Below are 72,089 nucleotides of genomic sequence, written 5' to 3' on the forward strand. Positions count from 1 at the left end.
GCACAAAGGATTCTCGGAATAGCGGGAAGTAGTTCAGGGTATCTTGTACTAACAAGAGTAATCGAGAAGGAAGGTATGGATGGCAAGTATAGGTAGCTATCCATAGTGATGTCTCGGGGGTAGTGAATTTGCAAAGGCGGTGGGCACAAGTGTCTCGGTAAAACATCGAATAGCATCTTCGGAAACTTCTGGTGCAGCAGGCGATCATCTGTAATAAGGGGCTCTCCGGGTGAAAATGATAACGAGATCCTAATGTTAGATTTAGCAAAATTCATTTAACCCGAATAGAAGAGAGATCAGAGTCCCAGAGTATAGACAAGGAGTAAAAGATCCTAATACCACCCAATGGCGACGTGGGGCCGTAAGCCACACAGCCAAGTTAGTAAAATGGTTTTTTTGCAAGGTCTAGACTCGACTTCGGCCAAGGAGTGTGGAAGGGGGATTCCTACAGGCAGTCGGCTCTGATACCAACTTGTGACGCCCCCGATTCAATCGTACACTAATCATGCACGCAAACATGTACGGTCAAGATCAGGGACTCATGGGAAGATATCACAACACAACTCTAAAACATAAATAAGTCATACAAGCATCATAATACAAGCCAGGGGCCTCGAGGGCTCGAATACAAGTGCTCGATCATAGACGAGTCAGCCGAAGCAACAATATCTAAGTAAAGACATAAGTTAAACAAGTTGCCATAAGATGGCTAGCACAAGCTGGGATACAGATCGAAAGAGGCGCAGGCCTCCTGCCTGGGATCCTCCTAACTACTCCTGGTCGTCATCAGCGGGCTGCACGTAGTAGTAGGCACCTCCGGTGTAGTAGGAGTCACCGTCGATGGTAGCGCCTGGATCCTGGGCTCCAACATCTGGTAGCGACAACCAGGTAGAAGGGATAGGGGGAAAACAAGGAGAAAGCAACCGTGAGTACTCATCCAAAGTACTCGCAAGCAAGGAGCTACACTACATATGCATGGGTATATGTGTAAAGGGCCATATCGGTGGACTGAACTGCAGAATGCCAGAATAAGAGGGGGATAGCTAATCCTGTCGAAGACTACGCTTCTGGCCACCTCCATCTTGCAGCATGTAGAAGAGAGTAGACTGAAGTCCTCCAAGTAGCATCGCATAGCATAATCCTACCCGGCGATCCCCTCCTCGTCGCCCTGTTAGAGAGCGATCACCGGGTTGTATCTGGCACTTGGAAGGGTGTGTTTTATTAAGTATCTGGTTCTAGTTGTCATAAGGTCAAGGTACAACTCCGGGTCGCCTGTTACCGTGGACATGGCTATTCGAATAGATCAACTTCCCTGCAGGGGTGCACCACATTACCCGACACACTCGATCCCATTTGGCGGGACACACTTTCCTGGGTCATGCCCGGCCACGGAAGATCAACACGTCGCAGCCCCACCTAGGCACAACAGAGAGGTCAGCACGCCGGTCTAAACCTAAGCGCACAGGGGTCTGGGCCCATCGCCCTTAGCACACCTGCACGTTGCGTACGCGGCCGAAAGCAGACCTAGCCTAGTGGCGTTCCAGTCCAATCCGGCGCGCGCCGCTCAGTTGCTGACGTCACGAAGTGCTTCGGCTGATACCACGACGCCGGTTGCCCATATCTTGTCCCACGTGGCGGTTAGTGCGTATAAGGTCAACGACCCAACTCAGATCAAATACCCAGAACTCGTTAAGCGTGTTAAGTATCCGCGAACGCCGAACAGGGCCAGGCCCACCTCTCACCCAGGTAGTGTCAACCTGCCCTGACGCTCCGCCATAAAGATCCACACAGAAGGTCGTTGGGACAAAGGTCCTTTCAGCCCCCAATCCGTGAATCACTCGCGGGTGCTCCTCGAGCCGACCCGACTTTAGTTACCACATGTATCATGTATAAAGTATATAGTATATACCCGTGATCACCTCCCAAGTGATCACGGCCTGATAGTATAGCACAGCAGACGGACAAGAATGTAGGGCCACAGATGGAATACTAGCATCCTAAACTAAGCATGTAGGATTGCAGGTAAAGGTAACAACAGAAGTAGCAAGGACAGGCTATGCATCAGGATAGGATTAACGAAAAGTAGTAACATGCTACACTACTCTAATGCAAGCAGTATAGAGAATAATAGGCGATATCTGGTGATCAAGGGGGGGGGGCTTGCCTGGTTGCTCTGGCAAGAATGGTTCGTCATCGATGTAGTCGATCATAGGGGTATCGGCAGCGGTCTTGGGGTCTACCGGAAAGAAGTAACGGAGGGGGAACATAATAAATAACAGAGCAATCAAAGCATCACAACGCATAACATGGCAATACGCGGTGCTAGAGGTGATCTAACACGGTAGGAGGTGATACCGGCGAAGGGGGAAAACATCTGGGAAACTATTCCCGGTGTTTCGCGTTTTCGCACAAGTGAACCGGAGGGGTAAAGTTGCGTGTTCGCTATGCTAGGGATGTGTGGCAGAAGAACGGGCTATGTATTCGGATTTGTCTCGTTGTTCTGATCAACTTTCATGTACAAAGTTTTTCCATCCGAGTTACGGATTATTTTCTATGATTTTTAAAGATTTGAACAATATTCTGGAATTATTTTAATTCGAAAATAAAATATAAATTGCTACATGTACCCAGCTCTGTGTACACAGAAGTGTACACAGAGGATGACATGTGGGCCAGGGGGACCCAGTTGACCAGTCAACGTTGACTCGTCAACAGGGGGGTGGGGCCCTCCTGTCATTGACTAGGTCTAGCTAATTAATTCCAGTTCAACTAATCCAGTGATTAGGCTAATTAATCCTAGTTAATTTAATTAACTAATTAGTTAATTAAATTATTATTTTTAAAACTCCTTTTTTTATTTCCCTTTTTTAAGCCAGGGCGCAGGGGTCCCACTGGGCCCTGGCCCAGGGCCTTAGCGGGCGTTGGCCTCACGGGCACGGGTGCGGGCGTAGGTGCACCCGACCAAGTACTCGCCCGCTGGGCGGGACGAGGCCGTCGGGGCACCGACGGCGGGGCAAGCTGGCGCGGTCAGCCGAGACCATGGCGGGTGGAGGCGAGGGGGTGGCGCCGACGCGGCCAGTCGCGCGCGAGCGGGCGCGCTGGCGTGGCCGCGGGAGGAGGAGAGGGCGAAGGCGAGGCGTGCGGCGGCAGCAGAGGAGGCGGGGCGGCGAGCAGCGGCGCAACAGCGAGGGAAATAGGGTAGCGCGAGCAGCAGCCAGGGGAGGAGGCGTGCGAACGCAGCGGGTAGTGGGGCGAGGGCGCGGGCGTGCGAGCGTGAGGCGGGGCACGGGGAGCGCGACCAGGGGTACAACGAGTGGAGCTCGGAGGTGGAGCTCCAAGCACGGCGGCCTCGGCAAGTACGGGCGACTACGGCGACGGAAACGAGGGGGAAAAGGGGGAATCGAAGGAGGGCCTCACAGTGGAGCTTGTGGGCGCGTCGGGGAAGCTGGCGAAGCTCGGGAGGCGGCGAATCGAGGCGAGGTCCGTGGCGGTGCAGACAGGAAGAAGAAGGTCGATGGCGACGACTTGGGGAGGTCCCTGCTCATGAGCGTTGTCGTGGAGGTAGAGGACGTCGAGGCGCAGCTGCTGGCACCTTCGAGCTGGACGGGGTGGTTCCGGAGCATGTCAACAACAAGGCGGCGGCGGCGGCCGCGTACGGTGGCCTCTCCAGATCGGGGAGGAGAGCGATGGGGAAGAAGGGGATAGTCTAGGGTTCAACAGGGGCATCGGGGACGGTCTCCTTATCCACCAGAGGGCCGTGGGATGTTCGACAGCGAGGGAATCGGCGGGTGGACGGCGTGCGTGCCATGGCCTCTCTGCTTCTGGTGAGAGGTTAGGGAAAAGGCCAGCGCGGGCTGGGCCTTGTGCACTGTGGCACTAGGCTATATGTGTACAGTGTGAGTTGGGCCTAGTAAGTGCATAGTGCCCTTTTCTTTTTCTTTCCTTTTCTTTTCTGTTTTCAACTCATATGCACTATTTTACACATTATTTAATTTCAATTGAATTTTTTTACATAAGAAACTTGTCTCAAATACTTTGTAATATTGTGGAACTATCCACAGGCTTTTAGATGATTTTTGAAAGGCTATAATTTCGGCTTGAAATTAATTGTGCCACATAAGTGTTGTTGGTCAAATCAAAAATAGATAAGGGCCATTTGAAGTTTCAATTGATGATGATTCCAACATTAGAATTGATCCGGCGAATTTATACTAAAATTCGAACATTTCAGTTTTATAGTCCGAAGAGGTAAATATTTGACTTGTCTTCCAAATTTGAATTTGAACTCGGCTTGGACCAAAGTGTGGTTTAGCAAATTAATCGCGATGACATGGCACCATTAGTGTGTGATTACTGTAGCTTAACTACCAGGGTGTTACACAAGCACCGGTCCACCCACATATCAAATTATCAAAGTACCGAACATGAATCATATGAACGTGATGAAAACTAGCTTGACGATATTCCCATGTGTCCTCGGAAGCGCTATTCCTATTATAAGAGTTTGTTCCGGATTGTCCTTTGCTACAAAAAGGATTGGGCCACCTTGCTGCACTTTATTTACTTTTGTTACTTGTTGCTCGTTACAATTTATCTTGTCACCAAACTATCTGTTACCACTTATTTCAGTGCTTGCAGAGAATACCTTGCTGAAAACCGCTTATCATTTCCTTCTGCTCCTCGTTGGGTTCGATACTCTTACATATCGAAAGGACTATGATAGAACCCCTATACTTGTGGGTCATCAAGACTCTTTTCTGGCGCCGTTGCCGGGGAGTGTAGCGCCTTTGGTAGGTGGAATTTGGTAAGGAAAAATTTATACAGTGTGCTGAAATTTACTGTCACTTGTTACTATGGAAAGTAATTCTCTGAGGGGCTTGTTCGGGGTATCTTCACCCCGTCCGGTAGGGCAAAGAGTTGCTCCTCAACCTACTGAACCTATTGGAAATGAAACTACTTTTGAATTTCCTTCAGGTATGATGGAAAGACTGCTAGCTAACTCTTTTACAGGAGATGGAACAAAGCATCCTGATGAGCACTTATTATATGTGGATGAAGTTTGTGGATTATTTAAGCTTGTAGGTGTACCCGATGATGTTGCTAAGAAGAAGGTCTTCCCTTTATCTTTGAAGGAAGACGCATTGATATGGTATAGGCTATGTGATACGAGATCGTGGGACTATAAAAGATTGAAATTGGAATTTCATCAAAAGCATTACCCTATGCATCTTGTTCATCGTGATCGCAATTATATATATAATTTCTGGCCTCGCGAAGGAGAAAGCATCGCTCAATCTTGGGGGAGGCTTAAATCAACGTTATATTCATGCCCCAATCATGAGCTCTCGAGAGAAATAATTAGGCAAAGTTTTTATGCTCGGCTTTCTGAAAACAATCGCACCATGCTCGATACTTCTTGTGCTGGCTCTTTTATGATGAAGACTATTGAATTTAGATGGAATTTATTGGATAGAATTAAACGCAACTCTGAAGATTGGGACCTCGATGAAGGTAAGGAGTCAGGTATGACACCTAAGTTTGATTGTGTTAAATCTTTTATGGATACCGATATTTTCCATAAGTTTAGCACTAAATATGGACTTGACTCTGAGATAGTAGCTTCTTTATGTGAATCTTTTGCTACTTATGTTGATCTCCCTAAGGAGAAGTGGTTTAAATATCATCCTCCCATAGAAGTAAAAGTAGATGCACCTATTAAAGTTGAAGAAAAGACTGTCACTTATAATGATCCTATTGTTCCTACTTCTTATGTTGAGAAACCACCTTTCCCTGTTAGAATAAAGGATCATGCTAAAACTTCAACTGTTGTTCGCAAAAGCAATATCAGAACTTATGTACCCCCTGAGCAAGTTAAATTATAACCTAATATTGCTATTGTTAAGGATCTCTTGTCCGATAATATTGATGGGCATGTTATTCAGTTTGATGGTGAAACTGCTAGAATTGCTAAGCCTTGTGATAAAGATAAACATAGACCTGTGGTAGGCGTGCCTGTTATTTCTGTTAAAATAGGAGATCATTTTTATCATGGCTTATGTGATATGGGTGCTAGTGCTAGTGTTATACCTTATGACTTGTATAAAGAAATGAAGCATGAAATTGCACCTGCTGAGTTAGAAGAAATTGATGTCACAATTAAACTTGCTAATAGAGATACTATTTCACCTATGGGAATTGTTACAGATGTTGAAGTCTTGTGTGGGAAAACCAAATATCCTGCTGATTTTCTTGTTCTCAGTTATCCACAAGATAGCTTTTGTCCCATTATATTTGGTAGACCCTTCTTGAACACTGTTAATGCTAAGATAGATTGCGAAAAGAATGTTGTTACTATTGGCTCGGATGATAAGGTTCATGAGTTTAATTTCTCTAAATTTAGTAAACAACATCGTGAGGAAGAATTGCCTAGTAAGGATAAAATCATTGGTCTTGCTTCTATTGCCGTACCTCCTAGTGATCCTTTAGAGCACTATTTGCTAGACCATGAAAATGATATGTTCATGAATGAAAGAAGGGAAATAGATGAAGTATTCTTTAAATAGGAACCTATTCTGCAACACAATCTACCCGTTGAAATTTTAGGGGATCCCCCTCCACCCAAGGGTGATCCCGTGTTTGAGCTTAAACCGTTGCCTGACAATCTTAAATATGCTTATCTTGCTGAAAAGAAGATATATCCTATTATTATTAGTGCTAACCTTTCCGAGCATGAAGAAGAAAGATTATTGAAAACTCTGAAGAAGCACCGTGCTGCTATTGGATATACTCTTGATGATCTTAAGGGCATTAGTCCCACTCTATGTCAACATAAAATAAATTTGGAAGCAGATGCCAAACCAGTTCATGATCCTCAACGACGTCCGAATCCTAAAATGAAAGAAGTGGTAAGAAAAGGAATACTCAAGCTTCTGGAGGCAGGTATAATTTATCCCGTTGCTGATAGTCAGTGGGTAAGTCATGTCCATTGTGTCCCTAAGAAGGGAGGTATTACTGTTGTTCCTAATGATAAAGATGAATTGATTCCACAAAGAATTATCACAGGTTATAGGATGGTAATTGATTTCCGCAAATTAAATAAAGCTACTAAGAAAGATCATTACCCCTTACCTTTTATTGATCAAATGCTAGAAAGATTATGCAAACATACACACTATTGCTTTCTAGATGGTTATTCTGGTTTCTCTCAAATACCTGTGTCGGCTAGAGATCAATCAAAGACTACTTTTACATGCCCTTTTGGTACTTTTGCTTATAGATGTATGCCTTTTGGTTTATGTAATGCACCTACTACTTTAAAAGATGCATGATGGCTATATTCTCTGACTTTTGTGAAAAGATTTGTGAGGTTTTCATGGATGATTTTTCCGTCTATGGATCCTCTTTTGATGATTGCTTGAGCAATCTTGATCGAGTTTTGCAGAGATGTGAAGAAACTAATCTTGTCTTGAATTGGGAAAAGTGCCACTTTATGGTTAATGAAGGTATTGTTTTGGGGCACAAAGTTTCCGAAAGAGGTATTGAAGTTGATAAAGCCAAAGTGGATGCTATTGAAAAGATGCCATGTCCCAAGGACATCAAAGGTATTAGAAGTTTCCTTGGTCACGCCGGATTTTACAGGAGGTTCATTAAGGACTTCTCAAAAATTTCTCGGCCTCTGACTAATTTATTGCAAAAAGATATACCATTTGTATTTGATGATGATTGTGTAGAAGCACTTGAAATACTTAAGAAAGCATTAGTCTCTGCACCTGTTGTTCAGCCACCTGATTGGAATTTACCCTTCGAAATTATGTGTGATGCTAGTGATTATGCTGTAGGTGCTGTTCTAGGGCAAAGAGTTGATAAGAAATTAAATGTTATTCATTATGCTAGTAAGACTCTAGACAATGCTCACGGAAATTATGCTACTACTGAAAAAGAGCTTTTAGCAGTTGTATTTGCTTGTGATAAGTTCAGACCCTATATTGTTGATTCTAAAGTAACTATTCACACCGATCATGCTGCTATTAAATATCTTATGGAAAAGAAAGATGCTAAACCTAGACTTATTAGATGGGTTCTCCTGCTACAAGAATTTGATTTGCATATCGTTGATAGAAAAGGAGCTGAGAACCCCGTTGCAGATAACTTATCTAGGCTAGAAATGTTCTTGATGACCCACTACCTATTAATGATAGCTTTCCTGATGAACAATTAAATGTTATAAGCACTTCCCGTAGTACTCCTTGGTATGCTGATTATGCTAATTATATTGTTGCTAAGTTTATACCATCTAGCTTCACATACCAACAAAAGAAAAGGTTTTTCTATGATTTGCGACATTACTTTTGGGATGACCCACATCTTTATAAAGAAGGAGTAGATGGTGTTATTAGACATTGTGTACCTGAGCATGAACAGGAACAGATCCTACGCAAGTGCCACTCCGTAGCTTATGGAGGACACCACGCTGGAGATAGAAATGCACATAAGGTATTGCAATCTGGTTTTTATTGGCCTACTCTCTTCAAGGATACCCGTAAGTTTGTCTTGTCTTGTGATGAATGTCAAAGAATTGGTAATATTAGTAGACGTCAAGAAATGCATATGAATTATTCTCTTGTTATTGAACCGTTTGATGTCTGAGGCTTTGATTATATGGGACCTTTTCCTGCCTCTAATGGACACGCACATATTTTAGTTGTTGTTGATTACGTTACTAAGTGGGTAGAAGCTATTCCAACTAGTAGTGTTAATCATAATACTTCTATTAAAATGCTTAAAGAAGTTATTTTTCCAAGGTTTGGAGTCCCTAGATATTTGATGACTGATGGTGGTTCACACTTTATTCATGGTGCCTTCCGTAAAATGCTTGCTAAATATGATGTTAATCATAGAATTGCATCTCCTTATCACCCACAGTCTAGTGGTCAAGTAGATTTGAGCAATAGAGAGCTCAAATTAATTTTGCAAAAGACTGTTAATAGGTCTAGAAAGAATTGGTCCATAAAACTTGATGATGCATTATGGGCTTATAGAACTGCATAGAAAAATCCTATGGGCATGTCTCCATATAAAATGGTTTATGGAAAAGCATGTCACTTACCTCTCGAACTAGAACATAAGGCATATTGGGCTATTAAAGAGATCAACTATGATGTCAAACTTGCTGGAGAGAAGAGGTTATTTGATATTAGCTCACTTAATGAATGGAGAACCCAAGCATATGAAAATGCCAAATTGTTTAAAGAAAAAGTTAAAAGATGGCATGACAAAAGGATACAAAAGCGTGAGTTTAATGTAGGTGATTATGTATTGCTATACAACTCTCGGTTAAGATTTTTTGAAGGAAAACTTCTCTCTAAATGGGAAGGCCCCTACGTTATTGAGGAGGTCTATTGTTCCGGTGCCATAAAAATCAACAACTTCGAAGGCAGAAATCCGAAGGTGGTAAACGGTCAAAGAATCAAACATTATATCTCAGGTAATCCCATAAATGTTGAAACCAATATTATTGAAACCGTAACTCCGGAGGAATACATAAGGGACACTTTCCGGAATGTTTCAGACTCCAAAAAGGAATAGGTATGTGGTACGGTAAGTAAACCGACTCCAAAACAATTTTGAAGGCAATATTTCTCCGTTTTGGAATATTTAGAAAAATAGGAAAATAAGTAGCAGTCCGGGAAGGACACGAGGGCCCCACGAGGGTGGTGGGTGCGCCCCCCTACCTCATGAGCACCTCGTGTGCCCTCCGGACTCCGTTTTCTTGCACGTTACATATTTTGGTCGGTAAAAATTCATTATATAACCTCCCGAAGGTTTTGACTCCAGTATCACGCAAATCTCCTCTGTTCTTGTTTCAAGCTGTTTTCCTGATAGATCTAGGTTATCATGACGGCCCCAAGCACTTCCAAGGACAAGTTCTTCGAGAAGGTCATCAACCCCTACCTCACGGAGGTGCTACGACATCCTCAAACCATTGAGTTGCATGATGGGTTGCTGCACATCCGCGATGAAGAGGGACCAAAGGGGACTGGAAGCGTGGAGACGAGGCTCGAAGCTGTGGAGCAACAAGTTTTCAAGTGCCAAGGGATGGTGGAGCATGGACTCAACTCCAACCACATGATGATCGCGGAGTTAACTAGCAACCACAAGTTGGATGCTGACAACATCGGGGAGGCCATCTTCAAGCTTCATGAGAAGATCGAGCACCTCCAAGCCCAAATATATGACCTGCAAAACCAAAACTGTGAGTATGAATATAGATTCAAAAGGATGAGTTTGGATGCAGATTTGAGGATCTCGGAGACTCGATCATCCTTCTATGATGGTGAACCTATGCCTTGGAAGATGGACGCAAAGCCCGCATCATCGACAACACCTCCACCTTCTTCACCGACAAAGGATATATAATCACATGGGTATGGGCACTCCCCTTGGCAACTGCCAAGCTTGGGGGAGGTGCCCCGGTATCGTATCACAATCACAACTCCTATCTTTACCGTTTTTCTTAGTTCGATCCTATTAGTAATATCTTGATCTAGTAGAATAAATTTTATGGCATGATCTAGTTTTGAGTTTTGCTTTATGATCTCTCTTTGTAATCGAGTCCGTGAGCTATATATAATAAAGATTAGTCTTGAGTCAAGGGCTTGATTATTTTGCCATGATCTTGGGTGAATAAAAGAAAAGAGAAAAAGAATAAAACAAACAAAGAGTTCATATTGATCTTATTGAAAGTAATGGCTTCACATAGAAAGAGTATGATGATTAAAAGTTGTTGGGAGTTGGCAGACATAGCTTTGGTCATCGTTGCAATTAATAGGAAGTAATAAGGGAAGAGAGGTTTCACATATAGATATATTATCATTGACATCTTTTATGATTGGGAGCACTCATTAAAATATGACATGCTAAAGAGTTGATGTTGGACAAGGAAGACAACGTAATGAGTTATGTCTTTCTTATATCTGAGATAAAGTATGTTTTCATGGATCCTCTAACTTGTTGAGCTTGCCTTTCCCCCTCATGCTAGCCAAGTTCTCAGCACTAAGTAGGGGAGCATGAACCATTATTGTTGACATTACCCTTGACGTAAAAGGTTGTGGGGCAAAGCTATAAGCCCCTATCTTTCTCTGTGTCCGATTAAAACTCCGTAACCACAAGTATCGCGTGAGTGTTAGCAATTATGAAGGACTAGATGGTAGTTGAGTATGTGGACTTGCTTTTAAGCTCTGACATAGACTCTTTTTGATGTTATGATAAATTGCAATTGCTTCAATGACTGAGGTTATAGTTTGTTGGAGCCCAATAAGGTTTATGATTTATACTTTTGCATTGTGAAAAGATCATCGCTTGAACATAAGTAATCATATGACAAAATCTATATATGTTGTTGTTATGAGAATAATCATGATGCCTTCATGTCCGTATTTTATTTTTATCGACGCCTCTACCTCTAAACATGAGGACATATTTATTGTTATCGGCTTTTCGCTTGAGGACAAGCGAGGTCTAAGCTTGGGGGAGTTGATACGTCCATTTTGCATCATGCTTTTATATCGATATTTATTGCATTATGGGCTGTTATTTCACGTTATGTCACAATACTTATGGCTATTCTCTCTTATTTTACAAGGTTTACATAAGGAGCGAGAATGCCGGCAGCTGGAATTCTGGGCTGGAAAAGGAGCAAATATTAGAGACCTATTCTGCGCAACTCCAAAAGTCTTGAAACTCCATGGAATATCTTAAAATAAATAAAGAAAAATCCTCGCCAAAGATGAAGTCCAGGGGGCCCACACCCTGCTCACGAGGGTGGGGGGCGCCCCCCCCCCTGCTAGGGCGCGCCCCCTACCTCGTGGGCCCCCTGGTGGGTCTCCGACATCCATCTTCTGCTATATGAAGTCTTTCGATGAGAAAAAAAATCAGAAGGAACCTTTCGGGACGAAACTCCGCCTTCACGAGGCGGAACCTTGCCGGAACCAATCTAGAGCTCCGGCAGAGCTGTTCTGCCGGGGATACTTCCCTCCGGGAGGGGGAAATCATCGCCATCGTCATCACCAACGCTCCTCTCATCGGGAGAGGGCAATCTCCATCCACATCTTCACCGGCACCATCTCATCTCCAAACCCTAGTTCATCTCTTGTATCCAATTCTTGTCCCAAAGTCCGGGATTGGTGCTAGTAGGTTGCTAGTAGTGTTAATTACTCCTTGTAGTTGATGCTAGTTGGTTTATTTGGTGGAAGATCATATGTTCAGATCCTATATGCATATTATTACCCCTCTGATTATGAACATGAATATGCTTTGTGAGTAGTTACGTTTGTTCCTGAGGACAAGGGAGAAGTCTTGCTATTAGTAGTCATGTGAATTTGGTATTCGTTTGATATTTTGATAAGATGTATGTTGTCTAGCCTCTAGTGGTGTTATGTGAACGTCGACTACATAACACTTCACCATTATTTGGGCCTAGAGGAAGGCATTGGGAAGTAATAAGTAGATGATGGGTTGCTAGAGTGACAGAAGCTTAAACCCTAATTTATGCGTTGCTTCGTAAGGGGCTGATTTGGATCCACTTGTTTCATGCTATGGTTAGGTTTACCTTAATACTTTTGTTGTAGTTGCGGATGCTTACAATGGAGGTTAATCATAAGTGGGATGCTTGTTCAAGTAAGAACAACACCCAAGCACCGGTCCACCCACATATCAAATTATCAAAGTACCGAACGCGAATCATATGAACGTGATGAAAACTAGCTTGACGATATTCCCATGTGTCCTCGGGAGCGCTTTTCCTATTATAAGAGTTTGTTCCGGCTTGTCCTTTGCTACAAAAAGGATTGGGCCACCTTGCTACACTTTATTTACTTTTGTTACTTGTTGCTCGTTACAATTTATCTTGTCACCAAACTATCTGTTACCACTTATTTTAGTACTTGCAGAGAATACCTTACTGAAAACCGCTTATCATTTCCTTCTGCTCCTCATTGGGTTCGACACTCTTATTTATCGAAAGGACTACAATAGATCCCCTATACTTGTGGGTCATCAGGGTTGTGCATGATTTGAGTATTTTGTGTGACGAAGATGGAGCATAACCAAACTATATGATTTTGTAGGGATGAACTTTCTTTGGCCATGTTATTTTGAGAAGACATAATTGCTTAGTTAGTATGCTTGAAGTATTATTACTTTTATGTCAATATTAAACCATTATCTTGAATCTTTCGAATCTGAATATTCATACCACAATTAAGAGGGTTACATTAAAAACCATGCCAAGTAGCATTCCACATCAAAAATTCTGTTTTTATCATTTACCTACTCGAGGATGAGCATGAATTAAGCTTGGGGATGCTTGATACCTCTCCAATGTATCTATATTTTTTGTTTGTTCCATGCTATATTATATTCTGTTTTGGATGTTTATTGGGATTTATTATACACTTTTATGTTATTTTTGGGACTAACCTATTAACCGGAGGCCCAACCCAAATTGTTGTTTTTTGCCCGTTTCAGTGTTTCGCAGAAAAAGAATATCAAAAGGAGTCCAAACGGAATGAAACCTTCGGGAACGTGATTTTCGGAACAAATGTGATCCAGAGGACTTGGAGTCTACGTAAAGCAATCAACGAGGAAGGCACGAGGCAGGGGGGCGCGCCCTCCACCCTCGTGGGGCCCACGTTGCTCCACCGACGTACTTCTTCCTCCTATATATACCCACGTACCCGGAAAACATCAGAGACGGAGCCAAAACCCTATTTCCACCGCCGCAACCTTCTGTACCCATGAGATCCCATCTTGGGGCCTTTTTTGGCGCTCCGCCGGAGGGGGCATTGATCACGAAGGGCTTCTACATCAACACCATAGCCTCTCCGATGATGTGTGAGTAGTTTACCTTAGACCTTCGGGTCCATAGTTATTAGCTAGATGGCTTCTTCTCTCTTTTTGGATCTCAATAAAAAGTTCTCCCCCTCTCTTGTGGAGATCTATTCGATGTAATCTTCTTTTGCGGTGTGTTTGTCGAGATCCGATGAATTGTGGGTTTATGATCAAGTTTATCTATGAACAATATTTGAATCTCCTCTGAATTCTTTTATGTATGATTGGTTATCTTTGCAAGTCTCTTCGAATTATTAGTTTGGTTTGGACTACTAGATTGATCTTTCTTGCAATGGGAGAAATGCTTAGCTTTGGGTTCAATCTTGCGGTGTCCTTCCCAGTGAGAGCAGGGGCAGCAAGGCACGTATTGTATTGTTGCCATCGAGGATAAAAAGATGGGGTTTATATCATATTGCATGAGTTTATCCCTCCACATCATGTCCTTTTTCTTAATGTGTTGCTCTGTTCTTCATGAACTTAATACTCTAGATGCAGGAAGGAGTCGGTCGATGTGTGGAGTAATAGTAGTAGATGCAGAATCGCTTCGGTCTACTTGTCGCGGACGTGATGCCTATATACATGATAATACCTAGATATTTTCATAACTATGCTCAATTCTGTCAATTGCTCGACAGTAATTTGTTTACCCATCGCAATACTTATGCTATTTTGAGAGAAGCCACTAGTGAAACCTATGGCCCCCGGGTCTATTTTCCATCATATTAATCTTTCAACACTTTGCTATTTATATTTCCATTTATTTTACTTTGCATATTTATCATAGAAATACCAAAAATATTATCCTATTATCTCTATCAGATCTCACTCTCGTAAGTGATCGTGAAGGGATTGGCAACCCCTTTATCGCGTTTGTTGCGAGGTTCTTGTTTGTTTGTGTAGGTGTGTGGGACTCGTGCGTGGTCTCCTACTGGATTGATACCTTGGTTCTCAAAACTGAGGGAAATACTTACGCTACTTTGCTACATCACCCTTTCCTCTTCAAGGGAAAACCAACACAGTGCTCAAGAGGTAGCAGGGGAGTCCTCGACGATCGTCTGAAACTGACTGTTATAAAACTTGTGAACTTTGCATGATGTTTGCCACTAATCCATTTCTCATATATATGCATATGATTGCTTGCTGTTATTAAGTCTATGTTTGCCACTAATCCATCGCTCATGATTGTATATTTCCATGCTGTAATGTTTGCAGAAACTATGGACAAAGACTTAGAAGAAGAAGAATTGTTGGGGGATATAATCCGCGACGGAGGTGATATCACCTTGTCGTTTCTCAATGACAACGATGGTGAGGAAAGAGAGGATGACGGCTCCGGTGATCCCATGGAGGAGGAAGGAGATCATGACGGCTCCAGTGATTGAATGGAGGAGGAAGGAGATCATGACGGCTCCGGTGATCGAACGGAGAAGTGAGCCTTAACTGGAGGTATATATATATATATATATATATATATATATATATATATATATATATATATATATATTAAGCATCTGCTGACTAGATGCATTAATTGTTTTGTATGTACATATATTGACGCTTCTTTCTTCTTTTAGCCCTCCGGATCGAGCCAAACTTCGGTAAGGAGACGATGCCCGAATAAAAGGCTGGGCCGGGATGAAAGGTTCACGATTCAAGTACTCGCTCGAGATGGCCAACCGATTGCTCCCAAGCGGACCAAAGACACATTTATACATTAGTGCGGAGTTATTGTTAGGGACAGCGTCCCGATCAGTATCCAAGAATGGAATAAGAAGAAGGACCCTGAAGTTTCTTATATCCAGGATAAACAGAAAGATGATCTTTGGAACTCGCTGATGACAAATTTCGACCTACCGCCAGAGGCAGATCCGAATAAGGTTAGGGCGTTTGCTCTTAAGAAGATGGCAGAACTATTCAAGAACTGGAAGAAAGATTTGAAAAAAAAGTTTGTCAACAAAAACAAGACTCCAAAATTTACTGGTCAATATGAGAAGATCAAAGATCACTGGCCCGCATTTGTGGCCTACAAGAAATTGGAGAAGGCTTAGCAAAGGTCACAAATAAACAAGCAAAATGTTGCAAAGAAGCAGTATCACCATGTTACGGGGTCAGGTGGCTACAACAAAGCCCAGCCTACATGGGACAAAGCTGAGCAATAACTGCTTGCTAAAGGGACCCAACCAGCGACATTGCAATGGCCAGATCGGTCAAGGACTTGGTTCCTCGAGGTTGGGGGAACTTTGGACCCAGAATCAAGGAAGTGTGTTTGGACGAAAGCTCAACTTGCAACCCCCGTCAAGAAGCTTGAGGAAGCACTCAAGGCAGCGCAGGAAGGGAGGTTCCATCCCTATAGAGAGAAGGACGAGCTGACAGAGGCCCTTGGGAAACCTGAACACCCTGGACGAACACGAGGCACATCAGGCTCTGTTTCGTGGGTGCATGGATTTCCTGATAGCGGTGGTTATAGAAGCCGAGAGAGAAAGAAGAAAGAGGAAGCAAGCGAAATGCAGAAGATCAATGCAAGATTAGAGAAACTAGAGGAACTTGAGAGCCAGCGAGCTACTGGCCAACCATCTCAGTGGCACGAAGATCCTTCATTCAGCACTGCCCCCGCAGCTACCCCACCATCTCAATGGAGAAGCAGCATGACTTCCACGGAGCTTGTTCAGCCTGATATCACGGCTCCTCGCTACCCCATGGATAGTATCACGGAGAATGAACATTGTGTGCTAATGGTCAAATGCCATAATCTGACCTTGAAGGTGGCGGTCGGCTCTGTCTTACCTCCTCGAGCTGAGGAAACTTTCCATTGTCATCCGATTCCACATGGCTTTGCTATTGTCGGGGTGGATGAAATATGGAGGGATTTGAGGGGCTGGAGTTTGAGTACCCTACATATGAAGGGAAGATTCTTCTGGAAAATGCCTTAAGGAGTACTTATCTATGGAGAAAGAAGAACATCAGGCTTGATACGTCTCCAATGTATATATAATTTTTGATTGTTCCATGCTGTTATATTATCATTCTTGATGTTTTACAATCATTTTATAGTCATTTTATATCATTTTTTGGTACTAACCTATTGACATAGTGCCAAGTGCCAGTTGCTGTTTTTGCATGTTTTTTACATCGCAGGAAATCAGGACCAAACGGAGTCCAAACGCAACGAAACTTTCCGGAGATTTTTTATGGACCAGAAGACACCCAATGGGCCAAGGCAGCACCTGGGGGGTGCTCCGAGGAGAGCACAACCCACCAGGGTGCGCCAGGAGGCCCAGGCGCGCCCTGGTGGGTTGTGCCCACCTCGGGTGCCCCCCAGACTGCCTCTTTGCTCTATAAATACCCCAATATTCCAGAAACCCTAGGGGAGTCGATGAAATTTTTTTCCAGCCACTGCAGAGTCCAGCACCACCAGATCCAATCTAGACACCATCACGGAGGGGTTCACCACTTCCATTGGTGCCTCTCCGATGATGCGTGAGTAGTTCCTTGTAGACCTACGAGTCCCTATTTAGTAGCTAGATGGCTTCCTCTCTCTCGTTTGATTCTCAGTACAATGGTCTCTTGGAGATCCATATGATGTAACTCTTTTTGTGGTGTGTTTGTTGGGATCCGATGAACTTTGAGTTTATGATCAGATCTATCTTTTTATCCATGAAAGTTATTTGAGTCTTCTTTGATCTCTTATATGCATGATTACTTATAGCCTCGTATTTCTTCTCCTATATTTGGGTTTTGTTTGGCCAACTTGATCTATTTATCTTGCAATGGGAAGAGGTGCTTATAGTGGGTTCGATCTTACGGTGCTTAATTCCAGTGACAGAAGGGGAACCGACACATATGTATCATTGCTATTAAGGATAAAACGATGGGGTCTATTTCTAGATAAATAGATCTTGTCTACATCATGTCATTGTTCTTAATGCATTACTCCGTTTCTCCATGAACTTAATACACTAGATGCATGTTGGATAGCGCTCGATGTGTGGAGTAATAGTAGTAGATGCAGGCAGGAGTCAGTCTGCTAATCTTGGATGTGATGCCTATATAATGATCATTTCCTGGATATCATCATGATTATTTCAAGTTCTATCAATTGCCCAACAGTAATTTGTTCATCGACCGTTTGCTATTTTTCTCGAGAGAAGCCACTAGTGAAACCTACGGCCCCCGGGTCTCTTCTCAATATATTTTGCCTTTGCAATCTATTTTCCTTTACTTTTATTTTAAGATCTATATTTCTAAAAACCCAAAAATACTTGGCTGCAATTTATTGTTATTTATTTTATCTCACGTTCCCGCGAGATCTATTTATCCAAACTACTACTCCCTCCGTCCCAAAATATAAGAACGTTTTTAACACTACACTAGTGTCAAAAACGTTCTTATATTTTGGGACGGAGGGAGTACAAAACTTCCTATCTTTTTACCCGTGAGGTATTGACAACCCCTCTCTTACGTCGGGTTGCGAGTATTTGTTCTTTGTGTGCCGGTGCTGTTTACGTTGTGTTGCTTGGTTCCCCTACTGGTCCGATAACCTTGGTTTCATCACTGAGGGAAATACCTAACGCTTATGTGCTCCATCATCCCTTCCTCTTTGGGGAAATACCGACGTAGCTTCAAGCCGCCATCAAGACTCAGCCGGATGAGGCCCCTCAGCAGACTCCTCATAGCCCAGCTCAACCGTCTCAGCTGCCTGAGTCGTCTCCGGCATGTGAGCTGTCTCCACCGCCTCAGCCATCTCCGGCGGAGGAGGCACCTCAGCAGAGTCCTCTTCCACCTCAGCTATCTCCGGCGCGTCAGCAGACTCTGCCTCCTCCGGCGCGTCAGCGGACTCCGCTGCCTCAGCAACGATGGAAGAGAGCCACCGCCGCTCCGGCGGCTAGTAGTACAAAAGGCGGGAAGATATTCAAAGCAGGTCCAAGCCTCAGGGCTCCTCCAAAGTTACCATATGAGAGGACTGACAAGGAAAACAAGGACATCGTGGATGCCGAAGTGCAGGTCCATTTTGCACGGAAACCTCCACCTCCGAAGAAAATAATAGATCTGGTGAAAGCGAAGCGCACTCTGGATGCCCTTAAGCGACCACCACCGCCTCCGCCGCAGTCCAACTGTGACCGTTGTATTAAAAAGACATATGATGAAGCGCGGCGGTCAGGAAGTACTACTAGTGCTGCAAGACAAAGTGGGAAAACAATTCCCCAGCTCGGCGAATAGGAGAAGCAATCGTGCCCCCCGCTCAAGGTGTCTAGCGATATCACTAATCATCTAGGGCTAGCGCCCGGTACCACTCTTGGTGATTACATGGGCGACGATGTACAGTTTGAAATGGCTGAGGTAGTAGCGCCCTTTACATACGAGCATGGGGAGCCTCTCGTCAAACCTGATCAACTCCCGCATCTACCAACAATGATGTGAAGATTGCATGACTTGTACCTGGAAATCTGTAGCAAGGATGAGACCGACAGTATTTTGCTGCGAATTAAAGATGAGCACGACTTCATTGGAGTCGACCTGATGCCTGTTGAATTTGTGGAATTATTCCAGTTAGTCAATCAAGACGCCCTCGACAAACAACTCATGAATTGCTATTGTCTGTAAGAATTACTTCTGTAATTAAGTCTCTAGCTCAGCTCGTTCATTGCATGTATATATAATTATCCTTACTATATTAATGCAGATTGAAGACCGTCGAATGCAAAAGAGGACAAATCTATGGCATTGGGTTCATTAGCCAAAATACCGTAAATGAATGGATGGTACAAAACAGAGTTGAAGATACTGAGAAAAACTTGCTAAAAGCATTCCTTCGACATCAAAACAAAAGGGAAATACTCTTTCCTTACAACTTTAAGTGAGTGTTACTGTCTTGTGCATATTCGTTTCGCTTACTCGATATTAAGTACTGTAATTGATGAGTTATGCGTGCGCAGGTTCCACTTTCTTCTGCTATTCATTAAGCTTGACGGGGGAGTAATAAATGTCTTAGACTCGAGACATAAAGATCCTAAGGATTATGCGGACATGAGTGCAATGCTCCAAAAGTAAGTTCAATCATTATCGCACCATAGCAGCAACTTTCGTTCATTTTCTGATATCAAGTAATCATTTTCTTTGTCGGGCAGGGTTTGGAAAAAGTTCACCACAATGGTTCCGGGTCTGAAGAAGGAACTGCAATTTACACCAAAGTAAGTAGTACTAGCTAGTTCCGTGCATCTCTCATTGATTCTAGTTTCATCAATACCATTATCGTGCTTGATTATCAGTTTGATTGAACTCTATTCTCGTAAAGTGCTTGCGACAGGCAGGCAGGAATAATTTATGTGGATACTACATTTGCGAGTTCATGCGTCACTCGACCTCTGAGTGGGGCTCCTCTGACCAACAATTTAAAGTACGTAAAAAATATTCACAATTTTATTTTATTACCATCAATTGTATTGAGTTTCATTCATATATATGTATTGACCCCCTTCTTTAAATTATATGCGGAAGATGCGGGAAGGACTCCTACCACATGATCACATACGAGCAATTCAAGAGGAATTGGTGGGATTCTTTCTTGACCACGTCATACATGAAAAGGGAGAATACCATACGGAAATTGAAATGGATTTTTGGTAGATGATGTCAGTGATCGTAAGAGATGTTATATTGTATATATGCAGTAGCTTCGGATAGATATACGAAAACTTGTTGTTCGACCAAACATGGAGAAAGAGAGGTCACTTGTCTCTATATATGTTCATGACGATCTTGTGTAATGGTTCCTTCATTGCTATATGTAGTAGCTAGCGCCGAGTTGAATGGAAAACATTAAACGAAAATAAAACCCTAAATGTAAATGAATTGAAGGGTAAACACAAAAATAAAAGGGGAAACACAATATGAAAACCCCTAAACCCCTCCTTTAAAAAAACAAAAAACCCAGCGCCTGGCTGCTGCTGATGCGTGGTTGCCTTTTAGTCTCGGTCGATGTTACCAACCAGGACTAAAGGTCCTCTGCCTGGGCGCCCCACAGCGGCCACGTGGATCTCCTTTAGTCCCAGTTCGTAAGCCAACCGGGACTCAAAGTAATGGGCATTAGTCCCGATCGTTTTGTCCCGGTTGGAGAACTGGGACTGGAGGCCCTTTGGAACCGGGACAGATGCCCTGTTTTCTACTAGTGTCACCACTTGCCATCTTCGGAGACGAAGAAGCACCATCGCACATTAGGGCTTTGTGAGACGAAGAACAGGCCTACCATTGTCGTTGTGGCACGTCGACCAGGGATCATCCCCTTGCTCCTCGAAACCCATATGTGCTGCATGCCGTTGATGTCATTGAGGCGGAACGTCAGAACCGCCACCGACGAGCCTCCAACCATGCTCTTGGACCTTTATCTTCCCCCAAACAAAGACGGCACCACACGAGATGAGATCCTCCATAGACACAACAAACACCACTAGATCCATCGCACCAAGGAAATGATGAAATATGGTTCCCACAAATCTCTCGACTTCACCACCGAGGATGTCATTAAGATGGGTTGAGATCTGGGAAATTTTATTCCAAACGCTAACATCACCTCCATCCAAACTCCGCCATGGAACACACTAAACCTAACCCTTGCTACAGCTAAGGCAGAGAATAGGGTTCCCCCACCCATCCATCGCTGGAGCGACGATCGGAGGGCAAGAGAACCCGCGGTCTCGCTGGCAGAATACGGGAGTTGTTGGTTGCCTCCCTGATCGCCTTTTTTTGTGGACAAGGGAGCGAAATGGTTAGCAACGAGTAGTTTATATACCCATTTACTGAGAAGGGCAGCGTTTTTAATCTTATATCTTTGATTCCAAGACTCCTCCCCACCTATTTTTTAGGCCGGCATAACACATTCCACCTAGGTAGCCGATGTTCCTTTAATTCATTATTACAATGTTGGGAAATATGCATATAATGTAGTCCAATCCATACAAAACACCTTTTAGTAAGTGGAAGGACATGACATATAAAACCATATTGCTTAGAACATTATCAATTAAAACCAATCGCCATGTGAGTTTGGATTTCCAACTGGAAACCCATTTCTCTAGTCTCTCTTCCACGTATTTCCCCTCAAAGATGGTTAGACGCCGATAGTGAATCACGATACCCATATATCGAATAGGGATTGCCTGACCTGGCATCCAATTTTTTTAGCATACTCAGCTGCCGAATATGTGGCCTCACCAAGCAAAAAAGTTCACTCTTATGGAAGTTAATTTTAAGACCTTAAAGCTCCTCAAAAGCAGATAATAAGAGCCTGAGGTTCTTTGCATTATCTAGGCCATAATCCATAAAAAGTATGGTGTCATCAGCATACCATGAAATAGACAAGCCATCTTACTAAATGAAAAATTATCTCGCTAATCTAATGGGCCACTTTAGCCAATTCAACCAGAATAATTAACATGTCTGCTATAATGTTGAACAAAATGGGGGACACGAGGTCTCCTTAGCAAAGACCCTACCAGGTCGGGCCAGAAAATAGATACCAACATCATCATTGAATTTGATGACAACACTACTGTCAGAGACGAAACTCTCTATCCATTGACACCATTTTGGCAAGAAACTTTCACACGGAGAGTTTGTAAAAGAATTATAGACATGTTAGGACAAAATTACCCTTGGAAAATTTGTTGGTTACTGGCAAGTAAATCATTTACTCCAAGAATGTAAGAGATACATGCAATCGACATAGAGATACTTTCTTTCTTTTACTACAAGGAGAGATACGGACAATCAGTAGAGAGATACTTTCCTTTTTCTAGAGGGCTAACAAGGGAATTATGAGGAATTAGAAGAAATGCACCTTACATTTTGAAATTTTATCAAAAAACAAATACACCTTATATAAAGAAATGGAGGGAGTACATAGTAGCATAGCATTTATTATGATACGGTATCATGATATGATATTCAACCCTCTCTTTCTTCACTTAATTCTATTACACCTCATCAAAATTGCCTAGTTGGCATGCATGATACTATCATTACGACCAACCTACTTCCTCTTCGTTCGTGTTTTCTCTGGCTATCATTTACAGGCCCGTCGATGAGGGGGAGCGGAATGAGCGACCGCACAGGGCCTCCAAAATCGAGGGGCCCCCATCGTAGAAAAAACCAGTATATAAAGATCCGTTTCATTGGCTCACTTGATCGCTAAAAAATCAGTACATACAGGTACAGGAAAAAACCAATACGTACTGGCTCCCTGGAACGCTAGAGGCCCAAATTAGCCTACAACCCATTACCCCGATGGCCAGAGCGGAAGCCCTGGAGGTTCAGGAATCAGAAAAAGATACAGATCGTTCAATTCGCGAGTCGCGATTGGCGATGCCCTAGCAATTGTGCCGGCGTAGTTCAGTTGGCTCCGATCTGATCCGGGCCATCCTGCGATCCCATCGTCCATCTGCTGAACGTTGATCATCTGCTCATCTGATTGTGCCGGCGGAGTTCAGTTGCCGTGAAGACTGAAGACGCAACAGTCAACAGGGACGCCCGCTGTGTTTTAATCTTCAAGATCAAGGTTATTTTTCCAACTTATTTTCTTGTATTCAAACGATCTACACATTTAGTCATCTAGTTACTATTTTAAACTAATTACATTCTGTTTGATCACTTGTAATTTTGTTAGGTTTTGTGCTTGGATCTTCATCATGTCTACTAGAATTAGGAAGCATGATTCTGGTGCTTCAAAGCGTAAGAAGAAACAAAGACTAGATCGTGAGGCTCGATCTCAAACAGGTTCCCTCGATGGATATGTCGTGAGAGTACCCCGACTTGATTCGGAAAATCAAACTATGGATGTTAATGTAGATGATGGTCATGATGACAATGACACAGAGGTTGAGGCTCGTGATGCAGAAATTGATGATGGTATTGCCGAAGAAGCGGGTGATGATAATGTTGCCGATGGGGGTGATCATGTTGATACTGCCAATGAAGGTGACAACGCTAATACCACCGGTGATGATAATATTGCTGATGACATCAAATATCCTTTTTCGTTTGATATATTTGATCCAAGAAATTGAGATGCACTTAATCCTAAAATGATAGATGTTTTGGTGCAAAAGGGTCCTAAAAGAGACTCATCTATTCAGCATGGTAAAAAGGACAAATTGTCTAGAAGGTTTTCTGCAGTATCATATACTAGAGTTCTCTCAAATGGGGAAAAGTGTGATAGAGAATGGCTTGTGTACAGCAAAGATCTTGACAAGGTATTTTGTTTTTGCTGCAAATTATTAAGAAAAGGGCTCGTGCGAGGGCAGTTAGCAAATGAAGGTTTCAGTGACTGGGCTCATCTTGGTCATAGACATAAAGAGCATGAAACTAGTAGAGAACATGTCACAAATATGACTACATGGTATGACTTGCGCCTTATGTTGGAGAAGAATCAAACAATTGACAAAGTTGCTCAGTGAGAAATTGAGAAGGAAAAGGAACATTGGAGAAAAGTTTTGCTTAGAATCCTCTTGATTGTTAAATTTCTTGCAGAACACAATATAGCATTCCGTGGTAGTAATAGTAAGTTGTACCAAGACAGCAATGGGAATTTCTTAGGACTTGTTTAAATGTTGGCTGAATTTGACCCAGTTATAAAAGAGCATGTTGACCGCATCACGAATGATAAAATTCGTGATCATTATCTTGGCCCCTCCATACAGAATGAGTTAATCAATTTGCTCGTTGCCGCAATCAAGTTGAAAATCATTGAGAAGGTAAAAGAAGCAAAGCACTTCTCAGTTATACTTGACTGTACTCCTGATGCAAGCCACCAAGAACAAATGTCTTTGATAATTAGGTATGTTGGTGCATCCCCAGATTCTTTTTGCATTGAAGAATCCTTCTTATGTTTTTTGGATGTGAATGATACCACCGGGCAAGGATTGTTTGATGTTTTACAGAAGGAATTGAAGAATCTTGACCTTGATGTGGACAATGTGAGAGGTCAGGGATATGATAATGGGTCGAATATGGAAGGAAAAAAATAAAGGAGTACAAAACAAAGTATTGGAAATAAACCGAAGAGCCTTTTATTCAGCTTGTGGTTGCCATAGTCTGAATTTGGCACTATGTGATATGGCAAAGTCTTGTCGTAAAGCAACGGATTTTTTTGGAGTTATCCAGCGTATCTATACAATATTTGCTAATTCTACTAAGAGATGGCAAATTCTCAAAGATAACATACCAGGATTGACTCTCAAGTCATTATCATCTACTCGTTGGGAGAGTCATGTTGATAGTGTTCAGGCTATAAGGTTTCAGCTACCGGAAATAAGGGAGGCCTTACTGCAAGTGGCTGAAAGTGATAAAGAATTTTCGACACAAAGTGAAGCTCAATCATTGGCGGAGATTGAACTTGGTGGCTCTGATTTTTTAGTATCAATCATCATCTGGTATGAAATATTATCCACTGTTAATTTGATTAGCAAAGAGTTACAGTCAAAGGATATGCTTATTGATATTGCAATTGAATCTATAAAAGGCTTGCTTTCCTTTTTAAAAAGTATAGAGAAACTGGCTTTTCAAAAGCATTGGAAGTTGCCAAAAAAATTACAGTGGAGATGGATATTCATCTAGAGTTCCGCACCAAGCGTAAAATCAAAAGGAAAAAAACAATTTGATGAGGGTGAAGATGATGCATCTATCGACTCACAATCTACAGAGGAGTCATTTAGGGTCAATTATTTTATACGTGTTGTTGATCAAGCTATAACTTCACTTACCATTAGATTTGAACAATATGAGGGGTATGAAAAGATATTTGGTTTGTTGTTTACTTCAGATAGGCTGCGATCACTAGATGACAAGAGTTTGATGGCTGCTTGTGTTAATCTTGAAGATGCACTTAAGAGTGGAGAACATACAGATATTGATGGACTTGAATTGTGTTGTGAGCTAATTTTCATCCAGGATTTACTTCATAAATCAATGGGTCCTCTTGACATTCTGAATTATTTGAAGAAGCGATCCACAATCTATCCTAATGTTGTTATTGCATACAGAATTTTGTTGACCATTCCTGTAACGGTTGCATCTGCTGAAAGGAGTTTTTCTAAACTCAAGTTGTTGAAGTCCTGCTTGCGTTCTACTATGACACAAGAAAGACTTAATGGATTGGCGACAATAGCACTTGAAAATGATGTCTTGGAGAAGATAAAGTACGAAGATATGATTGAAGATTTTATTTCAAGAAATGCCAGACGGATGCTTCTTTTTGATAGAACATGAGGTTACTGGTTAGTTTATTGCTTTCCTATCCATTTACCTTTCCAGCTTTAATATTTGATATATGCCTAAATAAGGTACAGATAAACTGATTTGAAATTATATTATAAAGTGAGAGTATGCTTTGCGAATGTTAGTTCTTTTGTTATGTGAATTGATCAAAATTTGAGCCACGTTTTGGTTTTTGCCCGGGCCCCGAATTTCTGGCGAAGGGCCTGATCATTTACAGTAGCTCTCAAGATTAAATCATAAACAAATAACTGCTCCGTGGATCTGGGCACGAAAACGCTCCCTCACGTTGTCTCCTCCGAGGGACCCGAGGCCCCCCTCTAGCGCCGCCAGGTCCTTCCACCTGCTCCCACCTGCCGCCGCTGCCGCTGGCCTGCCGCAGTGGCGGCAGGCCCCATTCCTCTAAGGGGAGGTGGGACCTCCGGCCAGAGCGAAGGGCGAGGCGGGGCGTGGATCTCGGGGCGGCGGCCTCGGTCTTCGTGGCGATGACGGCTGCTGCCGCCGTTTGGGCGGCCTGGTGGTGCTGCCGCGCCGACTGCTCGTGGTGGAGGTAGCTCGGCCCCCTTGCTGCGCGGTGTTATCTTCTTCGGTGTGGCAACTCCAGCGCCGTCACGGCCTTCTCGCGTCGCCGGTGTTTCTTCTCCTGGGGGTCTAGGCGGGGTGGGGGACCCCCTGGTCCTGCCTGTGCGAGCTCGTCCCCGCGTGGGATCTCGTCGGTGGAGTGCCGGCTCGCCGAATCTGGCCGGTTCTGGTTGTCTGTGTCCGTGCGGCTTCTGCCGCGGTTGGGAGCTCCTTTCGCCGGTGTGGGGGTTCTCGTGTAGCGATGGTGGGTGCTAGATGTTGGATCTGGCACGTCTGTTTTGGCAGATGGATGGCGAGGGCGGAGGTGGCTCTAGCGCGGTGGTGGCGTGTTCGCTGCATCAGAGGTGTGCGGGCCAATGGAGTGTTGTGTGGGAGTGTTGGTCGTGCTGCTCCAGGCGAAAGCCTTACCGATGCTCCCCAGCCGACGGCGGCGGCACCCGTGGGCGTTGCTATCTTCCTTGGAGGCGCCGTCGAGGAGTCTTGCACTCCCACTACTCTCGGGTTAAGATCTGCGGGCGAAAGTTATGATCCTGTGATGGATCGGGCGGTGGCGTCGTCTTTAACGTCGTTTTCCTTCTTTGGGGCACCGTCTTTGAAGATCTTGGCCCCTTTTGTGCTCCCTGTAGGTTGGACGTGCGCGGCATTAGGGTTGGCCGGCGGGCAACCGGTGATGCGAGTGGTTGGTGTTGCGACTTGTGTGGCGACGATGATGTTGGCGTGCGAAGCTGGGTTGCGGCTTGTCCTTCTGATGTCGACGGTCCGGTGTGCCAATGGGTGTGCCTATGCTGGCTTCTGGCTGTGACAAAGAAGTCGGAGCTGCGTGCGATGTCTCTGCGGCAATGATGACTCCATGAGGACGGTTTTCAGCGGGCGGTACTCTTCGGATGATGTGCTGGACTAGATCGGTGCGAGGCTTGCAACTTTCTCCTGTGTAGCTCTTCAACAATCGGAGCTGCCTTGTCCTCGACGCTTAGGTCGACTATTTGGCATTTGTTTGGGGCCAGGTCGCCTGTGTGTGCCCCTTGTGCGGTTGTGTGTCGGTTTTCGCCTGGTTTTCCTCTAATTAACCGGGCAAATATCTTCTTATTAATCAATGAAAATGGCAAATCTTTGCCTCATTTCAAAAAAAGAAAGATGTAAATCATCTTTTCACAAGTCCACTTAAAACTCAAAAGTCTGGGTGTCCAAAAGCAAGAAAACACCGCCAAGCATTTCTACAAATGAGAGCACCACTGCCTATCATTGTGCTCCAATGTGTGCAAGCTTCATACTTACTGATGTGCACCTGTAATAAGTGCAGTACTAAACCCCTGCATAATCTTAACACATCTACATTAATATTTGCCTACATACTACTGTAATCGTTGAGCTACTCCATGCAATCCCTGTACACGTACTGATTAATGAAGCACGCATCAGGGATGACTGCATAAATGTCATGGCACATGTATGGATTGAAATGGATAGTTCAGAGTTGATCCAATTGTTAAGAAACGTGACTCCATAGCATGTGTTGAGTACTTGTACACTAGCTGTAAGCTTAGCTTGGCCAGATTTAACAGTAGTATTACAAGAATATAAAGTACTCCAGTGATCACTACTTCCGGTATGGCATGGCTAGCTCGTTTTCTTGGCAGAGTTTTTCATAGGCATCGCCCAGGGTTTAAGGTTTTGGGAACACGCATCGACACGCCATGGTGGTACTCGGGGCGGTAGCAACAAAAGCTTGCAGCCAGAAAGATCATTGCAGAAGCGTGCTGTGCTGTTGGAGCCATTCCTGAATGGCAGAACGGAGACTGATATTGGGGATGACCTTCCGGTGTTGAAGTGGTTTGTTGGTCATCGGCGATCTGTTATTATTTTGAAGCCATTTCCGGATTAAATCACCTTCATAGGTGAATCCATCTTCTGCGAAGTGAGGATCCTTCATGATTTCCTGAAATGTTGACAACAGATGATTAGTCACAAGATAAGAGAGCTACTAATATCACACGAGTGCCTAGAAATAGACGAAACAAAAGACACATTCGAGTCATTCAGTGTTGTCATCTATTTATGTGCTCCTGAATAGGGAAAAAACATAGAGTTCCTTTCTACTCACATGAGATATAGCACAAGTGAAGTGTGACGGTATGATGCTTTCATCTCTCACCGAACTCGAAAATGAAGGTGAAGGTAACATTGCACCATCCCTCATGTTCTCAACCGCTGTCCAGAGCTGGCCTGAAAGAACAGGACGAGACCTGCTGCTTTGCTCAGTGCAAATGAGAGCAAGGTCTGCTAACTGTTGGATGTGCCCAACAGGCCAGTCACCGGCCGAGGAATCAACTATAGAGTTTAGGTCACCTTGCTGCATCGCATCCTCCACAATCTTCTTTATACCGACAGGTGGCTTTCCAGTTAACAGACGCAAGACTACCATTCCAAAAGAATAAACATCAGAGTGAGGTGTCATCTTCTGAGTGGCAAGACATTCTGGGTCCTTGTATGTAGGGTCATCCACGGGATGCTTGGTGCTTTTGCTGTTGGACTGGATTGGCAGATGAGAAATGCCAAAATCACTAAGCTTACTGACAAAGTTAGCATCAAGGAAAATGTTGGCAGGCTCAAGATCACCATGAACAATTGGGTCAGGTTTGTTCTCATGCAGAAAGATCAAAGCTGAACATATCTCTGCAATAATACGGATGCGAATCTGCCAGGTCAGAGTTTGCCTCTTATCCTCACATGAAAGAAAATCTTCAAGGCTACCATTTGGCAAGGACTCGTAGACAAGCATCGATGACTCTTTGCATGCTCCTAGAAGAGTTGCAAGGTTGGGGTGTCTCACTCTGCTATGGATAGCAACCTGCAAAATAAATACAAAATCAATTATTTACAACTAGTCGTTCTGGAAACACTAATTTATTCAAGTTCCAGCTTTCACTGAAAAGAAGCAAGACATCACCAACTTTTTCTAGCATGACATAGGCAAAATAAACTTCAGAGCGAGTTCAGTAGAACTACCTCTTGTTTAAACTGTGAGCGTCCTTGACCATCGTGTCTCAGCACCTTTATTGCAACTTTCATGTTCCGGAGGACACCTCGGTACACAGAGGCAACCCCACATTCTCTGAACTTCATTGAAGTACTGAAATTTTCTGTTGCACGTTCTAGTTCAGCTAATGAAAACACGCAGGGCATCGCCGTACTTCTCCGGCGTAACTTTTCTACCTCTTTGAGTGCAGTATCTCGTTCCTTTAGCAAGACGTCATGCTTGGACTGAAGCTGATTATACCGCTCTTTGGATTCAGTGAGCTGATGTTGCAGATTCAAACTATGCTCATTTACCTTCTGAAGTTCCTCACTATGGAACTTTTTCGATTCCAAAAGCTGATTTTGAGCATGTTCATTATCCTTATTAGCTTTCTGTAGCTGATTAGCAACCTCATCCTGTCGAGCTTTGACTTGTTGCAACTCTTGTTGTATTTTGGACAGATGCTCCTCAGTTTCTTTCTGTCGTTGCACCTGGTTTGCCTCGGATGTCCTAGCCTGCAGAATTCACACACTTGCATTCATATTTATCTGTGATAGATTGCTTGATTAATGTGGTTTCATTTGGCATAAATAGCATCGAGTCCAGATAAGTTGTAGTAGTAAGAATGGTTTAATCTAGAGAGTGCACGCATAACCCATAGGGCTAATTTGCAAGTGCGGCCCTCCAGTTTAGATAAGATAGCTTTTTTGAAAAATAAATGCTTATCATTTATAATTTTTTAGGATATCATGATATGAACTTACTGTTTGTTCAGATTCAATCCGCCTCAAGCGCTCATCAGAAGCTTCTTTCTTGAATACTGCAACTTCTTCCATGTACTTTTTAAGTTCATTAGACAAACAAATGTCTGAATGCCAATCTCTCTGTTAGGATCAGTGAGAGCAAATAATTAGTGACTTAGGGTAATAAAACTCAACCAGATTGTTTGGAAGGGTAAAGTTTAACTACTAATTAGCAGGTTTTCATTGAGTTGTGCTTCATGTACACCATAAGTGGTACTCCCTCCGTCCGGAAATACTTGTCATCAAAATGAATAAAAAATGATGTATCTAGATGTATTTTAGTTCTAGATACATCCTTTTTTGTCCATTTTTATGACAAGTATTTTCGGACGGAGGGAGTACTTCTAAAGTTTAACTACTAATTAGAAGGTTTTCAGTACAGTTTCTTTGTTTCCTGTTGCACAAGGATTACCACAGATACGGTGAACCATGCATGCAAGAAATGTGTGTGGAAAAATTAAACAGAAACAACTAATGATGGAAGAGACTAACCAAAATGTCTTCTAAATCCTCAGGCCCAACGTCACCACCTTTAGACCTCTCAATGCATGTCTTACATCTAGGCCAACAAAAACAAACGTCAGTCCATGTTATAATGTGAAGAAGGCAAACAGAGGACTGGAAAGCTACCTCTTAAAGCCATCAATTACAATAGTACTATTTGGATCACACTTCAAACCCTCTATGTATGTTGCCATAGCACTTTCATAATTCTGCATCAGTGCTTGAACCTTCGCTTTACACACGTAACCCATCAGATAAGTAGGATCCAGCTCAATACATTTTTTTGCATCTTCCAGACCTTCGGGAAGAGCTCCCAGAAAGATGTAACACTGAGCTCTGTTTCTGAAAACCTGGATGTCCAATCATAAAAGTAGCACTATCATCATAGTAAGTATTATAGTAATCGGGGTGCCAAGATAAAACGGTGCCCCCCGGAGCATGCCATACAGCTAACAGTGTACTAAAACGAATAAGTCAGATCATGGATAATATATGCTATGTGACAGAAAATTTAGTAATCAGAGATACAGCTAACTTGAATGGAGAAACAAATTTAACCAATGTATTATACAAAGTATGACAGCGGACAGAAGTGTTGTGACAGAATAATAACAGATAAAACAGCTCATAGAAGTTGCCTTCAGACTTTATATAAGATATAATCGCTCTAAAGCAAAATTCTTACTGCGGGTTCATTCGGATTCTTTTCCAGAGCTTCGGTATAGTGAGCTGCTGCTTCCTGATATCTTCTGTTGTAGAAGAGTTCATTGCCTGCAACATGCATACTGGTGTCACTTGAGTCGTGTACATTCAGATTCCAGAAGCTGCAATTCTACATCACAACAGCATGCACCACTAAATGGAAGTGAATGTATCATGCTTGAAGAAAGGAAATACGTTGCTAGCAGCCTGTGTCCCGCGGTATTATCGATCCACGGCATGGTTTTTGAAACAAAGCATGGCAAGTATTGCAGCCCATCCATTGCATGATTTGCAAAGTTATAAGCCATATTCCTCCTATGGTATTTCCTATACAGGCACAAGAAGTACTGCATACAACATAAAGTGCTCACATAATATATCTTTAACCTACTGCCACTTCCTCACACATAAGGCGTTTTTTTCAATTCGATTCCAAATGTAGGCCTTTGTACACTCCCAACGCAAATTTTCTCATGTCGTCCCAGTTCAGCCCCTAATTAGTTTCCTCGACAATTGACCCATAATAACTCTAGTATTTACTGACTTGTTGCAGTTGGGAGGAAACAGAAAAAGTGTTTGAAATTGGTGAATGGATATACTGGTATTTTACCAACAGCAACCTTAAAATCTTGCGCCCAACTCTAAAAGGGGCCTACATATTCGATGGAACGAAGTACTTATCTCTTTTTGCAGGTTATTAAAACCCTGAAATTCACAAGAAGGTCAACACTCAGTACAATCCACAGAGAAATTCCCTAACACTTCGTTTGGATCCATAGAACTGAATTCGATTGAGTCAATTGCACTCAGATCCGAGTAATCTAGCAGGATTTGTGCGCGATCCTATATGATTTCATTCTCAACTTTTTTCAAACACACACACACACACACAGACTGATACAGAGAGAGAGAGAGAGAGAGAGAGAGAGAGAGAGAGAGAGGAGTGGTCCATGAGGGGGCCGAACGAACCTTGCTCCCAGGAACGGCGGTAGTCGGCCTCCTCGGCGTCGAGCCGCTCCTGCTCCTCCCTCTTCCTCCTGGCGCTCTCCGTCTCGCGCCGCTTGCCCTTGGCGCGCGCCCGCGCGGCCACCTTGTTCTCTCGGCGGAGCTCCCTGCCACTGTCCGCCCCCTCGCCGGCGCCGCCGCAATCCCTCAGGGGTCGGGGCGAGTGCACGCTTAACATGCCGCCGCGGCGAGGATGGACTGGACTAGAGGATCGGCGTCGGGGAAGTGCCTCGATGCTGCCGGCGGCCGGCCTACTCGCCTCCTCGACTGGGCGGACGGCGGTGCTACTAGAGTACAAGTGGAATGGCGCACCAGCTTTTGAATTTCAGATTGCCCCTCGTGACTCTGCTGCCACAGGAGGAGAGGAGTACTAGTACTCCGGAGGCCGGAAGCTCTAGCCCTCGGTCGGAAGCCAAAGTCCAAAGACGAAGACGTGTGCATGCAAAGCGTAGTTAGAGCATCTTGCCTTCCCGAGGCAGAGGCACCCTTCCAAGAGCAAGGACCAGCCAGTGATTCGCTGAGGCTGGTCATAGTGGGAGTAACATAGGTAGTAACATAGATACCACATAAGCAAAAATGATGATGTGGCAAGTAGTTAATGAGGAGAGAGGCAAATAGAGTAACATAATATGTTACCATCACATAGCGGTTTCCAATGCATAATGAGTCTACAAAGTAATAAATGAAGGCAACTATGTTACCACACCTATGACACTACCCACTATGAAGATAGTAACATAGACTAGTAACATATGTATGTTACTAGTCTAAGTTACTCCCCACTATGACCAGCCTGATGGAGAGTGGAGTCACCAGCTAACTGGGAAGAGCAGCAGCGGCAGCGCTAGCGGTAAATTTAAATTTGGCTCGCCAACTGCCATCCGCTAGCTACCCAGCACATTTAATTTGGCTTGATGCACCTCCCGGTTCCTATTCGCTCTACCTCCACCTCAAATCGACCCTGCTCCGGCGAGGCGCTGGCGCGTGCGCACGGTGGACAGAGCCCCACACCATTTTTTTTTTGCATCGACATGATACGTACCTCGCGTGTGTCACCTTTACGCAGGATTTTCTCAAATCACGTAGCTGCGTGATTTTTTTCCTCTTGTCGCGCCCCATCCTTGATTACACGCATCCCATGTATGTATGCATGCACGTGTGTGCTTATCCATCCACCATATAGGATTTGTAGATGCATCATGAAACCAATTCTCATACTCCACCTCGCAACAAATTGCCAACAATTGTTTAACCAACCTTCGTATAGTTTAACCAAACTTATACACTATTAAAAAAACATGAACATCTACAATACTTCCTCCATTTTTGTATATAAGGCCACAAACCCATATTACAGGTACCAATGCAAAAGTTAATGTCTTCTAAATCAAATGTTGCAAGTCAGCTTGTCTCCTTGTTTGCCGTGTAAATTAATATGTATTCTTCTCTTTCATGCACACCAAGCCAATGCTCCCACTCCCGCATGTATGTAAGGGATAATTAATTTCCTCCTTTGCTGGTACTACGAGTCAAACACCATTAATATTGCATCGATTACTGTTAGTGGCCTTGTATTCTGCAAATTGTAATTTTAATAGTGGCCTTGTATATAAAAATGGAGGGAGTAGTAAAGATATGCACTACTCCTTGAATTGGTCGTACAAGCCAATGAATAACAATGAGGTCATTTGACGGATGTCGGGAGACAACATGCTCTCGAACGGAGTTTTCTAGCCTTCTCGTACACTCTACGTTGAACATGGTATTTTTTAGGAATTCTTGAAATGACCCTAACTTGGTAGGCATACATGCCGGATTTGAAGAAAAAATATTTAAAATTACAATTTAAATAAGTACTTAAAACTAATTTTTAAGTATTTAACATAACTAATAAATACAAAGCTATAAATTTGAAAACATTAAATGTTTTATAAAAGCATTTAATAAACATTTGAAGGAAAAGACAATTTAAAATAGTTAATATGATGTTATTTTGGTATTTCAAACAATATTTTAAATTTGTGAACATGTTTCAAAAAGAACAACAAATTTCAAAAAGGAGAAAACTGAACTAACACAAAAAAGAAAATAAATGCAAAAATAGAAAAGAAAAACTTAGGCCTTTGGCCCAACTAGGGGACGACATCAGTCCGTTGGGCCTTGGGCGCCTGTTGGACCTGCCGAACTTCTACTTTTCATTGCAAGCAATACTTGCGATAAATTGATTGATCCAATTCAAACAAAGACCACTAACTTTTTTTTAAAGGTCCAGCAATTGCTGGCATTTTAATTGATCATAGCAGAAAGCAGTGGGAAAACAACAATGGTGGTGTAGATCCTAAGATCAAAATGGTGGGTTTGCCACACACGACAAACCCTAGATCAAAAAGGTGTATGTTTCATGGTGGTTCCCCGAAGGGGCTCTCGATGCAAGTTGCTCCTGTTATCCTCCATAGCTCGATGTTGTCCTGTTTTGCTTGACGATGCTTCTCACGCACGGCAGGTGCTGTCGGAAGGTGCAGTGGTTCCGCTCTTGCCAGATTTCCCAGCATGCCAACAGGAGGATTGTTCGTGCCCCCTTTCGCCAATGGGGGGCCGGTTCCTCCAGGGTGCTCTGGATGATCGTGGTGGTGTTCCTCCTTTGGGGAGAGCGCGGAGCAGCCGCGCCATTGCCCGAGCTCGGCCGAAACCCTCCTGGACTTCGGGACAGGTGGCGCAAGGGTTCCAAGCTCTTGACGCAAAGCTGACAGAAATAGGCGTTTGACCATCCGCGTAGCTGTAGTCTGTCGTTGCACCATAGCCGATCTTGGAGCAGCAACCAGGCAAAGATCTTGATCTTTTCAGGCACCCAAGCTTTCCAGACGTCCCAACCGCCAAACCCCCAGCCGCCTGAGCCCCTCCCCTCCCCTCCCAGATCCGGACACTCCCTCGGAACCCTAGCCAGCCGCACGCGACCCCATGGCGACGCCGAGCTCGCCGCCCTCGGCTGTTGCGCTCGCGCGGTCCTCCTCGCGCAAGCGCTCGGCCTCCGACCACTAACTTCTGGTAGTACAATGTCTATGCAGAAAGGAACTTCCTAAAAGTGTGGTGTCAAAAACGCTCTTATATTATGGGACGGAGGGAGTATAACATTACATAGGCTGCAAAACCAGTTTATGCGTGCAACGATCACAAGACAAAGCAGCACAACGGTTTATTAAAGTGCAGTTGCTGATGACAATCACAGCGAGGTGAGCAACATAAATCTGGGAACATCGGCGGGACAAAATACGCCTCCTGATGAGGCTTAGCATAACAGCAGAGTTCTGAGAACCATATAATATTGTAGGAGCAATATTCTCCAACGAGATCACAAAAGTCGCTGATGTGCACTACTGACAGATAAAGCAGCATATAATTAACGACGCATAACAAAGGATCGATGGCACGAGACAATCTCTCATGGCCGGCTTCAAGGCATTTCCTTGTAGTCCCCGGGAAGCTCGTAGCCGCAGACCGGGCACAGACGGTTAACGCTGAGTCGCTGAGCACCCTGAAGATGCACCGCTGATGGAAGGCGTGGGCGCATGGCAGCGCCCTCAGCCTGTCCTCCTCCTCGAAGTCATCGTGGCAGACATGGCAGTACCCCTCCCTCGTGTCGCCCGCCCGGGGTGGCCAGGAGCGAGATCGCGCTACTGGCCGCGGGGACGAGCTCGCGCGCCTGGAGGTCCAGAAGCCCGGCGAGCCCGGCCTCGTACTCCTCCATCATTATCCTGCGAGCGTTTTCCTGATCGGCACGAGGTCTGGGGCTGAGGCTTGCCCGCTTTTTTTCTCGTAGATGATGATCACGATGGACGCCGCCGCTTGGTGGCTCCATTTGCTGGGGTGGAGTGGAGGTGGGGACGAACAGAGATTGCGGCGATTTGTAGATCAGACAAGTCGACTGGGGATTGATGAGGGTAGAGGGAACGCGCGGGGATATATATAGGCGGGCGGGTGAGATCCGTCTCCGAGTTCGACACAGACACGAATTCAAGGAAGAGGCGAGATCTGCTCGGAGTTGGTACGGCTACCGGCGGAGATCCTCTGACGTACATCAATCTACTGCCGATTGACGTCCTTCCCGTTGGAGAGCGCAAGTAGCCGCAGATGAAGGGCAATCAACATAGCCCGGCCCACAGTGCAACGCTGGAGGAGGAATGCAGTAGCTGCAGCAGGAGCCAGCCAGAGCCTGAAGTGAAGTTTCAGTTTTAGAAACTGAATCTGTAAACCGCTGAAGGAGGCAGGCAGTAGCTGAGCAGCAAGAGCCTGAAGTGGAGTTTCAGTTTTAGAAACTGAATTTGTATTTGTGAGGAATATAGAACTCAGATTTATCTGAGATTGTAAATTTATGTTACCAATTTAAGAGCAGGTCATTTATGCTTGTCAAAATGTGAGCACAATACTCATTGATGATCTGGGTTGTGTACCAAGGTGCGAGGTCCTACTATCTTTAAAATTTCCACCGAGAAACTAGGTTTTCCTAGATCGTTTGTTGAAGTGGTTAAGGGAGGGATGGAGCGGGGGCAGGGAGGGCAGCGGCAACGCCGTCCACCACCCGAGAAGAAGCCTGCTCCTCAAGATGGGAAAACTGCGGCCCCACCGGCCGGAGGTGCGATGGCAGGTGCTGCCAAGCCAGGGCAGCAACCTCCCAAGCAGGCGACGCGTGGGATCCAGCAGCAGCAAGTAGCCGATGCAACAGTCCCAGCTCCACCTCCTCCTCCTGCTGCTACAGTCCAAGCACTGGATCCAAGGTACAAGGACATTACCTGCTTTAACTATAGTTGGCCAGGGCACTATGTGGGGAACTGCATTGAGCCGAAGAAATGTTTTATCTGCGCGGGAGGTCATAATGTCAACAACTGCGCTGCCTGGGCAAAGCCACACCCTACAGCGACATACTTTGGTAGCGCAGCGGCTGGCCTGGGTTTTTACCATATTGATGTTCCTACTACGTCAGAGCTAAGTTGGCTTAACTACAAGAATTGTGCAGTTCTCAAAGTGGTTAAGGGTGAGGTTTCTGCCTCGGAGTTGCTGATTCAGCTCAATGGGATTTTTTGCAAGAATAAAGAGTGTCCTTGGCAGATTAGGGACTTGGGAGAGAAGAAATTCTTGCCGAGATTTCCACCTTGGAAGAATGTTGAAGACCTGATTGAGTTTCCTGCATTTGAGCTCCCAATTGATGGTGTTTCTGTCAAGATCTGTGAATGGGTGGGAATGTTAGATGAATTTGGAGGACTTACTGAGGCCTGGGTTCAAATTGAGGGGATTCCTCCCAAGTGATGTGCTTGGAAGGTGTTTGCCCAGATTACAGCTTGCTTTGGGATCCTGGTAGATGTGGACTGGAATGGTATATTTAAGAGTTTCTATGAGAATATCAGAGTGAAAGTGGCTTGTAGAGACCCCAGGAAAATTCCTTTTGAGAGATTAGTGGAAATGAAAAGGAAGTTATACATTCTGTTCTTCACTATTGAAGGGTTTGAACAACTGGGGGAGGACTCTGATGGAGATGATCTAGACCTAGATGTGGACAATATGGAGAAAGAGGATGAAGATAACAATGAAGACATGTCTAACAAGGATAAAACGCAAGAAGAAGACATGGGGGAACCTATTGATGAGCTGGACAAGGCTAATTTCCCTTCCAAAAATACTCTGGCTGCAAGCTCTAGTCAATCCAACTCACAGAGAACTGCTTATGCAGTGGAATTTCACCCTCCCAACATGCTGAACACAATTCATGAGGACTTTGTGGAAGAAATTAGGAGCAAAACCCCTGAGAAGAATAAGGAGGCAGATAATGAAAAAACCACTCCTGCAAAAACCTTTCCTTCTGGAAGATCTGATCCCATGTCAGCACATCTGGAATATTGCTCTGCACAACTAAGCAAGTTTGAAATGGCTGAGACTGATGAAGAGGAGGAAGAGTTGGTGGATGAAATGCAATGTTTACCTGAGGATTTGGCTCTGGCAATGGGATCTGTCAAAAGATTTCTGCTGGAAACTCGGGAGAGTGTGGAATCGGTGCAGAAGAAAAAACCAAGCGTCAAAAATTCTCCTGTCTGGGGACCAGTGCTCGCAAGCAAACCAAATACTAGGAATCATGGAGACATTAAGATCATGGACAAAGCAACTGCATACACGAGGAGGAAGAACTTGGAAATTCCCACTACTTTCAAAGGTAAATTATTTGCTGTCCTTGACCCTGATGTTCTTGTTTCAAACACTAGTAAGGTTGATTTATGCATTGGTAGTAACATTGAAGAACAAGTAGCTATTGTCATGGATATGATAGATGAGGAGAAAAATTGTTGCCTTAAATTTGCTGATGATAATCCGGAGATTGTTCTCCCTGAGAATCTTGATTTTGAAATAGGGGTCGATGAGACCAAAGCTACTAACAATGAATTTCACATTAATGGTTCAGATGGCACTGCTGGACCGTTAATGGAAAGCCCTGTCTTGAACACAAAAAAAAGCCTTATGGCTTGTCGCACCCATTTAAGATTAAATGATAGGGGCCTTTTGGAATATTCGGGGGATGGGCCAGACTGGGAAAAATCAGTGCCTAGGTGACTTTGTTAATAATAATCATCTGGATTTTGTGTGTTTCTTTGAAACCAAGAAAGAAAATATTGATAATTGTGTTCTCAAATATATATCTGGTAAGGAGGAATTTCTATGGCATTTTTTACCAGCTGTGAACACTGCTGGGGGGATCCTTGTGGGTCTTAAGAGTGAACTATTTGAGGTGATAGGCTTTATTAATAAAGAGTTTTATATTGTGGCTACTATTAAAAATAAATGTGATAGTTTTATTTGGCATTTAGTGGCTGTTTATGGCACTTCTTACAATGATAGAAAGTTAGAGTTTATTGCTGAGCTACATAACACTATGGATAACCTTACTTACCCAATTTTGCTGGGAGGGGATTTCAACTTGGTTAGATCGGTTGAGGATAAGAATAATGGGATTATTAATAACCAGTTTTCCTATCTGTTTAATGATTGGATCAATAAATGGTCTCTTATGGAGATCAAGAGTGCTAATAGGAAATTTACTTGGAGTAACAACCAAAATAATCCTATCTTTTCCACTATAGATAGGGTTTTTTTCGGGTTCTTGGGATATCAAATTCCCTCTGTCTGTAGTGACAGCTCTTCCACATGTTGGGAGCGATCATACCCCTCTACTTATTGACACTGGTGCTCGGAGGGTTACCTCCCCCAAGATATTCCGGTTTGAAAAGTGGTGGCTTGACCAACCTGATTTCAAAGATTTAGTGTGCAAAATCTGGAACACCCCAGTCCCTGGCAAGACGGCCATGGATATTTGGATGAATAAAAGTAGATTATTTAGGAAGAAAGTCAAAGGCTGGAGCATTAATATTGACGCAGGTATTAAGAGGAGGAAGAGAGAGCTTCTGCTCGAATTTGATATCCTTGATGTTTTTTCGGGAAGGAATCAAATTAATGACGTAGACAGGCACATGATGGAGGAGATTAAAAATGAACTAAATGGTATTTGGAGTAAAGAAGAAACTGCTTTCTGGCAGCGCTCCAGAGATCGTAAGATTGTTGATGGTGACAAGAACAATGCTTACTTTCAAGCTATAGCTAATTATAGGCATAGAAAGAATCACCTCTCTGAACTTAATGGGGATAATGGCCCTGTCTATAGTACCAAGGAGATGCTGGAAGTAGCTACTACCTTTTATAAAAATCTATTTGGAGCTGAAAAAAAACCTCATGTACATCTTGGGCCTTCCTTTTGGGAGGATGGTGACCTGGTTACCGAAAAAGAAGAGAATGAACGTCTCCAAAGTAACTTCTCTGAGGAGGAGATCAAGGAGGCGACCTTTGGGTCATATGCACATGGTGCACCTGGACCAGATGGATTGTCATTTCTTTTCTATCAAACGTTTTGGGATGTTATCAAAACTGATTTTATGGCGTTAGTGAGAGACTTTGAAGAAGGCAAGCTAGATATGCAGAGGATGAATTTTGCTTTGATAGTCCTTATTCCTAAAGAGCCTGACGCCAAGGATTTGAAGAAATTTAGGCCAATTAGTTTGAGCAACTGTGGTATTAAAATCTTCTCTAAAGACATGACCAATAGGGTTTCTCCTGTTGGTCGTAGATTAATCTCTTCAGACCAAATGACATTTATTAAAGGGAGATATATATTAGAGAGTGTTGTCATGGCTCATGAAGTGATTCATGAGGTCAAGAAATCTGGCTCTCAAGGCTTAGTGCTTAAGTTAGATTATGAAAAAGCCTATGACCGGGTGAACTGGGATTTCTTGTTTGAAATGTTACAATCTAGGGGTTTTTGCCCCAAGTGGATTGCTTGGATCAAAAGTACATTAATTAACAGTACATTTGCTGTGAGAATTAATGATACTAATGGGAACTATTTTGTTGGAGGGAAAGGGCTTAAACAAGGAGATCCACACTCCCCCTTGTTATTTAACTTAGTAGCTGATGTGTTTACAAAAATGCTAAAAAAAGCTGCCTCCCAAGACCTAATTTCTGGGCTTCTGCCCAATATAATTCCAGGGGGTGTGGTGAGTTTACAATACGCAGACGACACTATCCTTTTTTTGGAGAATTCGGCTCATAAAGCCAGAAACTTTAAATGGTTTTTATCATATTTCGAATCCCTTTCGGGGATGAAAATTAATTTTCATAAAAGTGACCTAATGACCATCAATATTGATGAGGAAGTGGCTAATGACTTTGCCCAGATTTTTTGTTGCAAAAGAGGTTGCTTTCCTATTAAAAATTTAGGCGTGCCTTTGCATTATGATAAGTTGAAGAGGGTGGATCTTTAGCCCATTATTGATAGAATTATTAAGGGCATCTCTGGATGGCTTGGAAGATATCTCACATATAGAGGCAAGATTATTTTGCTTTATGCATGCTTGATCAGCATACCTTCTTATCTCATGTCTGTCATTAAGTTTCCCAAGTGGGCTATTAATGCCATTAATTCCCAAATGGCACACTTCTTTTGGGGGGAAATGGGGGACCAACACAAATACCACCTAGCTAATTCGGGTTTTGTTACTAGGAGGAAAGAGTATGGAGGGTTGGGGATTCCTAACATCAAAGAATTTAATATGGCCTTACTAGCTTCCTGGGGCAAAAGGTTCTTTGATGAATCTGATGCAGACTGGAAAAAAATCATCCGCTATAAATATAGAGTGAATGCTCCTAACTTACTTTGGGCAAAAGGAGATGGGAGTTCTACCTTCTGGAAGAGCATCACCTGGGCATTTGTAGCTGCTAAAAAATTCTACAGATGGAGATTGGGCAATGGTGAGTTAATTAGCTTCTGGCATGATACCTGGGTGGGGGAATGTTCCCTGAAGGTACAATTCTGGGATTTATACTGTATTTGTAACCAAACGGAGTGTACTGTGGCCCAGGTGTGGGACGAGCGTGAACTTAAGTTAACTTTTAGGAGATGCGTAGACCAAAGTGGGCTTGATAGATGGGATTTATTGTTGAGGGCTGTTCAACAGTGTACCTTATCGGATGAACCTGATATGCCGATTTGGTCCTTGGAACCTAATGGTTTATACTCTGTGAAATCCTTCTATAAAAGCATCAACTTTGGGGGGATAGCTTCTGCTATCAAAGACGACCTTTGGAAAATTATGTGTCCTTAGAAGATACATGTATTCTTGTGGTTGTGTGCTCATAACAAAATCCTGACTAGGGATAATCTTTCTAAAAGGAGGGAGGTGGAGGACTCTTCCTGTCTTTTTTGTGCGGAGCTCGAATCTGTGCAACATTTGATGTCTGACTGTGTGGTGGCACAACATGTGTGGGGATTTGTATCCGACTTCTTTGAGATTGATAGAATTTCTAGCTTTGATGATATTTTTGCTTTCTGGCGAGTACATAAAAAAATCCTGTGCTTAACATGGTTATTGCTGCTTCCTTGTGGAGCCTGTGGAGACTAAGAAACAAATTCTGTCTTTAGGGGCAGAAATGGAGAAACGTGAACTGCATTCTTGCAAAACTAAGCTGTTATTTGCACCAGTGGAAGGTTCTCTGCAACGATGCTCAAGCAACCCTGCTGCAAAGGTGCATCCTTCTGTTGGACAAGCGACATGGAGAACTAATGCGGATAGCCTGGAAGTGAGGTGTGGGAGGGGAGCAAGAAGAAGCGTGATTCGGTGGAAGAAATCTGATTGTTCCCTTTCCTTCTGATTTGGATATGTAATAATAAGTACCTAGATTTTGTTTCCTGCTATGTTGGAGAGAACTTTTGCTCTCGAGCTCTAGGTAGCGTAGTCTCCTAGAGTGTTCCTTTATTCTCTGCTCAGGCGTGTGTGGAACTGGTTGTGACTGTTGTTTCTGCTTCAATCTATAAAATTGGGGCAGCGGGGGCAACCCCTTTCATTACAAAAAAAACCAACGTGCGAGGGTTGGCCCCCCTTTTTTTGAAAAGGAGGATGTACCCCCGGCCTCTGCATTTGGACGATGCATGTAGCCATTTTATTAATTATTCACCAAGACCATACAATGTGATACATCAATAAGCCTGAAGCCACCATCTTGGCAACGCCTGTTGCTACTCCTACCCCCTCGATGAAGGTGTGCCGAATGTCCGGGCTTAATACCAAACAGACATCGCACCAAAACCTAACATCTAAAGCCGGATGCCCCATCCAAGCCACTACCTAGACTGGGTCACACACTGGTTCAGCACACTCCCAGTCAGCACCGCACGCTGCAAGGGCCGTCACCTCCATCTTCCATCTATCCATCCTTAGAGCAGAACTGATGCACCGACCTTGTCAGGCCTCTCTACCATTGACACCACCACGACGCCAGACAACGTCGTCCTCCTGCGTGAGTCCGCCAACCCGCATCAGACGCCAGGACTCCACCGCGCCACGCTGCAGAGATCCGTTGGCGTCGATGCGTATGATGAAACATTGCTCCACCTCCTAATCCAGATCGCCGCCAATGTCCACCCAACAGTGTCCATAATCACACAGCTCCCAAGGCGGCGCCTTCAAGAAGGGAACAACACAGAAGGCGCTGTCACCACCCACCGCAGTTAGGGCTTTCACCCGGGAGACAAATGACGCAATGGAAGTGGAAGCAGATCTGACGAGCGTCTCCATGGAGAAGAAAGCGGCGCCCTCGGGCGTCGCCGCGGCCGCGGCCGAAAGGTCGACTAGGCATTTCTCCCAATCTAAATCCTGACCTCCAGCTCCGTCCGCATCGAGGATCGGCAAGTCTTGCCACCCAGATTCGTACGGAGAAGCACACCTAGCAGGGGATGAAGGCTACAAGGCGTCCTGATCCAGATTAGGCATCTTCGGGCGAGCCCAACTGCCGGTGTCCCGGACGGCCAGAAGGATCAGACGGAACAGCCAGATCTGATCCATGGGCTTAGCCCGGATCGCCGCACCGGCTGACCATGCAGAGGCAAGCTCCTCCAAACGTCCGGACGGTTCAGGCGGATCCGATCCAGGCGCCTGCCCGAGCGCGAGAAGCTCCCCGCCACCACCTTCCTTGGCTGCGTCCAAGGCCTTCCCGATGCCAGCCTCTAGCAGCGACGAGGAAAGGAGGGAACGCGGGGAAGCCTAGCGGCGACGGTCGGCCCCTGTACTGAACTTGTATTTAAACTCCCTCTTTTCTACTAACACAAAGAGTTGTGCTGCTATCAATATTTTGGAAAACATGGAAAACAAAATTTGAGAGCATATCAAAGTTTGAGAGCACATCATTGATGTTGTCCATTTGTGAGCATATTGGTGAATTGTAAATCATTGTAATACAGTGCATGTAGCAAATGTGATCAATTAAACTACCAAACTGAACCAACTAAACTGAATTTGGAGTGCAGACTAATGAAACCATTGTAATTTTGGATTAATGACAAGCATGATGCTAACATAAACCTTGTCTCGTTAGTACCATGGAGATTATATTTTGATGGTTCAGTTTGTAGCAATGGCCAGGGTGTTGGTATTGTTTATATATCTCCTCATGGTGCTGGTTTTGAAGCCTCGTGTCGCTTAGAATATTTTTGCACAAATAATCAGGCTGAATATGAAGCATTGTTATTTGGCTTAGAGATGTTGCTTGCCATAGGTGCTACACATATTGAGGCTTTTGGTGATTCATTATTAATAGCACAACAAATATCCAAAGTTTTTCCGTGTTTGGACGAATCACGTAATGTTTATCTTGATAAATGTATAGATATAATTTTTACTTTGGATTGTTTTAACATTACTCATATATCTAGACATGAAAACTAGAGAGCAAATGAGTTGGCACAACAAGCGTCCGACTTTCATGTTCGTCATGGCATGTTTCATATTTCTCAAAGGCGGATGTCTACCATTGCCAATGTAGAGGCTAAATCAGAACCCACTGCTTCAGCCATTAACAAAAAATCTAGTGCATGTGATAATCTAGACTGGAGGAATCCCATTGTTGATTACTTGCACGATCCGAGTGAAAGGGTGGACAAGGCTATTCGGCGTATGGCTTTCAAATATACGATGAGATGATGACCTCTATCGCCGAACAGTTGATAATGTTCTTTTAAAGTGCTTGGATAAGGACCAAGCAAGAGTTATGATGGGACACGTAGAAGGCATTTGTGGTACTCATCAGTCGGCTCCCAAATGAAGTGGCTATTGCAACATGCTGGATTTTATTGGTCGACTATGATTAATGATTGCTTCAAGTATTATAAAGGGTGTGAAGCATGTCAAAAGTTTGGTGATATTCAATTGGCTCATGCTACTATGTTACATCCTATTATCAAGCCTTGGCCTTTCAGAGGTTGGGGTTTAGACTTCATTGGAGAAATTCACCCGTCTTCCTCAAAGGGGCATCAGTTCGTATTGGTGGCATCCGATTATTTCACTATATGGTTTAAGCAGTACCTCTCAAGAAGATGACACATATAGAGGTAATTCAATTAGTAACCGAGCACATTATTCATAGATTCAGCATTCCTCAAACATTAACTACAGATCAAGGTTCATCTTTCATGTTACACCAAGTTATAGAATTTGTCAAATTTTATAACATCAAGTTCCTCAATTCCTCCCCATATTATGCCCAAGCTAATGGACAATCTAAGTCTAGCAATAAAATTTTAATCAAGCTCATCAAGAAAAAGATTGAGGGTAATCCAAGGAGATTGCATGAGTTGTTTTCTGAAGCTTTATGGGCACATAGAATCTTAAGGCATGGTGCTACAAAAAGGTAACTCCATATGAGCTAGTATATCGTCAAGAGGCTGTTTTACAAGTGGAGGTGAATTTGAGTGATTTGAGAATAGCCAAAAAATGACTTATCGGAAGTAAAATTTTATAATTTGATGATGGACAATATTGATGAGGTTGCCGATAAAAGTTTGGCTGCTTTGAAGTTCATAGAGAGGGACCAATTAAGGGTGGCAAAAGCTTACAATAAGAAAGTCAAGTTGAAGAATTTTCAAGTTGGCGATCTCGTGTGGAAAGTGATCCTGCCGATTGGTTCAAGAGATAGAAAATTTGGGAAGTGGTCACCAAGTTGGGAAGGTCCTTTTAGGATTATAAGATCAGTTCCCGGAAACTCATATTTGGTGGAATACGTACAAGGGACATTGTTACCTCGAGCTCTTAATGGCAAGTATTTTAAGAAGTGTCACCCAAGTGTGTGTGTGGCAAGAAGCCTAAGTAGGCAATGGCCGATATACGATTATCGCCCTTAGCACAAACATGGACGATACATAATTATCGCCCTAAGAATTATAAATGGATGATGGAGTGTGGACATCATCTTAGAACAAACATCGTACATATTATTTTTCGGCATCCAAGCTTTGGCGGAAAACAAGGGGGCATGTGTTGACATTGGCACGACATAATAATCAAATAAGATGGCATCAAGTAAAACGGTTTTAAACATGAAGAAGTTTCGCGTCGCTGAGTGGAACAAATTTGATGTTTAGGTTATCACCATCCGACCTCATCTTAAGGGTCGAAACGATGTTAGAAGTATCAATATTTTGTGCTCCGAGTGCTGTTCGGCTGATTGTGCCTCCAAGATGACCTCAGATGAAGTAATACTCTAAATGGATTGTCTCCGTATCATCAAATTGATTGATTTTGATATATAAATCTTCTAATTCCGAGTTTGTATGCAAAATTTACAGTCAACACAATGCGGCCCAGTTAGAGATCAAATATTATGCTGGACACCAGACACATGTTGATGGGTGTTTGATGCAATGCGTGAGCAATTAGCCCTTCAAGATGGCCTCAAATCGAAATATGTTCAACATGTAAGTTTTCCGTCTCTTCGAGCAGATCAATTTTAATATATAAGTTGTTCCAATCCGAGGTCGTATGCTATCCGGGGAAGCAAAACAAGACCAAGCTGAATTTTCAGTCGGGAAATCCGAGTGAGAGATTGTCGTCCGAGTGAAAATAAGATCATTTGATTGAAAGATTGCTGTCCAAGTGAAAAGTTTCTGTCCGAATGAAGAAATTTAGTAAGGCAATTTGAGTGAAGGGCCCTAATATCCGAACGGAGAAATTCAAATCTGAGTGCTCCGACCAGAAGCTGATGATGTGCGCGAAAGGTTATCTCTAGATTGCCTTGGATGAAAAAGTGTTCAACACGGAAATTGTTCATAACGTTGAAGCGATCAACTTTTCTTTTGGAGGCATCATAATCTAAGATAGTATACAACCTGCAAAGTCAATACAAGGCTCAGACAGTCCAGTCAGCCGCAAGACCGAGTCTGACTTGAAGGTAAAGATGACCTCGTAGAGTATTCAAGATGGCCTTGTTTGTAAAAGTGATAAACATATGGATTGTTGGCCTCATCGAGGTGCACAAAATTGATTGTTTGGACCATTTCAATCGGAGGTCATATGAAAATTCCACAGCCCATGCAAGGAGCAAGATAGACGTTTGGGCTAGATTCAAACTGAATCCGAGTTGGACTAGAACTAGGACTCTAGGACTCTAGAGCCTAGATGAAACCTTTGCTTGCACGGGAAGTCCAGCTGCCTCTTATATATGTTGGAGGTGACGTCTGATTGAACAACACAAACTCGAACAAATAAATATACTACTTTTTCATCAACATTTTATCTCTCCATTGTTTTTCTCTCTCCTTCTTCTCAGTTCTTCATGTTTGAGAGCTGTGAATACCGAGGCTTGATACATCCATTTTGCATCATGCTTTTACATTGATATTTATTGCATTATGGGCTGTTACTTCACATTATGTCACAATACTTGTGGCTATTCTCTCTTATTTTACAAGGTTTACATAAGGAGGGAGAATGCCAGCAGCTGGAATTCTGGGCTGGAAAAGGAGCAAATATTAGAGACCTATTCTGCACAACTCCAAAAGTCCTGAAACTCCACGGAATATGTTATAATAAATAATGAAAAATCCTTGCCAAAGATGAAGGCCAGGGGGCCCACACCCTGTCCACGAGGGTGGGGGGCACGCCCCCCCTAGGGCATGCCCCCCTAACTTGTGGGCCCCCTGGTGGCTCTCCGATGACCATCTTCTGCTATATGAAGTCTTTCGTCGAGAAAAAAAGAAGAAGCAACCTTTCGGGATGAGACTCCGCCGCCACGAGGCGGAACCTTGGCGAAACCAATCTAGGGCTCCGACACAGCTGTTCTGCCGGGGACACTTCCCTCCGGGAGGGGGAAATCATCGCCATTGTCATCACCAACGCTCCTCTCATCGGGAGAGGGCAATCTCCATCAACATCTTCACCAGCACCATCTCATCTCAAAATCCTAGTTCATCTCTTATATCCAATAATTCTTGTCTTCAAGTCCGGGATTGGTGCTAGTAGGGTGCTAGTAGTGTTGATTACTCCTTGTAGTTGATGCTAGTTGGTTTACTTGGTGGAAGATCATATGTTCAGATCCTTTATGCATATTATTACTCCTCTGATTATGAACACGAATATGCTTTGTGAGTAGTTATGTTTGTTCCTGAGGACATGGGAGAAGTCTTGCTATTAGTAGTCATGTGAATTTGGTATTCGTTCGATATTTTGATGAGATGTATGTTGTCTAGCCTCTAGTGGTGTTATGTGAATGTTGACTACATAACACTTCACCATTATTTCGGCCTAGAGGAAGGCATTGGGAAGTAATAAGTAGATGATGAGTTGCTAGAGTGACAGAAGCTTAAACCCTAGTTTATGCGTTGCTTCGTAAGGGGCTGATTTGGATCCATATGTTTCATGCTATGGTTAGGTTTACCTTAATACTTTTGTTGTAGTTGCGGATGCTTGCAATAGAGGTTAATCATAAGTGGGATGCTTGTTCAAGTAAGAACATCACCCAAGCACCGGTCCATCCACATATCAAATTATCAAAGTAAAGAACGCGAATCATATGAACGTGATGAAAACTAGCTTGACGATATTCCCATGTGTCCTCGGGAGCGCTTTTCCTTATATAAGAGTTTGTCCAGGCTTGTCCTTTGCTACAAAAAGGATTGGGCCACCTTGCTGCACTTTATTTACTTTTGTCACTTGTCGCTCGTTACAATTTATCTTATCACAAAACTATCTATTACCACTTATTTCAGTAATTGCAGGGAATACTTTGGTGAAAATCGCTTGTCATTTCCTTCTGCTCCTCGTTGGGTTTGACACTCTTACTTATTGAAAGGACTACGATAGATCCCCTATATACTTGTGGGTCATCAAGACTCTTTTCTGGCGCCATTGCCGGGGAGTGAAGCGCCTTTGGTAAGGAAAAATTTATGTACTGTGCTGAAATTTACTGTCACTTGTTATTATGGAAAGTAATCCTCTGAGGGGCTTGTTCGGGGTATCTTCACCCCGTCTAGTAGAGCATGGAGTTGCTCCTCAACCTACTGAACCTATTGAAAATGGAACTCCTTTTGAATTTCCTTCGGGTATGATAGAAAAACTGCTAGCTAATCCTTTTACAGGAGATGGAACATAGCATCCTGATGAGCACTTAATATATGTGGATGAAGTTTGTGGATTATTTAAGCTTGCAGGTATACCCGATGATGTTGCTAAGAGGAAGGTCTTCCCTTTATCTTTGAAGGGAGATGCATTGACATGGTATAGGCTATGTGATGATACGAGATCATGGAACTATAGAAGATTGAAATTGGAATTTCATCAAAAGTATTATCATATGCATCTTGTTCATCGTGATCGCAATTATATATATAATTTTTGGCCCCGCGAAGGAGAAAGCATCGCTCAAGCTTGGGGGAGGCTTAAATAAATGTTATATTCATGCCCCAATCATGAGCTCCCAAGAGAAACAATTATTCAAAATCTTTATGCTCGGCTTTCTGAAAACAATCGCACCATGCTTGATACTTCTTGTGCTATCTCTTTTATGATGAAGACTATTGAATTTAAATGGGATTTATTTGATAGAATTAAACGCAACTCTGAAGATTGGGACCTCGACGGAGGTAAGGAGTCAGGTATGACACCTAAGTGTGATTGTGTTAAATCTTTTATGGATACCGATATTTTCCGTAAGTTTAGCACTAAATATGGACTTGACTCTGAGATAGTAGCTTCTTTCTGTGAATCTTTTGCTACTTATGTTGATCTCCCTAAGGAGAAGTGGTTTAAATATCATCCTCCCATAGAAGTAAAAGTAGCAGCACCTATTAAAGTTGAAGAAAAGGCTATCACTTATAATGATCCTATTGTTCCTACTTCTTATGTTGAGAGACCACATTTCCTTGTTAGAATAAAGGATCATGCTAAAGCTTTAACTGTTGTTCGTAAAAGCAATATTAGAACTTATACACCTCCTGATCAAGTTAAAGTAGAACCTAATATTGCTATTGTTAAAGATCTCTTGTCTGATAATATTGATGGGCATGTTATTCAGTTCTGCGGTGAAACTGCTAGAATTGCTAAACCTTGTGCTAAAGATAAACATAGACCTGTGGTAGCTGTGCCTGTTATTTCTGTTAAAATAGGAGATCATTGTTATCATGGCTTATGTGATATGGGTGCTAGTGCTAGTGCAATACCCATTGATTTATACAAAGAAATTATGCATGATATTGCACCTATTGAGTTAGAAGAAATTGATGTAACGATTAAGCTTGCCAATAGAGATACTGTTTCACCAATTGGAATCGTTAGAGATGTTGAAGTCTTGTGTGGGAAAACTAGATATCCTTCTGATTTTCTTGTTCTTGGTTCCCCACAAGATAACTTTTGTCCCATTATATTTGGTAGACCCTTCTTGAACACTGTTAATGCTAGGATAGACTGCGAAAAGAATGTTGTTACTATTGGCTTGGATGATATGATTCATGAGTTTAATTTCTCTAAATTTAGTAAACAACATCGTGAAGAAGAATTGCCTAGTAAGGATGAAATTATTGGTCTTGCTTCTATTGCCGTACCTCCTAGTGATCCTTTAGTACATTATTTGCTAGACCATGAAAATGATATGTTCATGAATGAAAGAAGGGAAATAGATGAAGTATTCTTTAACTAGGAACCTATTCTGAAACACAATTTTCCTGTTGAAAACCTAGGGGATCCCCCTCCACCCAAGGGTGATCCCGTGTTTGAGCTTAAACCGTTGCCTGATAATCTTGAATATGCCTATCTTGATGAAAAGAAGATATATCCTGTTATTATTAGCGCTAACCTTTCAGAGCACGAAGAAGAAAGATTATTGAAAACTCTAAAGAAGCACCATGCTGCTATTGGATATACTCTTGATGATCTTAAGGGCATTAGTCCCACTCTATGTCAACATAAAATAAATTTGGAAGCGGATGCCAAACCAGTTCGTGTTCCTCAACGACGTCTGAATCCTAAAATGAAAGAAGTGGTAAGAAAAGAAATACTCAAGCTTCTGGAGGCAGGTATAATTTATCCCGTTGCTGATAGTCAGTGGGTAAGTCCTGTCCATTGTGTCCCTAAGAAGGGAGGTATTACTGTTTTTCCTAATGATAAGGATGAATTGATTCCACAAAGAATTATTACAGGTTATAGGATGGTAATTGAATTTCGCAAATTAAATAAGGCTACTAAGAAAGATCATTACCCCTTACCTTTTATTGATCAAATGCTAGAAAGATTATGTAAACATACACATTACTAATCTCTGGATGGTTATTCTAGTTTCTCTCAAATACCTGTGTCGGCTAAAGATCAATCAAAGACTACTTTTACATGCCCTTTTGGTACTTTTGCTTATAGACGTATGCCTTTTGGTTTATGTAATGCACCTACTACCTTCCAAAGATGCATGATATCTATATTCTCTGACTTTTGTGAAAAGATTTGTGAGGTTTTCATGGATGACTTTTCCGTCTATGGATCCTCTTTTGATGATTGCTTGAGCAATCTTGATCGAGTTTTGCAGAGATGTGAAGAAACTAATCTTGTCTTGAATTGGGAAAAGTGCCACTTTATGGTTAATGAAGGTATTGTGTTGGGGCATAAAGTTTCTGAAAGAGTTATTGAAGTTGATAAAGCCAAGGTTGATGCTATTGAAAAGATGCCATGTCCCAAGGACATCAAAGGTATAAGAAGTTTCCTTGGTCACGCCAGATTTTATAGGAGGTTCATTAAGGACTTCTCAAAAATTTCTCGGCCTCTGACTAATTTATTACAAAAAGATATACCATTTGTCTTTGACGATGATTGTGTAGAAGCATTTGAAATACTTAAGAAAGCATTAGTCTCTGCACCTCTTGTTCAGCCACCTGATTGGAATTTACCCTTTGAAATTATGTGTGATGCTATTGATTATGCTGTAGGTGCTGTTCTAGGGCAAAGAGTTGATAAGAAATTAAATGTTATCCATTATGCTAGTAAGACTAGAAATGCTCAAAGGAGTTATGCTACTACTGAAAAAGAACTTCTAGCAGTTGTATTTGCTTGTGATAAGTTCAGACCTTATATTGTTGATTCTAAAGTAACTATTCACACTGATCATGCTACTATTAAATATCTTATGGAAAATAAAGATGCTAAACCTACACTTATTAGATGGGTTCTCTTGCTATAAGAATTTGATTTGCATATTGTTGATATAAAGGGAGCTGAGAACCCCGTTGCAGACAACTTGTCTAGGCTAGAAAATGTTCTTGATGACCCACTACCTATTGATGATAGCTTTCCTGATGAGCAATAAAATGTTATAAGTACTTCTCGTAGTACTCCTTGGTATGCTGATTATGCTAATTACATTGTTGCTAAATTCATACCACCTAGTTACACATACCAACAAAAGAAAAAGTTCTTCTATGATTTGAGACATTACTTTTGGGATGACCCACATCTTTATAAAGAAGGAGTAGATGGTGTTATTAGACGTTGTGTACCTGAGCATGTACAGGAACAGATCCTACGCAAGTGTCACTCTGAAGCCTATGGAGGACACCACGCGGGAGACAGAACTGCACATAAGGTATTGCAATCCGGTTTTTATTGGCCTACTCTCTTCAAGGAAGCCCGTAAGTTTGTCTTATCTTGTGATGAATGTCAAAGAATTGGTAATATTACTAGACGTCAAGAAATGCCTATGAATTATTCACTTGTTATTGAACCATTTGATGTTTGGGGCTTCGATTATATGGGACCTCTTCCTGCCTCCAATGGATATACACATATTTTAGTTGCTGTTAATTACGTTACTAAGTGGGTAGAAGCTATTCCAACTAGTAGTGTTGATCATAACACTTCTATTAAAATGCTTAAGGAAGTTATTTTTCCGAGGTTTGGAGTCCCTAGATATTTAATGACTGATGGTGGTTCACACTTTATTCATGGTGCTTTCCATAAAATGCTTGCTAAATATGACGTCAATCATAGAATTGCATCTCCTTATCACCCATAGTCTAGTGGTCAAGTAGAATTGAGTAATAGAGAGCTCAAATTAATTTTGCAAAAGATTGTTAATATGTCTAGAAAGAATTGGTCCAAGAAACTTGATGATGCATTATGGGCCTATAGAACTGCATATAAAAATCCTATGGGTATGTCTCCGTATAAAATGGTTTATGGAAAAGCATGTCACTTACCTCTCGAACTAGAACATAAGGCATATTGGGCTATTAAAGAGCTCAACTATGATTTCAAACTTGCCGGTGAGAAGAGGTTATTTGATATTAGCTCACTTGATGAATGGAGAACCCAAGCTTATGAAAATGCCAAGTTGTTTAAAGAAAAAGTTAAAAGATGGCATGACAAAAGGATACAAAAGCGTGAGTTTAATGTAGGTGATTATGTATTGCTATACAACTCTCGTTTAAGATTTTTTGCAAGAAAACTTCTCTCTAAATGAAGGTCCCTACGTCATCGAGGATTTCTATCATTCCGGTGCCATAAAAATCAACAACTTCGAAGGCACAAATCCGAAGGTGGTAAACGGTCAAAGAATCAAACACTATATCTCAGGTAATCCTATAAATGTTGAAACCAATGTTATTGAAACCGTAACCCCGGAGGAATACATAAGGGACACCTTCCAGACCATTTCAGACTCCGAAAAGGAATAGGTATGTGGTGCGGTAAGTAAACCGACTCCAAAACAATTTTAAGGCACTATTTCTCTGTTTTGGAATATTTAGAAAAATAGAAAAATAAGTAGCAGTCCGGGAAGGACACGAGGGCCCCACGAGGGTGGTGGGCACGCCCTGCCCCCCTGGGCGCGCCCCCTACCTCGTGAGCACCTTGTGTGCCTTCCGGACTCCGTTTTCTTGCACAATACGTATTTCGGTCGGTAAAAATTCATTATATAATCTCCCGAAGGTTTTGACTCCCGTATCACGCAAATATCCTCTGTTCTCATTTCGAGCTGTTTTTCTGACAGATCTTGATTATCAATGACAGCCTCAAGTGCCCCCAAGGACAAGTTCTTCGAGAAGGTCATCAACCCTTACCTCGCGGAGGTGCTGCGGCATCCTCAAACCATTGAGTTGCGTGATGGGTTGCTGCACATCTGCGATGAAGAGGGACCCAAGGGGACCGGAAGTGTGGAGACGAGGCTTGAAGCAGTGGAGCAACAAGTTTTCAAGTGTCAGGGGATGGTGGAACGTGGACTCAACTCCAACCACATGATGATCGCGGAGTTCACTAGCAACCACAAGTTGGATGCCGACAACATCGGGGAGGCCATCTTCAAGCTTCATGGGAAGGTCGAGCACCTTCAAGCCCAAATCTATGACCTGCAAAACCAAAACTGTGAGTATGAATACAGATTCAAAATGATGAGTTTGGCTGCAGATTTGAGGATCCCGGAGACTTGATCATCCTTTTATGACGGTGAGCCTATGCCTTGGAAGATGGACGACAAGCCTGCATCATCGACAACACCTCCACCTTCTTCACCGACAAAGGAGACATAATCACATGGGTATGGGAACTCCCCTTGGCAACTGCCAAGCTTGGGGGAGGTGCCCCGGTATCATATCACAATCACAACTCCTATCTTTACCGTTTTTTCTTAGTTCGATCCTTTTAGTAGAACTTTGATCTAGTAGAATAAAGTTTTCAACATGATCTAGTTTTGAGTTTTGCTTTATGATCTCTCTATGTAATCGAGTCCGTGAGCTATATATATAATAAAGATTAGTGTTGAGTCAAGGGCTTGATTATTTTGCCATGATCTTGGGTGAATAAAAGAAAAGAATAAAAAGAATAAAAAGAAACAAAGAGTTCATATTGATCTTATCAAGAGTAATGACTTCACATAGAAAGAGTATGATGATTAAAAGTTGTTGGGAGTGGCAGACATAGCTTTGGTCATCGTTGCAATTAATAGGAAGTAATAAGGAAAGAGAGGTTTCACTTATAGATATATTATCATTGACATCTTTTATGACTGGGAGCACTCATTAAAATATGACATGCTAAAGAGTTGATGTTGGACAAGGAAGACAACGTAATGAATTATGTTTTCTTATATCTGAGATAAATTATGTTGTCATGCATCCTCTAACATGTTGAGCTTGCCTTTCCCCCTCATGCTAGCCAAATTCTCAGCACCAAGTAGAAATACTACTTGTGCTTCCAAATACCCTTAAAACAGTTTTGCCATGAGAGTCCACCATATCTACCTATGGATTGAATAAGATCCTTCAAGTAAGTTGTCATCGGTGCAAAGCAATAAAAATTTCTCTAAATATCTATGATTGATTGGTGTGGGAGAAATAAGCTTTATACGATCTTGTGATGTGGAAGTAATAAAAGCGACGGACTGCATAATAAATGTTCATATCACAAGGGGCAATATAAAGTGACTTTCTTTCGCATTGAGATTTTGTGCATCCAACCATAAAAGCGCATGGCAACCTCCGCATCCCTTTGCGAAGGGCCTATCTTTTATTATTATCCTCTACCTCATGCAAGTGTCACGGTGATCTTCACCTTTCCTTTTTCATTTTATCCTTTGGCAAGCCCAGCATGTTGGAAAGAACCTGATATATATATATATATATATATATATATATATCTAATTGGATATAGGGGAGCATGGGTTATTATTGTTGACATTACCCTCGAGGTAAAAGGTTGTGGGGCGAAACTATAAGCCCCTATCTTTCTCTGTGTCCGACTAAAACTCCGTAACCACAAGTATTGCGTGAGTGTTAGCAATTATGAAGGACTAGATGATAGTTGAGTATGTGGACTTACTTTTTAGCTCTGACATAGACTCTTTCTGATGTTATGATAAATTGCAATTGCTTCAATGACTGAGGTTATAGTTTGTTGGTTCTCAATAAGGTTTCTGATTCATACTTTTGCATTGTGAATAGATCATCACTCGAACATAAGTAATTATATGACAATATTTATATATGTTGATGTTATGAGAATAATCATGATGCCTTCATGTCCGTATTTTATTTTTTTATCGACGCCTCTACCTCTAAACATGGGGACATATTTATTGTTATCGGCTTTCACTTGAGGACAAGCGAGGTCTAAGCTTGGGGGAGTTGATACGTCCATTTTGCATCATGCTTTTATATTGATATTTATTGCATTATGGGCTGTTACTTCACATTATGGCACAATACTTATGGCTATTCTCTCTTATTTTACAAGGTTTACATAAGGAGGGAGAATGCCGTCAGCTGGAATTCTAGGCTGGAAAAGGAGCAAATATTAGAGACCTATTCTGCACAACTCCAAAAGTCCTGAAACTCCACGGGATATCTTATAATAAATAATGAAAAATCCTCGCCAAAGATGAAGGCCAGGGGGCCCACACCCTGTCCACGAGGGTGGGGGCGCCCCCTACCTCGTGGGCCCCCTGGTGGCTCTCCCATGACCATCTTCTACTATATGAAGTCTTTCGTCGAGAAAAAAAAGAAGAAGCAACCTTTCGGGACGAGACTCCGCCGCCACGAGGCGGAACCTTGGCGGAACCAATCTAGGGCTCTGGCAGAGCTGTTCTGCCAGGGACACTTCCCTTCGGGAGGGCGAAATCATCGCCATCGTCATCACCAACGCTCCTCTCATCGGGAGAGGGCAATCTCCATCAACAGCTTCACCAGCACCATCTCATCTCAAAACCCTAGTTCATCTCTTGTATCCAATTCTTGTCTCCAAGTCCGGGATTGGTGCTAGTAGGTTGCTAGTAGTGTTGATTACTCCTTGTAGTTGATGCTAGTTGGTTTACTTGGTGGAAGATCATATGTTCAGATCCTTTATGCATATTATTACCCCTCTGATTATGAACATGAATATGCTTTGTGAGTAGTTATGTTTGTTCCTGAGGACATGGGAGAAGTCTTGCTATTAGTAGTCATGTGAATTTGGTATTCGTTCGATATTTTGATGAGATGTATGTTGTCTAGCCTCTAGTGGTGTTATGTGAACGTCGACTACATAACACTTCACCATTATATGGGCCAAGAGGAAGGTATTGGGAAGTAATAAGTAGATGATGGGTTGCTAGAGTGATAGAAGATTAAACCCGAAAGTAATAAGTAGATGATGGGTTGCTAGAGTGACAGAAGATTACACCCTAGTTTATGCGGTTCTTTGTAAGGGGTTGATTTGGATCCATATGTTTCATGCTATGGTTAGGTTTACCTTAATAATTTTGTTGTAGTTGCGGAGGCCTACAATAGAGGTTAATCATAAGTGGGATACTTGTTCAAGTAAGAACAACACCCAAGCACCGGTCCACCCACATATCAAATTATCAAAGTACCGAACGTGAATCATATGAACGTGATGAAAACTAGCTTGACGGTATTCCCATGTGTCCTCAGGAGCGCTTTTCCTTATATAAGAGTTTGTCCAGGCTTGTCCTTTGCTACAAAAAGGATTGGGCCACCTTGCTGCACTTTATTTACTTTTGTTACTTTTTGCTCGTTACAAATTATCTTTTCACAAAACTATCTGTTACCACTTATTTCAGTACTTGTAGAGAATACCTTGCTAAAAACCGCTTGTCATTTCCTTCTGCTCCTCGTTGGGTTCGATACTCTTACTTATCGAAAGGACTACGATAGATCCCCTATACTTGTGGGTCATCAAGGCTCTAGGGGCGAGTGAATCGACCTAGGGTAGCCCATAGCCGCCGCACTGCCAAACGGGGTCCCTCTTGGACGTGTGGGGTTTCAGGTCTGCCAAAGCACCCATCGAGAGTCATGTGTATCACGCTGTCGGTCGGGTCTTCTTCAAGGTGAGCTGTAGTGCATCACCCTTGGCGTCGAGGGTACACGTGACATGTTTGTGTGTTAATAGGGTGGTTCCAGTTTGGGACTGACTGGAGCAACCTAAAGAGTTAAGGCTCGTTTGGTTTGGCTCGGTTCAGTCGAAACTCAAACGTGTCGGTCGGTTGCCCTAGTAGCAGTTGATGTCTGGGAGCGGCCACGTTCGTCGGCTGACCGCCGGAGATAGGAGAGGCGACCTGATTTACATATAGGATAATAATAGAGAAAAAGAAAAAACATAACCAGTTGATTTGGGCTCAAAGTAGTCCGGCCCTAGACGAAGCCCCTCTACCCTCGATCTCCTTGCATACTTGAAAGTGGAAAAAAGAGAGAGGAGGCTGTTAAATTCCCCGCCCACTTGTCAACGGGCAAATAGCTCTTGTGTGTTGTTTTTTATGAGAACTGGAAAGCACGCGACATAGTTGCCAGAAATAGCTCGTGTGCGCCGTCTTACATGGCAATAATTGGCCCAATACGACTAGGTGGTTAAAACACAGGAATGGTCGTTAATGGGAAGAGGTCAAACTAATTAGTGCATCTGGTGGTGGATCCCACTTGGCAGTTGATAACCCACAAGTGTAGGGGATCGCAACAACTTTCGAGGGTAGAGTATTCAACCCAAATTTATTGATTCGACACAAGGGGAGCCAAAGAATATTCTCAAGTATTAGCAGTTGAGTTGTTAATTCAACCACACCTGGATAACTTAGTATCTGCAGCAAAGTATTTAGTAGCAAAGTAATATGATAGTAGTGGTAACGGTAACAAAAGAGTAATGAAAGCAAGAGTAATTTTTTTGGTGTTTTGTAGTGATTGTAACAGTAGCAACGGGAAAGTAAATAAGCGAAAACCAGTATATGGAAAAATCGTAGGCATTGGATCGGTGATGGATAATTATGCCGGATGCGGTTCATCATGTAACAATCATAACATAGGGTGACACAGAACTAGCTCCAATTCATCAATGTAATGTAGGCATGTATTCCGAATATAGTCATACGTGCTTATGGAAAATAACTTGCATGACATCTTTTGTCCTACCCTCCCGTGGCAGCGGGGTCCTAACGGAAACTAAGGGATATTAAGGCCTCCTTTTAATAGAGAACCGGAACAAAGCATTAGCACATAGTGAATACATGAACTCCTCAAACTATGGTCATCACCGGGAGTGGTCCCAATTATTGTCACTTCGGGGTTGCCGGATCATAACACATAGTAGGTGACTATAGACTTGTAAGATAGGATCAAGAACACGCATATATTCATGAAAACATAATAGGTTCAGATCTGAAATCATGGCACTTGGGCCCTAGTGACAAGCATTAAGCATAGCAAAGTCATAGCAACATCAATCTCAGAACATAGTGGATACTAGGGATCAAACCCTAACAAAACTAACTCGATTACATGATAAATCTCATCCAACACATCACCGTCTAGCAAGCCTACGATGGAATTACTCACGCACGGCGGTGAGCATCATGAAATTGGTGATGGAGGATGGTTGATGATGATGACGACGACGAATCCCCCTCTCCGGAGCCCCGAACGGACTCCAGATCAGCCCTCCCGAGAGGTTTTAGGGCTTGGCGGCGGCTCCGTATCGTAAAACGCGATGATTTCTTCTCCTTAATTTTTTTCTCCCAGAAAGAAAATATATAGAGTTGGAGTTGGCGTCGGAGGAGCTCCAGGGGGCCCATGAGGTAGGGGGGTGCGCCCTAGGGGGCAGGCGCGCCCCCACCCTCGTGGACAAGTGGTGGGCCCCCTGGCCTTCATATTTTGCAAGGATTTTTTATTATTTCTGAAAAGTTGTTCCGTGAAGTTTCAGGTCATTCCGAGAACTTTTGTTTCTGCACATAAATAACATCATGGCAATTCTGCTGAAAACATCATCAGTCTGGGTTAGTTCCATTCAAATCATGCAAGTTAGAGTCCAAAACAAGGGCAAAAGTGTTTGGAAAAGTAGATACGACGGAGATGTATCAACTCCCCCAAGCTTAAACCTTTGCTTGTCCTCAAGCAATTTAGTTGATGAACTGAAAGTGATAAAGAAAAACTTTTACAAACTCTGTTTGCTCTTGTTGTTGTAAATATGTAAAGCCAGCATTCAAGTTTTCAGCACATATTATAACTAACCACATTTGCAATAATTCTCAGGTCTCATGTTTACGCATATCAATGGCATAATCAACTAGCGAGCGATAATAATAAATCTCGGATGACAACACTTTCTCAAAACAATCATAATATGATATAACAGGATGGTATCTCGCTAGCCCTTTCTGAGACCGCAAAACATAAATGCAGAGCACCTTTAAAGATCAAGGACTGACTAGACATTGTAATTCATGGTAAAAGAGATCCAATCATAGTCATACCCAATATAAATTAATAGTAATGGATGCAAATGACAGCTGTGCTCTCCAGCTAGTGCTTTTTAATAAGAGGGTGATGACTCAACATAAAAGTAAATAGATAGGCCCTTCGCAGAGGGAAGCAGGGATTTGTAGAGGTGCCAGAGCTCGGTTTTGAAATAGAGATAAATAATATTTTGAGCGGCATACTTTCATTGTCAACATAACAACTAAGAGAGGGCGATATCTTCCATGCTACACACATTATAGGCGGTTCCCAAACAGAATGGTAAAGTTTATACTCCCCCTCCACCAACAAGCATCAATCCATGACTTGCTCGAAACAACGAGTGTCTCCAACTAGCAATAGTCCTAGGGGGAGTTTTGTTTGCAATTAATTTTGATTTAGTTTGCATAAAGCATGGGACTGGGCATCCCGGTGACCAGCCATTTTCTCGTGAGTGAGGAGCGGAGTCCACTCCTCTTGAGAATAACCCGCCTAACATGGAAGATAAGGGCAGCCCTAGTTGATACATGAGCTATTACAGCATACCAAACAGAATGTTTATTTGAAGGTTTAGAGTTTGGCACATTCAAATTTACTTGGAACAGCAGGTAGATACCGCATATAGGAAGGTATAGTGGACTCATATGGAATAACTTTGGGGTTTAAGGAATTGGATGCACAAGCAGTATTCCCGCTTAGTACAAGTGAAGGCTAGCAAAAGACTGGGAAGCGACCACCTAGAGAGCGACAACAGTCATGAACATGCATTAAAATTAATAAACATTGGATGCAAGCATGAGTAGGATATAATCCACCATGAACATAAATATCGTGAAGGCTATGTTGATTTGTTTCAACTACATGTGTGAACATGTGCCAAGTCAAGTCACTTAAATCATTCAAAGGAGGATACCACCCCATCATACCACATCACAACCATTTTAATAGCATGTTGGCACGCAAGGTAAATCATTATAACTCATAGCTAACAAAGCATGGCACGAGCAACTATGATCTCTAATTGTCATTGCAAACATGTTTATTCATAATAAGCTGAATCAAGAACGATGAACTCATCATATTTACAAAAACAAGAGAGGTCGAGTTCATACCATCTTTTCTCATCTCAGTCAGTCCATCATATATCATCATAATGTCCTTTCACTTGCACGACCGAACGATGTGAATAATAATAAGAGTGTACGTGCATTGGACTAAGCTGGAATCTGCAAGCATTCAATAAACAGGAGAAGACAAGGCAATATGGGCTCTCGGTTAAATCAACAATAATGCATATAAGAGCCACTTCAACAATTTAATCATGGTCTTCTCCTATCGACCCCCAAAGAAAAGAAATAAAACTATTTACACGGGAAAGCTCCCAACAAGCAAAAGAAAAATACGAAATATTTTGGGGTTTTCTTTTTAATTAATACTACTATAGCAAGAAAAGTAAACTACTACTAATTTTTTTGGTTTTTCTTAAGGTTTAACAAACACACAAGAAGAAAACAGGAAAAAGAAAATAATCTAGCATGGATATTACAGCGAAAGAGTATGAGCACCGACATCTAGCAATGAGTGTGTGTAAACATAAATGTAATGTAGGTGGGAAATACATACTCCCCCAAGCTTAGGCTTTTGGCCTAGGTTGGTTCATTGCCAGGGATGGCCTGGCGGATACCCATAGGTGTAGCTGGGGTCGTAATGCGATGCAGCGGCTATCGCCTCCTGAGCTGCAGCGTGGTGGTGAGCTGCCTCCGCCCTCCTCTCGTACTCATCTGCCTCCTCTCTGGTAATACCATATCTTCCCTTTGCCTGATAATCAAAGAAGGCAGGAGCATGGAGAGTAATACGGACAACACGCCGTTTGTCAAAGATTAGTCGATAATGGAGAGGTGTTTCATTCCTCTCGACAAACTGATGGTGGACCATAGAGTTAAAGTCTAAATAAGTAGGAGGCAACTCCATATAATCCTCACGAATGTCCACATCAAGAAAATTAGCTAAGCGGGTTGCATAAATTCCTCTAAAGAAATCTCCATTAAATCTGTTATGATGCAACCTAGGTGCAACTATGGCTCCCATATTATAAGATTGGTCTGCTAACACAGCACTCCTAAGAACACTGAGGTCAGGCACACACATATGACATGCTTCATCTTTAGCATTTATGCACCTACCTATCAAGAGAGCAAAATAATGTATAGCAGGAAAGTGAATGCTCCCTATGGTAGCTTGTGCTATATCTCTAGATTCGCCTATGGTTATACCAGCAAGAAAGTTTCTAAATTCAGATTTACGAGGATCACTAACACTACCCCATTGTGGAAGTTTGCAAGCAGAAGTAAAATCCTCTAAGTCCATGGTATAAGATTTTTCATAAAGATCAAACATGACAGTTGGAGAATTACGTGAAGATGAAAATTCAAACCTCCTCACAAATGAACATGTGAGTTGATGGTACTGGGGGGGCATTTGTCTGCCTCAAAGCTCACAAGATCGGCGTTACGCAAATATGCGTTAAATTCTTCTTTGATTCCCGCTCGATCCATAAAATTTTCTGAAGGCCACTCACACGGCCGCACTGGGGCGTCTCTTGGTGGTTCTTCGTCAGCATCACGTATTGCAAGCCTGGGTCCTTCCTTCCTTGAAGAACCACCTTGGAACATTTTCCTAAGCATATTTCTTCCTCTGAAAAATTTCTAAAATTTTTAGTAACTTCAAACAAAAGTGAACCAACTTCAATAAAATTGATAGCAACTACTCCTACAAGTGCCTAGAGCCTATATCAAGCATTAGAACTACTTGGAACCATATAAATTTGACATGCAAGCTCAAGAACATGGTCACCCAGGCAGCACAAATTTGCAATGAATAAAGCACTAGAACAAAAACTAATTGGACCAATGGAGGAGTCACATACCAAGGAACAATCTCCCAAGCAGTTTTGTGAGAGGTGCTTTGGGCAAGGAGATCGAAAATCGCAGCAAAGTGAGCTAGAACTCGTGCTTGAGCTAGATATTCGTGTTTGTGGGAGGAAGAAGAAGTGGATGGGTGCAGGAATAAGTGGAGGAGGGCCACCGTGGGCCCACGAGGCAGGGGGCGCGCCCTGGGGGGTAGGGCGCGCCCTCCACCCTCGTGGCCAGGTGGCAGCTTCCCCCGCAGTGTTTTCAGTTCCATAAATCCTCAAATATTCCAGAAAAAAATCATATTAAATTGGCATGGCATTTGAAGGACTTTTATTTTCAGGGTATTTTTATATTGCACGGATAAATCAGGAAACAGACAGAAAAATACTATTTTTACTTTATTTCAACTAAATAACAGAAAGTATAAAGAAGGTACAGAAGGTTGTGCCTTCTAGTTTCATCCATCTCATGCTCATAAAAAAGAATCCACTAAAAAGGTTGATCAGGTCTTGTTAACAAACTCATTCCGAATAACATGGAACCGGAGAAATTTCGAATAACACTATGTTACGTCAACAGGGATATGCACATCCCCAATAATAAGAATATCATATTTCTTCTTGACAGTAGGAATAGGAAATTCAAAACCTCCAAAAATAATCGATGGAATTTTTCCAATAGAGTTGATACTATGAACTTGAGGTTATTTCCTCGGAAAGTGTACCGTCTGCTCATTACCATTAACATGAAAAGTGACATTGCCTTTGTTGCAATCAATAAAAGCACCTGCAGTATTCAAGAAAGGTCTTCCAAGAATAATAGACATACTATCGTCCTCGGGAATATCAAGAATAACAAAGTCCGTTAAAATAGTAACGTTTGCAACCACAACAGGCACATCCTCACAAATACCGACAGGTATAGCAATTGATTTATCAGCCATTTGCAAAGATATTTTAGTAGGTGTCAACTTATTCAAATCAAGTCTACGATATAAAGAGAGAGGCATAACACTAACACCGGCTCCAAGATCACATAAAGCAGTTTTAACATAATTTCTTTTAATGGAGCATGGTATAGTAGGTACTCCTGGATCTCCAAGTTTCCTTGGTATTCCACCCTTAAAAGTATAATTAGCAAGCATGGTGGAAATTTCTGCTTCCGGTATCTTTCTTTTATTAGTGACAATATCTTTCATATATTTAGCATAAGGATTCATTTTGAGCATATCAGTCAATCGCATACGCTCAAAATCCTCATCATCCTTTTTCTTGGATGGTTTGGGAGGAAAAGGCATGGGTTTCTGAACCCAAGGTTCTCTTTCTTTACCATGTTTCCTAGAAACAAAGTCTCTCTTATCATAACGTTGATTCTTTGATTGTGGGTTATCAAGATCAACAACAGGTTCAATTTCTACATCATTATAATTACTAGGTTGAGCATCATCATGAACATCATCATTAACATTTTCACTAGGTTCATGTTCTTTACCGGATTGTGTTTCAGCATCAGAAATAGATATATCATTTGGATTCTCAGGTGGTTCAGCAATAGGTTCACTAGAAGTTTGCAAAGTCCTATCATTTTTCCTTTTCTTCCTTTTAGAAGAACTAGGTGCATCAATATTATTTCTCTGAGAATCTTGCTCAATTCTCTTAGGGTGGCCTTCAGGATACAAAGGTTCCTGAGTCATTCTACCAGTTCTAGTAGCCACTCTAACAACATAATCATTTTTCTTACTATTCATTTCATTGAGCAAATCATTTTGAGCCTTAAGTACTTGTTCTACTTGAGTGGTAACCATAGAAGCATGTTTGCTAACAAGTTTAAGTTCACATCTAACATCAGCCATATAATCACCCAAGTGTTTAATCATATAAGTATTTTGTTTTTATTGTCTACCAAAATATGCATTGAAATCTTCTTGCTTAACCATAAAGTTATCAAACTCATCCAAGCACTGGCTAGCAATTTTAGTAGGAGGGACTTCAGCTTTATCATATCTATAGAGAGAATTTACCTTTACTACCTGTGTCGGGTTATCAAGATCTGGAGGTTCTTCAATAGGTAATGAATTAAGATCATGTGTTTCTTCAATAGGTGGTAAATTAATACCATGTATTTCTTCAATAGGAGGTAAATTCTTAACATCTTCAGCTTTAATACCTTTTTCTTTCATAGATTTCTTTGCCTCTTGCATATCTTCAGGACTGAGAAATAGAACACCTCTCTTCTTCGGAGTTGGTTTAGGAATAGGCTCAGTAATTGGCTCAGGAGCTGGCTCAGGAGGTGCCCAATTACTTTCATTTGTCAACATATTATTCAATAGAATTTCAGCTTCATTCGGTGTTCTTTCCCTAAAAACAGAACCAGCACAACTATCCAGGTAATCTCTGGAAGCATCGGTTAGTCCATTATAAAAGATATCAAGTATTTCATTTTTCTTGAGAGGATGATCAGGAAAGCATTAAGTAACTTGAGAAGCCTCCCCCAAGCTTGTGGGAAACTCTCTTCTTCAATTTGTACAAAGTTGTATATTTCCTTTAAAGCAGCTTGTTTCTTATGAGCAGGGAAATATTTAGCAGAGAAGTAATAAATCATATCCTGGGGACTACGCACACAACCAGGATCAAGAGAATTAAACCATATCTTAGCATCACCCTTCAATGAGAACGGAAATATTTTAAGGATATAAAAGTAGCGAGATCTCTCATCATTAGTGAACAGGGTGGCTATATCATTTAATTTAGTAAGATGTGCCACAACAGTTTCAGATTCATAGCCATGAAAAGGATCAGATTGAACCAAAGTAATTATATCAGGATCAACAGAGAATTCATAATCCTTATCGTCAACACAGATAGGTGAAGTAGAAAAAGCAGGGTTAGGTTTCATTCTATCTCTAAGAGATTCCTTACTCCATTTAACTAATAGCCTCTTGAGCTCATATCTACCTTTGCAGGCCAAAATAGCCGCAGAAGCTTCCATATCAAAAACATAACCGTCAGGAATAACATGCATATCTTCATCATCACTTTCATCAATATAATCAGTTTCAATAATTTCTTTCTCTCTAGCCCTAGCAATTTGTTCATCAAGAAATTCACTAAGGGGCACAGTAGTATCAAGCATAGAAGTAGTTTCATCATAAGTATCATGCATAGAAGAAGTGGCATCATCAATAACATGCGACATATCAGAACGAATAGCTGAAGCAGGTTTAGGTGTCGCAAGCTTACTCATAACAGAAGCTTACCTCCCCTCGTAGTTGAGGGATAAATTGTTGTCTTAGCGTCTTTCAAGTTCTTCATAGTGACCAGCAGATATAAATCCCAAGTGACTCAAAGAATAGAGCTATGCTCCCCAGCAACGGTGCCAGAAATTAGTCTTGATAACCCACAAGTGTAGGGGATCGCAACAACTTTCCAGGGTAGAGTATTCAACCCAAATTTATTGATTCGGCACAAGGGGAGCCAAAGAATATTCTCAAGTATTAGCAGTTGAGTTGTCAATTCAACCACACCTGGATAACTTAGTATCTGCAGCAAAGTATTTAGTAGCAAAGTAATATGATAGTAGTGGTAACGGTAACAAAAGAGTAATGAAAGAAAAAGTAATTTTTTTGGTGTTTTGTAGTGATTGTAACAGTAGCAACGGGAAAGTAAATAAGCGAAAACCAGTATATGGAAAACTCATAGGCATTGGATCGGTGATGGATAATTATGCCGGATGCGGTTCGTCATGTAACAATCATAACATAGGGTGACACAGAACTAGCTCCAATTCATCAATATAATGTAGGCATGTATTCCGAATATAGTCATACGTGCTTATGGAAAAGAACTTGCATGACATCTTCTGTCCTACCCTCCCGTGGTAGCGGGGTCCTAATGGAAACTAAAAGATATTAAGGCCTCCTTTTGATAGAGAACCGAAACAAAGCATTAGCACATAGTGAATACATGAACTCCTCAAACTATGGTCATCACCGGGAGTGGTCCCGATTATTGTCACTTCGGGGTTGCCGGATCATAACACATAGTAGGTGACTATAGACTTGTAAGATAGGATCAAGAACACGCATATATTCATGAAAACATAATAGGTTCAGATCTGAAATCATGGCACTTGGGCCCTAGTGACAAGCATTAAGCATAGCAAAGTCATAGCAACATCAATCTCAGAACATAGTGGATACTAGGGATCAAACCCTAACAAAACTAACTCGATTACATGATAAATCTCATCCAACACATCACCGTCTAGCAAGCCTACGATGGAATTACTCACGCACGGCGGTGAGCATCATGAAATTGGTGATGGAGGATGGTTGATGATGATGACGACGACGAATCCCCCTCTCCGGAGCCCCGAACGGACTCCAGATCAGCCCTCCCGAGAGGTTTTAGGGCTTGGCGGCGGCTCCATATTGTAAAACGCGATGATTTCTTCTCCTTGATTTTTTCTCCCCGAAAGCAAATATATAGAGTTGGAGTTGGCGTCGGAGGAGCTCCAGGGGGGCCACGAGGTAGGGGGGCACGCCCTAGGGGGGCAGGTGCGCCCCCCACTGATACGTCCATTTTGCATCATGCCTTTATATTGATATTTATTGCATTATGGGCTGTTACTTCACATTATGTCCCAATACTTATGGCTATTCTCTCTTATTTTGCAAGGTTTACATAAGGAGGGAGAATGCGTGCAGTTGGAATTCTGGGCTGGAAAAGGAGCAAATATTAGAGACCTATTCTGCACAACTCCAAAACTACTGAAACTCCACGGAATATCTTATAATAAATAATGAAAAATCCTTGCGAAAGATGAAGGCCAGGGGGCCCACACCCTGTCCACGAGGGTGGGGGGCGCCCCCCAGGGCGCCCCCTACCTCGTGGGCCCCCTGGTGGCTCTCCGATGACCATCTTCTGCTATATGAAGTCTTTCGTCGAGAAAAAAAGAATAAGCAACCTTTCGGGACAAAAGTCCGCCGCCACGAGGCGGAACGTTGGCGGAACCAATCTAGGGCTCCGGCAGAGCTGTTCTGCCGGGGACACTTCCCTCCGGGAGGGGGAAATCATCGCCATCATCATCACCAACAATCCTCTCATCGGGAGAGGGCAATCTCCATCGACATCTTCACCAGCACCATCTCCTCTCAAAACCCTAGTTTATCTCTTGTATCCAATTCTTGTCTCCAAGCTCGGGATTGGTACTAGTAGGTTGCTAGTAGTGTTGATTACTCCTTGTAGTTGGTTCTAGTTGGTTTACTTGGTGGAAGATCATATGTTTAGATGCATTATGCATATTAATATCCCTCTGATTATGAACACGAATATGCTTTGTGAGTAGTTACGTTTGTTCCTGAGGACATGGGAGAAGTCTTGCTATTAGTAGTCATGTGAATTTGGTATTCATTCGATATTTTGATGAGATGTATGTTGTCTAGCATCTAGTGGTGTTATGTGAACGTCGACTACATAACACTTCACCATTATTTGGGCCTAGAGGAAGGCATTGGGAAGTAATAAGTAGATGATGGGTTGCTAGAGTGACAGAAGTTTAAACCCTAGTTTATGCGTTGCTTCGTAAGGGGCTGATTTGGATCCATATGTTTCATGCTATGGTTAGGTTTACCTTAATACTTTTCTTGTAGTTGCAGATGCTTGCAATAGAGGTTAATCATAAGTGGGATGCTTGTTCAAGTAAGAACAGCACCCAAGCACCGGTCCACCCACATATCAAATTATCAAAGTACCGAACGCGAATCATATGAACGTGATGAAAACTAGCTTGACGATATTCCCATGTGTCCTCGGGAGCGCTTTTCGTTATATAAGAGTTTGTCCAGGCTTGTCCTTTGATACAAAAAGGATTGGGACACCTTGCTGCACTTTATTTACTTTTGTTACTTGTTGCTCGTTCCAAATTATCTTATCACAAAACTATCTGTTACCACTTATTTCAGTAATTGCAGAGAATACCTTGCTGAAAACCGCTTGTCATTTCCTTCTGCTCCTCGTTGGGTTCGACACTCTTACTTATTGAAAGGACTACGATAGAGCCCCTATACTTGTGGGTCATCAAGACTCTTTTCTGGCGCCGTTGCCGGGGAGTGAAGCGCTTTTGGTAGGTGGAATTTGGTAAGGAAAAATCTATATAGTGTGCTGAAATTTACTATCACTTGTTACTATGGAAAGTAATCCTCTGAGGGGCTTGTTCGGGGTATCTTCACCCCGACCAGTAGAGCAAAGAGTTTCTCCTCAACCTACTGAACCTACTAAAAATGAAACTCCTTTTGAATTTCCTTCGGGTATGATAGAAAAACTGCTAGCTAATCCTTTTACAGGAGATGGAACATAGCATCCTGATGAGCACTTAATATATGTGGATGAAGTTTGTGGATTATTTAAGCTTGCAGGTATACCCAATGATGTTGCTAAGAGGAAGGTTGAGGGAGTCCTGGATTAGGGGGTGTTCGGGTAGTCGGACTATACCTTCAGCCGGACTCCTGGGCTATGAAGATACAAGATTGAAGACTTCGTCCCGTGTCCGGATGGGACTTTCCTTGGCGTGGAAGGCAAGCTTGGCGATGTGGATATTCAAGATCTCCTACCATTGTAACCGACTCTGTGTAACCCTAACCCTATCCGGTGTCTATATAAACCGGAGGGTTGTAGTCCGTAGGACATCAACTTCATATACAACAATCATACCATAGGCTAGCTTCTAGGGTTTAGCCTCCTTGATCTCGTGGTAGATCTACTCTTGTACTACCCATATCATCAATATTAATCAAGCAGGACGTAGGGTTTTACCTCCATCAAGAGGGCCCGAACCTGGGTAAAACATTGTGTTCCCTGCCTCCTGTTACCATCCGGCCTAGACGCACAGTTCGGGTCCCCTACCCGAGATCCGCCGGTTTTGACACCGACATTGGTGCTTTCATTGAGAGTTCCTCTGTGCCGTCGCAATCAGGAAGGATGCCTCCTCCCGTCTTTAAAGACGGCGCCGTTGCTAAGGGAGCCTTGGCTGTCGGCCAAACTCTCCGGCTAGGTGGTTTCCTCATGACCACTTGTTCTGCTGTTGTGCCGACGGTGACCTCTCGGGTCATCAAAAGCAACCTACACGTCAGCTCGGAGCTCGTCGAGCAGCTAGATCCAATGGAGCTCTCTTTCGTAAACGAGCTCTTGGATCGCATCGCCGCCCTGGGGGTCGCCACGGATTACGACCAGGTTGGGCTTAAACCCGATCTAAGAGAAATTAACTCTCCCCAAGTCACCCACCACGTTGCCGTGGTAGAGGCGCAGTGCGGCGACCCTTCATCTATTTTAAGGACTAGCTACGTCCGAATTCCCGACCCCTCCAAGCCGGATACCCGTGAAGGGGAGGATGTAACTCAAGACCTGAGCTTAGGATCAGGCAACGGGCCAGATTCATTGGACAACATCCAAGAATCCAAACTTCAGAGTTCGGAAACTCTTCGGCCTCTGAATCTTGGATTGGGTGAGGTTTTAGATTCAACGCAAGTGATGAACCTAGACTCCGAACAGACCGAGCACCAGCCGCATTGGTCCTCAGTCCCATAGTGGACGGCTTTCGCCTCACCAAGGTGCTCATGGATGGAGGCAGCGGACTGAACCTCATTTATGAGGAAACCCTTCAAAAAATGGAAATAGACTGGAACCGCGTCGAGCGAAGCAGCACAACCTTTAGAGGAATAATCCCCAGTCGGGAAGCGCGCTGCACAGGAAAAATCACACTAGATGTGGTGTTCGGCACGCCGGATAATTACAGGTCCGAAGAAGTCATGTTTCAGGTGGCCCCGTTTAAGAGCGGATATCACGCTTTACTAGGGCGGAAGCATTCACAATCTTCCAAGCAATACACCATTACGGGTACATGAAGCTTAAGATGCCCGGGCCGAACGGAATTATCACTCTAGCTAGTGATCCGGACATAGCACTCCGCGCCGAAAACAAGACGGCCGCATTAGCCCTTGAGGCACTATCCGAAGCCTTAGCGGCCGAGGAACTGACTGCGCTGCGCTCCACGGTTAATAGGGATGATGTGATACTCGACAAGAGATCCAAATCCACATCCTTCAAGCCAGCTGACGAAATAGTCAAATTCCAGGTCCATCCAACGGACCCCAATAAAACAGCTTCCATCGGGGCACGACTGAACCCTGATGTAGACGCCGCACTGCGAGAGTTCCTACGAGAGAACTGGGACATCTTCGCCTGGCACCCTTCAGACATGCCAGGGATCCCACGCAGGTTGGCCGAACATAGCTTAAATATCCTAAATGGATCTAAACC

General features: G+C 42.8%; 1 protein-coding gene across 1 annotated transcript; it reads right to left on the reverse strand.

The window, feature by feature from the left end:
- Nucleotides 1–28,185: 28,185 nt before the first annotated feature.
- Nucleotides 28,186–33,154, reverse strand: LOC123150130 (U-box domain-containing protein 70). The gene is made up of 8 exons (XM_044569932.1): nt 32,728–33,154; nt 31,742–31,827; nt 31,183–31,406; nt 31,045–31,111; nt 30,514–30,633; nt 29,740–30,264; nt 28,835–29,581; nt 28,186–28,669 (listed from the first exon to the last, which is right to left on the reverse strand). Exons 1-8 carry the CDS (start codon nt 32,939–32,941, stop codon nt 28,475–28,477), a joined length of 2,178 nt encoding a protein of 725 aa, XP_044425867.1. The 5' UTR covers nt 32,942–33,154; the 3' UTR covers nt 28,186–28,474.
- Between the last annotated feature and the right edge of the window lie 38,935 nt (nt 33,155–72,089).

Source organism: Triticum aestivum, chromosome 7A (genome assembly GCF_018294505.1).
Source record: "Triticum aestivum cultivar Chinese Spring chromosome 7A, IWGSC CS RefSeq v2.1, whole genome shotgun sequence".
Lineage (NCBI taxonomy): Eukaryota > Viridiplantae > Streptophyta > Magnoliopsida > Poales > Poaceae > Triticum > Triticum aestivum.

Excerpts from the sequence above, each read along its gene's own strand:
- LOC123150130 (XM_044569932.1), bottom strand. The coding sequence starts at position 32,941 with ATGTTAAGCGTGCACTCGCCCCGACCCCTGAGGGATTGCGGCGGCGCC. Across the intron at positions 31,828-32,727 it reads CCGCCGTTCCTGGGAGCAAG|GCAATGAACTCTTCTACAAC; the intron begins GTTCGTTCGGCC and ends TGCATGTTGCAG. Across the intron at positions 31,112-31,182 it reads GTAATTGATGGCTTTAAGAG|ATGTAAGACATGCATTGAGA; the intron begins GTAGCTTTCCAG and ends TTGTTGGCCTAG.